At 40.6% G+C, this 72,089-nt stretch overlaps 1 long non-coding RNA gene across 2 annotated transcripts; it reads right to left on the bottom strand.

Annotated features, from left to right (window-relative positions):
• Positions 1-20,750: 20,750 nt before the first annotated feature.
• On the bottom strand, positions 20,751-48,905 carry LOC136287605 (uncharacterized). 2 transcript variants are annotated; one of them, XR_010720198.1, is made up of 3 exons: positions 48,677-48,905; positions 37,198-37,269; positions 20,751-24,192 (listed from the first exon to the last, which is right to left on the bottom strand). It is a non-coding gene; the product is annotated as an uncharacterized lncRNA (long non-coding RNA). The 2 variants fall into 2 exon arrangements; XR_010720199.1 differs by lacking the exon at positions 48,677-48,905 and adding an exon at positions 43,649-43,731.
• Between the last annotated feature and the right edge of the window lie 23,184 nt (positions 48,906-72,089).

The raw sequence follows: 72,089 nt of genomic DNA, 5'->3' as shown, positions 1-72,089 counted from the left end.
AACAATGATAGTTTTCAAATCTCAAAAGAAAGGAAAAGGAGAATGAAGGCAGCACAAGTTTCCTCTAAGCACTGTCAGCACTGTCAGCATGAAGACTTCTATTATGACTGAAGTTTAATATTCAGAATATTGCCAGGAGTCTGCAAGAGAACACTTCCTAAAGTGGAGGAAGATAAAACCAAACACTGCTTTGAGTTTGGTTAGTACAGAAAGGTCTGAGCATTAGCCAGAATCCAGAATCTGAAAACATCCAAGTAGTCATGCTTGGATCCAATATTAGTTTTGGAGTTAGAAGCAATTATTTTGATATCTTAAAACAACCCTTAAAGAAGGAGTATTTTCATAAGTTACTTTTTCTGACTCTTTTCAACAAGGTGAATAGAAATTGGCTTCTTTCTTTCTTCTCCTCTTGTTAACAATGGCAAGCTGAGTTACCCTGTAAAGTGTCTGTGGGAAGCAGTGCTTTCAGAATAAAGCATGAAACATCCTGAGCCTTGTCAACAAGGTTCTCTGTGTCTTCAGCAACAACAAATCAGTGGTAGAGGAGGGAATAAAACCCAGAAGCCCTGACTCCCACTACCCTTAACATCAGACAAACTGATTCTCAAACATTAAAGCTGCTTGTGTCTGGATGTCATTGCCAAAACTCTTCGGTATGACAAGATCCCAACAATTCACAAACCTCAGACACTAAGTGGTCTCACAGAAGAACATAAAGCTGGAGTCACACTGTCAGGTGATCCAAGGTTTAGCACCAAAAAAAAGGTTTGTGTCATTAAAATGTTAAAATTTTTCAGTGGACGCAATACCACTGGAGTTGGAGGGTTTACAGAAGTGACCAGCTGTGAAATAGTCAAGGACTCGGGCTGATATATCTTTGACTGCCAACCTGACTGAAAGGACCAGCTGATCACTCCCCTCCTTCCTGACAACTCAGGAATACTATACAGCCTTGGATCATGAGTTTTTAAAAACTCTTTTTTTAACTCTGAACATCAAGCAGATGAAAAAAATATTTAAGAAAACATTTTCCTGGCAACTACTAAAGTGTGAGTGAATAAGTGGTTCTGGGTGATCATTGGTAGTAGTTACCAACCTTTTCAGACATTTTTAAGACTGAAGAGATTAGTGTGCTTTCAGCTATATTGTATTCCAGAAAGAATTTCAAAAATTAGCAAGAGTCTTCTTTGTTAGGAGATCTTAAAATATCTAAACACAAAAATTTCTGATTCCTAATATGTAAAGTGGTTAGTTTACTGCAAGTTACATCATTCAAAATGCTGTTTTCAAGATAAGAGCTTCTGGCCTAGGGAGTTATATGACGAAAATGTGTTTTTTATAGTTTTAATGTGCCTTAACTGTGTAATTGATGAAATGATTCATTCTCAATATTTAATGCTTCTGCACCTGGAAGACCATACATAATCAGAACATGAGCAAAGTATGTACCAAGAAAAGACAGGAGTAAAAAATATGTTTGCTAAAAAAGGAAAGGAAAAGGACAAAAGTTAGCAGCTCCCCACCTTGAATTGAAAGCACAGGCACAAATGTTTAGACAGTCATTAATGCCAAAACTTGGTTTCCCAGGGTGAAATTCTGCCATGGCTATCCCCGGTCAGCCACCCCTCTCCCCTGACTGCAGTAGGGCCAGCATTTCATTTCCCAGGGCTTTCAGTGAGGACAGGATCAGAGCACAGCAAAAGTTGGCAGATTGTTAAAATCTGTTAGCTGTTTCTGGAGTCCATCCTCTCATGATCTCCACAAAAATTCCTAATCAATTGCATTGCATTAATTGCAGAAATATCCCACAAAATACAGATAAATCTTTCCAGATGTACCTACTGAAGAGGAAAATTTTGTAGCTGGTCTAAATCCACCTTTCTCGACATGTCTTTTGTTTTTTGATTTATTTTTAATCTTGCACTTCTCCATTTTCCAACAGCTTTCATCCCTTGTTCCATACTCCTCCCTCTCAGGGAAAATGCAGGGTGACAGCATAGCCTGCACGGCAGCAGGAGAAATGAAAGGTTTATTTCAAAGTTACTCTGTTCTTTTTTTTTCTGTGTGTGGCTTTGTTAAGTACATACCCTATTTCTGAAATCCAGCTAGGAAAAACTAGAAAAATCTTCCAATTATAATCCTTGATATTTCCCCTGAAGCTAAACCAAAGCCCCTTTGAACTAGAAAAGTGTCTTTCAAAAATGAGAAGGGCAAGACCTGAACTTTTCTACCTGTAGTCTTCTAGTCCAAGATTAGAGTTGTGGGTTGATTTTTTTCCCCTCTTCTCCTCAAGGAAGAAAATACACTGAGTTTTAATACAACTATTTTTAGTTAATCCAGCTTTCTTTTTTATCCTCTGTAGCCAATGCCTGCACCAGTCATTTGAGCATTATTTAAGTTTTATGTCTACATCAAAAGTAAGTTTCCCTGGTGTGTATTTGCTGGCTGTGCAGAGAAGGTAAATAAGATTTTGCAGTGCTTCTTGTCAAAAATCCCATTGTCACAAGTGTGTTTATTGATCGATTTTCCCAAATATGTAAGTTATGGATTAGCCTTTGCTCACGTTAGAAAACAGTTTCCATCAGGAAGTCAATGCCTCGTCAGGTGCAGAAGGATTTAGCCTGTATGTATTCATCTGGTCTCCCAAACGGCTCTGAGATGGGGCTGTGGGTGATTTCAGCAGGGAGGGAATTCATCATGCCTGCTTAGGGGCTGGCTAATGGGCTTCTCCCTGCCACCCTGGGTGCTGCTCATGAGAACACAAAAATTGAGACCCTGCATGTGTTGGTTAGAATAACTGCTCTAATGCAGGTGGTTTAGAAAACTTATGGGTCACATAAACATAGGTCTTCTAGCATGAAGTGTCATAGCAAGGTGCAGTAAGGGTTTAATGTGCAGAAAGTGAATCATTCCAATTTTTCTGCTGGGTTTTCATAGCCATATGAAGAAAAACAACTCTGTTTCCTACATCTTTTAAAAGCAGCGTGCTTTACATAAAAACTATTGGCTTTCTGCTTGATCTATGTTTTTAAACATAATATTATGCCCACAATCTGAACTAAAAAAGTAATAAAGATATTGTCTTCTGGGACCAGGACAGCAATGAAACTTCCATTCTCATAACTCACCAACCCTGAGTACAGCTTATCAAATTTATTTGCCTGTAGGATTTTACAAGTAAACAAAGGGAAACACGTTCCAGTGAAATAATGTTCAGCATTTTAATCTGAGGTGTGCATAAGGACAATTAATCATGCATCTTCCCTAATTACTTACACTTATTCCTTGTTTTTTAATATGTCTCCAGCAAATTAGACAAGAATCTTCAATGTCTTATTGGAGTTGTGTCAGTTACCCGCTTTGTTTGCTCCAGCAAAAGTCCAAAAGCTACACAGGAAACAAACTAGTCTAGAGTGAGGGGAAAATATCATGAAAGGAAGTCTCCTGGTACATTAGCAAAGTCAAGATCAGATATTCCTACTACAGAATCTCTCAAAGGCCTTAACCAGAGTAAATTCCTTTATATATATTCATATCCAGCTATATCGAGGAGAGGCTGGATGGTTGCTTGGTTAAAGTACAAATATGAAGCGTTACACATTTCAGGGTCTCGGGACTCTCAGAGTTAAAAGGCAACCAGAAAAGTCTTCATTTGCTAAGGTGTTTTGGTATTCCTAATCAGCCTATAATTCTAGCATAAGGACTTCTCACTGATGGAATGCCAGTACGCAAGGAATACTGCTGTGTGGAAGATTGTGGACATCAATTATTTAGACATTGAAGCCCTGAGTGTCACAAAGTTTAGACTCTTGTGGTGAAGCCAACATTTCTTCCCCTCCCAGACACATTGCAAAGATACCTACACCCAACCCTGAGGGCAAATCAGGGCTGTGGTTTTCAAGGGCCACTTGTTGGGAAAGCAAGAAGCTGAAATGTGAAAATTCAAGAGAAGAATGAGATTACTTATTGGCTGACAGGACACTACCCTACTCGAAGAATCCCTATATTTGGCCCTTTAAGTCCTGAAAGACAGGACTGAGAAGTGGTAGAAGATTTTTAATGAGTTCTCACAGAAGCACAAAAATATTGGTGGGTACTCGACTCTCTCCTTTGCTCTTGTTGAAAGGAGAGAGCCTTTGGACCACAGCCTAGAACTGCCTTTGCAATAGTTACCCCAGAAGATCTGAGAATGATTCTTTTTGGCCTAATCAGCATGGAAAAAGCCATCCTTATATTCTTTTTCGGATAAAGGATAAAATAGTTACACTGCAGCAGTGAAAGTCTTCTTTCTAGACATGAATAGGAGGTGGAACAGATCAAACATTTTAAGGTTACTACCCAAGGGAGACAAAAGTCACACTCTGGACTTTACCTACATTGTTTTATTACCTTGGCATTGACAAGCTGGACAATTTTCTCTGCTTAGCAGACAGTGTCTCAGAGAGAGGCAAGCCTGGTGACAGCTTTCAAGCTGCCTATTGTGAGGCACGCACTTCAAAAGAAGATGTATTGTAGCAAGAACAAATTAAAACACAGACAAAAGTTTCATACTGAAAACACCTCACTGTGAAGCAAAAAAACCCCTAATGGTTGGCATTCAGAAGCACAGCTCTTTAAGCTGGTATTGATTGATTGATTCATTAGATGTGTAGAGGTGCTGTTAAGAGGGTGAGGGCTCCTATCCACAAGGATTGGCACACTCAGCACAGCTTCAGAGCACATCTTGAAAGCAACCACCCAAATTAAAGACATCTCATCACAAGTAAATCCAATCACATAAGCTCTATACCCTTTCAGTTGTCACTTCCTTACTGTCCCACTAATTTGAGGGGCTCTTTTGAGGGAAAAGACTGAATTGCATTGTGTGCCTTGACTTCACAACGTGCCCTGGCTCAGACTCTGTTTTACTCAGATGCAGAAGAGAGGAGGCACTTTCGGATCAGGTGTTAAGAGCTTTTGAATTACAGCAGTGCCTGGCCCATTTTTCCTCACTCATTTTAATCAAGGAGGTTCAAATTCAGATAACCCCTGCTGATCACAGCTCAGACTAACATTGTAAGAAAATCAGGAGAATGCTAGAACTGTGATGTAAATAGGTATGCTACTCATACGTGCTAATGTATGCACATCTCCTGAAACAGCCTGAAATTGCTTTTCATGATTTTTTTTTGCCAGGCCAGGCAGAGCTTCCATTGAATGTTACCAGGAACATTATTTGACTTGAAAGAGCAAGCGTGAATTTTGTGCATCTGCCCAGCGATGTGAAATCAATTCCGATAATGCCACTGAATGTAACTTATCTGAAAATTACTTTCTTGGGCTGTAGTTTTCCCTGTGAAACCCTGCAATGGTTGAACTGATAATGTTGGATCTGAAGTCTCATGACTATTATGCAGTATTACTCTCCAGCTGGGAGACTTGGCAAGGCAACACATTGACATCTTCATGAACTTAGCACTTCACATCAAGGAGAGGATGTGAGCCTGTCAACTTGACACTCATAGTGCAATCTCTTTCAAATTGGCCCTTAGAAATCTTTACAATGTGACTGGAAGCTCTTCACAGTCATATAAATAGGATACATTAGACTCAGCCGCCACAAAAAAAAAAGTCAAAGGGTACTAGTCACATCATTTCCCTCAAATTAATATTGTCACATTTACTTATCTGTACTTAGAAGATGTTGGCACAATGTCTCTTCCATCTGTTTTGGTGCATGTGTACGCCATTAGGAGGAGTCTTTCATTTTATCTTTACTGAAGCTGTCCTTCAATTAACACAGAATTTCTTTCTAGCTTGCCAGATATTTTTAAAGTTACAAATATATGTCACACTAATATCTAATCCTTAAGAAATGCCTTCACCTCATTAAATTAAATGGAGAACCATCTTAGGTTCATTACAATGGCAGGATTAAGGGAAATGATCAGAGGTATTTAAAAAGTATTTGACAGGGTTTTAAAGATGAACAGAAATTCTGAGCACTTCCTTCTACTTACCTAGACTGCATGACTATGAAAGCAATTAAAAAAAAGATTTAAGATAAACCAACAACAAGTATTTGACACTTAAGAGCCCACTTACAGTCTCACAGTCCTTTATATTGATCTGGTATACTTTACCTATTAATAAACTATAGTTTAGCTTAGGGCGAAAAAAGGAAATTTTATGTCGCTCTCATGATCCATATTGCAGAAAATCTCAGAGAAAATATGAAAGTCTAGGCATCAAGAGGATGTGCCCTACAAGTAAAAACTATCTGCCAGATATTCCCTGCACCATCATCTTCTGTTGATGCCAGGGAGATCTTAATTCCAGTACTTCACATTGCAAAAGTATTGCACAAGGAAATAAATGCCTTTTGCTATTTTAGCTCTGTTCAGATCCTCTACGATTTTACACTTTCATACCCATACTAGCAACGTGAGTCAAACTTCTGTTTGCATAACAGGTATTTTTCCTTCCATGTGAGATGAGTGCACAACAGCATATGGACTAACTGCAATTACAAAACTGCACAAGGGCCACTTCTGTGCACAATGCAGCAGCAAAAACCCACAGGATCAAAAATGGAGTGTAATCTTCATGCAAAATACAAACTTTGACAGCATGCCTGGCCACCTGAGACAGATCCCAAGGGTCTCAGGTGTAAAACAGAAATTTGACATCAAGCACCCAGCCATCCTTTCATTTAATTACTTCCTCTCATTTTTCATTAGCTCTGCGCTAGCTGAGTTGCATAAGCAATTCTACAGTGCAAGAAGGATCTGTAGCCATGGAAATATTTCTTCTCTGAAAGCATACTTGCTCACTTTGTGAAAAATGTACAATCCTCCCTGGCAAAGCATTGAGGATATTGGATGTTTGAAGTAAGCAGATTGAGCCCTGGGTATAGCTTTCACATTGCAGCTCACAGTGTGGGACAAAGAAAATCCCCCAAAAAACCCAAACCAAAACCAAACCCAACCCAACCCAAAAAACCCCAACCAAACAAAACTCTTTGGTCCTGGTGGAGTCCTGGTACAGCTCCTATCTGAAGGCAGCCTTGCCTGATAGGTTCTCCTGGAGCAAAGGGGGTGCATTTTGCTTCTTTCTCTGTGCTTGGCAAGGATTGGAAGCCAAGTCTCCATCACTGCTTTTCTGCCTCTTCCCTCTCGGAGGAGCTGACACCCGGAGGCAGATGAAGAGGAATCCCTCACTTCACTCATCCAAAATGCAAGGAGTAGCGCCTGCAGAATACATGGAAATGGCACCTGCTGTCTTCCTGTGAGGAATAACCTGGTCCAAGGTGTGTGCCATTTAGTTCTGTGAATGTAAGTACAAACTATGAACTACTAGAGTTTTAGATAGGAATTAATTTTTTCCTCCATTTTGCTAATGGAATAAAAAGCCAGTAAAGCTAATCCTTATTGCTAGTAAAGCTAATCCTTATTTCAATTATTTTCAAGAGGCAGCAAAATACACACTACATTTGATAATCTTATTGTTTGTGTTGGTAGATTGGCAGAAGATCCCACAACATGACTTAAACGGAAATAAAGATGCAAGATCCCACAAGACCTAGCTCTGTTCTTGAAATTAGAGGGTATATGCCTCTCCATTAGTAGCCTGGGGAAAAAAAAAAAAAAAAAAGCCACAGTAATACTTCATCAGAATTCAGCCAAAACAGATTCATGCGTCCTACAGATGATTTTTTTTTTCTCCTTTCTTACACAAATCACATTCAACTGCATTTAGCTGCTGATATAGGGAATGGGACATTTCCTGCATGGAAGCAATGACTCTACATATCCCAGTCTCTCACACAGACACCCATAAATATTTCTGTTTTGTTTTCATCACTTCAGGTCTCACACAAAGTCAGAAATGAATTTATAGAATGAGGCATCTGTAACTTGTCAAAGTTTACTTTTATATGGCAGGCACCACAGACAAAATTAATTCCTGGCTATCACAACTGGATTACAGTAAAGTGCCATGTTAGGCTGAGCTCAGCTAAATTCAAAAGTCCATTGAAAAGATACAGTATTTCACATTCAAGAGCAATTGCTAAATTCTGGCCTTTTTGCAAAATCCAAGGAAGGGACAATTTCTTATTTAAGGAATCACTGCAGTAGATCAGGAGTTAAACTGCCATCCTGGCTATTAATTACCCTCCAGGATGACCAGCAGGGAAAACTGTCTGTATCAAACCATCTACAGCATACATGTCAGTAAGAGAAGGGATGAATAGCTTCCTGCTTAATACTTCTGCTCAAATACCAATTTGAGAATAGAAGTGAAGACCTACAGTATTAACAACCAATGTCCAGAAGTCAACGGCCATCAACAGCCACCCCTAAACTCAGAGGAGCTATTTTGAACCTGTAGAGTGCACTCTCAATCTCTGCACTTGTACATATTTTCTTTTTCCCCACCTTGGAAGTCACTGTGGGAAAGGGATACTGCACACCCAGGTCTTGCCCCTGGAGGGAGCCAAGCCGTGTCCGTGGTGGATTCACACAATGTAGGGATCAAGGAACATAGTCTGACTTCCACCAGGTCTGTGGCTTCCCCTGGATCAGAGTCCTGGAGAACACATCCTAAACTTAGTGCTTTCATTTAGGCTAGAGTGGGAGGAGAAAAGTCTGCATCCACCTGATTGCTGAGATAGCATCATTTGAATTTAGCAGCTCAGAATGACAAGCACACTATGGCTTCATCTGCACAGGTAAGTGAATCTGGAACTACACCCAGGTTCATCACAAATCCTGGGCACTTGAGGTTCAGCCCAGAAATAACCTGTGGTTTTGGAAAGAGGCCTCAGGCTAGGGCTAGGCAAGGGCTAATCCTTCCTTCTGACAGACAGGGACCAACCAGGAACAAGGAGCAGAAGAGACAGGACACGGACTGAGATGTGGGCAACATATTCTTGGGAACCATTTTAACTTCTTATTTCCTATGGAACCCAGCAAGTTCTCAGGTCTTCTGAGCAGGTGGCTGCTGGTGAGCTGTGATTTCCTCTGCTAGGTAAAAATTATTCAAGTAAACACAACTACACAGTCAAAAAGGGTTTAATACAGGTAAGATCACATTAAACTTATTACAAATATGTTACTTTTTAAATCTTTCTGAAAAAGCATTCAAGAGGCAACATGCTCTTCCTTTCAGCATAAATTTCTCCCACTATCCCTCAAGCCTTTGCCCTGCTGATGGGGATGCTATCACATGGTGCAACAGAGCTCCTCATTTCCCATACCTATAACTCCTGAGAGGTTGCAGTTCTTCCTGCAAACTGGCAGTAAATTTTAAACAGGACTTGCTAAATGCTCAGCTGTAACAACAAATACTTTTTGCACCATGCAGAGAACATGAAAGTAGCAAGGGCTGCTAGGCATTCCAGCACAACACTGAATGGGTTGCTCTGCATTCTGTAACCTGGCAAGCATGCAGCAGATGCTCCCTTTGGGTACAGCAAAACCTCTTAGTAATCTCTATCTTTTTAACTACTGAGTTGGCAATTTATTGGCTTCTGAGCTGGCAATTGACTGAAAAAAAATCTCACAGGAGCAACAGTGTAAAAGGGAAAAGTGGTGCAAGACAGAGCTGAATTTGATGCCATGGGTGGTACTTTTTTAAACCACCCCTGTCTCTGCAAAACACTTATCCTTGAGTGTACAAAGTTTTCAGCAGCCTTTTTTTTCCTGTATTCTTTATTCTGCTGCATAATATCAAAGTATCTGAATCTTGTGATAAGCACTACACACTTAGTACTAATCACAGTGGATTTTATTCCCTTGTTCCTTCTTGAATTTCTCTTAATTTCTCTACTTGTTTCTGATTGGATCAACTGTAAGTGTTATACTGATTTTAAAATTTTTCTATCTGCAATTTATCAGCAGTATCTTTTCTATTTGTTACTGCCTTTGACTGAAGGAACAGTCTGAATGAATCAGAATTAGGTCTACTCACAGCTGAGCTGTGGAAACCTGCTGAGCCATTATAGCTAGAGCCCTGGATCCTAGAAACTGTCATAAATAAAAGCCATTATGACTAGTACCTCATGCCATTTCTGGCTGTGAACATACGGCAGCATATTCTGTATGGCCAGGAAAACAATAACAACTTTATGGACCTATCTGAATGTTAAAACAAGGAGCTTTTCTCTGATGTTAGGCAAAAACATCAGAGCTCCTAGTAGTTGAACAGTATGATTTCTAAATTCTGCTTCAAACATTCAGTGCATCTCCTTCCTCTTGCGTGTGAACTGAGAAGCCAGACCCAGTGTGGAGGAGAATTTCTTTTCTATGAGAAAGGCAGGTGACAAGGTGAGTGCAGCTCTTGCATGTCTCTACAGGGCTGAGTGAAGTGCAGGAATCTTTGTTCCCTCTCTAAGGCAAGTTTATCTCAGGAAAAAGTCATCAAACCATGTGCAAAGTAAGTGATGCAAATAAAATAAGATATATCTGGGCATCTTTGGAGATGGGAGCAAGCAGGAAGGAACAAAAAGAGAGAGGGAGCAGGGGGATAGAGAGAATGGGAATCTCCACGATGAAGCTTTGAGCACAGGAGTGAGATGGACATCTGCCTGAAGCCTTCTGCTGTCCTAGGTAATATGGTTTCATAAACTATTAATTAAAACTCATCAATTCCTATCCTAAAAACAAGTTGCAAGAGTCATGCCATCTGTGCTACGGGAAAACTCCTAAATGTTCTGCCTGTTTTTACATGTGAAAGTGCTGTTGTGTCAACACTGTCATTTCTGCTCAAAGATCTCTTTTCCTCTCCTCCTCCTTCCTATAATGTCCCCTCCTCTGGTAAATCTGTAGATATCAGTCATGTCCTCTCTCAACCTTGGTTTTATTCACCTGAAGAAACCACAGTTTTGATTTCCTTTCATAAGATCGCCTGCTAAGACCATTGTGCCCATCTTACTCATTCTATCTTAAATTAATTTCTGTGAGATTATACAAAAAAATGCACACATTATTTCAGATACAGGCTGGAGCCTTGTACACAGCATGGAAGTCACTACACTAAAGGAAGAATTTAATAACTTATGACCCCAATGAGTTTTTCATAACTATGTCTGCAGCTGACTAAAACACATGACCTGCCTCCCTCTTGGCTTCCAGCTCAAGCACCAGTTAATGCCTGAAATTCTTGTTCATGGTCCCAAAGTGCATATCTTTGCATTTTGTACTATAATGTTCCATCACATTTAAATGGTTCCTGATCTCAAGGTCATCTAATTATTTCTATATAATATGGTAATTCACATTTTTATTGTTAATATGTCCCACATCTGCACCACCAGAAAAAAAAATTGTTAATTCTCTCCTACTTTTTGGTACTGAGGTCGTTGATGAAAATATTAAATCGTTATTTTGATTATTTATTTTTTCTTGAATTATGATGCCATAATCTGATAATTATACTTTACTAGACACTTTCTAAGAATTCCCTTTTCAGAATAGCCTCTTTCCAGCTTCTTCTGGACCATCTTTCACCATCACTTCATAATTTTCATTAGTTCATCCTAATTTAATTAAGTTATTGTAAGTTTAACTAATATTTTCCCATCTGGCGCAACAGTAGACATTTTGCAGAAGCCTGGGATACTGCTTACACGTGAACTTTTTTTTTTTTTTCCCTCTCTCCCTCAGCTATTCCATGTACTGCAAATGGTAGGGAGTGAGCCCAGACTGAGTAGCCTGCAATCCTACAGATGTGTTGGAGTTACACCACCAGGAGGATGCAGCAGTTCAGGGCAGGAGGCTGAGAAGACCAAAGCATCATTGGTCTCCAGGCAACCAGAGGTTCAGGGCATCCATCAAATTTGAAACTCAGCCTTCTCAGCATCATGAGATTGAGAGGGAAATCTTGCCCTATTCCCTTCTCCCTGACGGGATGACAACAGACATCACAACAAGAAGATGCCTTTGAACATTTCTTCCCTAAAATCAATTTTTCCAGAAAGGAAAAGAGATTAAAGAGTTCAGCAGAAACAGGATTTCTCCCCACACATACACCAATATGTGTTTTTAAGCATCTTTTTTATTGTGCCCAGTAGCAATTCCAGAAACGTTGCTCTCGAAAATTATTGGTTCAGAACCAATGCTGAAAGAAAGCTCCCAAGTGCTACATTTCTGTCAACTCCTCCAATGCTTGCTGCTTTCTTGCAGCCTCCTAAGAAGTCCAGACTCCGATAGGAGCTATTCAAGATGATAAAGTCACGTTAAAGCCCTTTGCAGCAAGTTTTTTTTTTTTTTTAAATGTCAGAGCTAATATTTGCTCTTTGTGCTGTTTTCCTCTGGTATTACACAAATCCTGTGAGATTTTCCCATTTGACCTGATAACCACATACCTTACCCTTGGCAATAAAAGACATATCCATGCATGAGTCAGAAACAAAACTGTTGCATTTCTTGGCCTTTCTGTAAATGGTAGAATTCACACTCGTTTAGTCTTTTATCAGAATCTGCATTTGGAGAGCAATGTGGATGTGAAAGGGAAAAGAATTGGGTTTGGCACTGCAAGTGTGTCAGAAAAAACCCTTGTTGTATGCTGCTCATCCAGTGAACTACAGAGTTTGTGAGTGCTGAGTTTCATTTGCCAAAACATGTAAGATTTATAGATTCTTGTTTTATGCTCCTATCATATTCCCACCCAGGACTCAGGCTTACTTATTTTCTTTACTGTAGCTAATGTTCTCTTATGTCAGAGCATGACATGAAAAACCTTTAAAAAGATGGCATAAAAAGAGAGGTTACTATTTTGGTTCAAGGTAGACTATCAGGGTTTTTAGAGTCATTTCCAGAGGAGACTTTGGAGTCTGGTGCCAATCTCACGTTACCTGCACCACTGGGGACATGACTGACACTTGGAAAATATTCCCATATTCCCCTTTTACCCTTCCTGTCAGGGATGACTCAAAATAATACAAAGTACTTGAACACATCCAGCCATATTTGTTATGCCTCCAGCAAAATTTGATCCAAATTGTGATAATAGGATGGATTTTTAATTGCCATGGGGTCAGGGAGTCTGGAAAGTTTCTGTAGCCCATTCTTCCTCTTTTTTTTTTGTGGATAATGCACTGGCTAGCATAATATAGACTCTAATACAAGAAGTAAAAGAGAAAGCTGAAATGGTCAACTTAATCTCAACATCAGTGCCTTTTTCATTTCATTCTTTATTAAAAAGGTCAGCTGTAATTAAGGTGCTTACTTATTTAAACACCTACAGATAAGGATGAATGATCTCTCAGAGCAGTGCCATGAACACTTAGATAAAGATAAGCTAGATGTTTTCCAAGTGGCTGGGTCTGATTAAATTTCTCATAAAATACTTTTGTAGGACTGCCTAAAGTAGTCTCAGATTTCCTAGTGGTTATCTTTGAGATCTTCTGAAAAATAAGTGGAGACCCAAAAGATTGCAGAGGGATAAAAAATAATGCTCCTTTACCATAATGTAGAAAAAGGAATATTATAGACAACACAATTTCAGCTCTGGGAGGAATAGTGAAAAAAACCCCACAAAAACCAGTTGGAGAATGTGTAGGCAATTAAAAGAAAAATAAGGAAGACTAGAAACAGCCAAAAAGTAGTCACTAGGAAAAAATGCTGTAAGACCAATTTAGTTGCTTTCCTCGGCAGGGTAAACAGCTTGTATTTAGGGAGGTTTTGAAATAAATACCAGATATCTTTACTTGGGTAAGGTTTCTGACCTTATCACCTATAACAACCTCATAAGAAACCTAAGAAACAAAGTGTAAAAGAAACTAGGGAACAGAATCCAAAGTGTCCTGAAAAACATCTGGAGGTTGTACACTGCCAAAGTACAATCCCATAGAATGCTTCTCTATGGAGAGATGCACTCTCTCCATGATTTGTTCCTGACACAGATGATAAAATATATGGATTTAGGATGTGTGCTAAACTGACAGGTCTGCAAACGTATTAGATAAGAGAAAAATGTAAAATTTTACATTAGTAAAACCATTACATAAGGTAATCTTTCCCTTCCCCTTGGGGCTTGCAAGGACTGTGTGAGAACAGTGCACTCAGTTTTGGCCAGCGTGCTGCTAGGCAGGTATGGAACACCTGGGGAGAAGTAGAGGAGTGACAAAAAGACACCAGTTTTCTGCAAAAATTTAGGCTAGTTTGATTTAGGGAAAATGCTAAGAGGCAGCATGTAACAGTGTTCGTCTATGCAAAGAACATTGTAAAAAGCTCTTAGCCGTGACAAAGGAAGACAGTAAAAAGCTAATGAAGTTCAACTACAGCAAGTGTAGATATTAGGAAAAGCTTTCAGCAGTAAAGATACTTAATTATCTATGGAATTTTTAGAAATTCCATCTCAGACAAACTTCAACAGATTCAGATAAGTTGTCCATTTAAAACCAATTTACCCATAGAATATAAAAAACACTTTTCCTCTCTTACACTTTCTTGCTCCAGACTCCTTCCCTCAGAGTCCATCAGGTGCCCCATGTGTGCATCTTTTCTCCCCTGATGGAAGTTCTGCCACACTTCCATGGCTCCTTCCTCCATCAATTCACACCAGCATCCTTTCCTTTACCCATCTATTGTAACCCCTTCAGCAGATTTTAAGTGCACTACAGTTTTTCGCCTGCTACATTAACCCCCTTGCTTCAGCAGGCTTTTTTATACCTGTTCTTTCACCAGCATACAAGCTGTATGTGCTTGACAAGGGATGAACTAGTCCCTGGGACATGTTTGACCAACTAGGACATGCCAAGCAACACTTGGTACCTCTAAATAGTCAGCAGTCCACCAAAACTCCCTCCCAGGCTGGGTTTAACACCTACTCTGAGCCACAGGGGTGGCTGTGATTGGGTTTGGCTGGTAAGGACATATTGAATTCCTGCCTTCCACTCAGTTTAGTTTGGAAAAGGATTTAAAGATCATCAAGTCCAGCTGCAAACATTGATACGTCCCCCTCTAAACCACGTCCCTCAGTGCCACAGCTACACAGAGATGTAGTCCTCTCATGCAGATGAAACTCAGTTCCAGTAGCACTGCACATCCTTTACTGTGATTGCAAGTGGAAGAGGTGATGGTGAGGCAGCAGACAAATGAGTTAGAGTTGGATCCCAGAGAGGTTCCTTGATTAAGTAATGGAAAATCATGCTTTGAAAAGCAAACTCCATTGCTACCCATAGAAGGGGAAGGAAAGCTCTTAACCCCACAGTGCTGGCTGAAGCTGTTGTGGATCTGCCTGATACACACAGCTCTCCAGTGAGCAAAAAGTCAGACCTACTCACGATACTCAAATGCAAGCTATCACATCCTCATTGCTGCAAAGGAACAGGACAGACCCCATGCTCTTTGTTTGCCAAGCAGATTTACCCAGCCAATGCACTGAAAGCTTTATGTCCAGATTTTACTACAGCTAAAACACTATTAGGTGAATGTGGGCTTCGGTATTGGATTTCAGGACCAACACTTCCATACAGAGTTTTCATTCATTGATTTCGGATACCTGCACTGAGATTGCCAGGCCTGAATATTACAAGCACTGAATTTAAGTAATTACCTGTTATTTTCAATAAAATCTATCCCAAACATGCCTGAAGCTTCAGTGCCAAGCTGAATACTTCTAATTAATGCAAAGTATTTTAAACATATGTGCTTTCCCAGCAGTACTACCTCACTTCCAATACATGCCTCCAATTGTTCTAAGTCTTACATATACAAGGCATATGCTGAAAAATCCTGTGAGTATTTCACTAAAGCTGCACATTTTAATTAAATAAAATGTGATTGGCAGTCAGTTTTATTTGTTTTTTTAAAGGGACAAATAAGACTTATTTCACCCTCAAAATTTCAGGCACAGGTCTTGAACTTAGCATCTATTTTAGAAGTTTGTACTTTTTGCCTATGGCATACTTCATTTTGACACGTCCATCATTTTTCAAATGGATGTGTGCTACTATCCAAAATCCATTACTTGTGCTATGAATTGAATAATGCTCTATTATTTACTTCTGGCATAGTATAATCAGACACATGCATCTCTGTTGGCTTTGTTACTGGCTTTCACTTTCCAATGAAGGAGCCTGAATACATTAACTTAACATTTTAATGAATTGGTAGCAGTAATGGGTGCTTAGAGTATAGATTGCTTTTGTAAAGCGCTACTGTATTGAGAAGTGCCTTGAAGTGTTGTCCAACGTTTACCAAGCAGTTAAGAAAGCATGATTTATTTTGGACTAGTTTTATTAGGCAGTTATTGATAGCTATATAATGAATGATCTCTATGCAAGGAAAAGTATTCGATTGCTTCTTTCAAACCATTCTTGACATGTTGCGCAGCCAAAATAAACAACCTCCTTTCAGAGACTGCTTAAATCACAGAAGAATTCTCTACCCGCACTCAATGAAGGTTTTTTCTTCCCCTCTTAAAGGCAATTATTATTCAAGCATATTAAAAAATACTGGGTATTTTTCACTCAAATGTCCACGACTCAAAATTTTTCTGCACATGTTTTGAAGGGGGTAACATATATTGTCTTTATTCTTTTCATGTGAGTGTAGCACACTGTAGCAAGATAAAACCCACACAAACACATTCTCTTCACACAGAGAATGCAGTGGTTCAAGCTGCAATGAATCTGCATTTTTGTTTCTAGCAGTGGTCATTCTCCATGCCATGCATCCACACTGTTCAAAGCTTTAGTAAAACCATGTCTGAGACTGAATTTTAATTAAAAGCTAGCTAGAAAGCATTTTTAATCGCAAAAAATGCACAAAAAGAAAAAGGAAAAATAATCCTATGGTATCTGACTACCTGCTCTCCCCCCAATAGCTGCTGTCACCAACTAGAAAATTATTAATCATAGATTTATTCAAATTCATATTTTGAACAACATCTAAGCATGTTTGTGAAATGCATCACCAAGAAGCCATCTGTGCATTTTCAATGATACCATTTATATTTCATAAAACCAAGCAGCTGTTTTGCTGTGATTTTTCTGAGCCTTTAAAATTGGCTTTCAAGGCCCCAAAGCTGCTGAGGTTATAGAAAATAAACCACAAAGCATCTATTTCTAAGTGTGCCTGGAAGGATGATGATGAGAAAAACTTACAGGGTGCAGAGAGAAATTCTTGGTGCTTTACAATTTCGATTAGAATGAAAAGTACTTGTCAGGATTATTTTGACCTTCCAGCCTAATTGCCAAAATTCTCTTCTTTCATTAGACAGGGTTTGAGACTAAAGGTGAGAATGCAACCTGAACTCCTGATAAGGAAAACAATCAGACAATATGTTAAAAGTAATTATTGTGTCTAATTCCATCAGAGTGAAAAGCTTAAGTTAATACTGAGCCTTTATAATATGGGTAAATAATTGGAAGGAGGAGCATTTTAGTAATGCATTTCTAAGCACAGAGGAGTTACATTTACTGGAGAGCAGCTAATATTTATGTTGGAGGCAGAAAGTGAGTGAGTCACTGTTCTTTATCTGAGAATTTGTTCACTGCTTCTGCCTGAACCAAAATAGTCGTGTTGATTGAAAAGGTAACACTTACCTCAGTACAGGCAAGTATAACACACACTAAATTAAAGACTATATTAAGTGATTAACTACTTTTAACCTAAATATGATACATTCCCTTTTGTTATAGAAAAGAAAGTATCCAATGTCTTTGTTGTTGCTTCACAGGACACCATAGGGATGCAGCTTTTTAGAGATTAGATATGGGTAGGAAGATTAGGAGGAATAAAGAGGAATTGTATCTTCTGGTAAAATCACAAAATCACAGAATAACTCCAGTTGGAGGAAGCTGGAACATCTTTAGCCTAAACTCTTGCTCAAAGCAGGGTCAACACTGAATTCCGAACAGGTTGCCCAGGGCTTTGACCAGGCAGAGCTTGAAAGCCTTCAAGGATGGAATCACTGTGACCTCTCTATGCAGCCTCTTGCAGAGTTTGTTCACATTTACAGGGCAAATGGTCTTGCCCTAATTATATTGGCTATCTCCCCTAAACTTTCTCCTGTTTTCTGATGCCTCACAGTCCCCAGTTTGGGTGCAGTACTCTAGATGGGGTCTAAAGAGTGGCACTTCCAACCACTTTCTCCATCAAATGGACAAAAATATCTTCTGGCAACTACTTCTACAGCAAAAGTTCCATTGACTTGAATAAGTGAAAATTTCACTCTGGCTTTTTCTAATTTTGGGCCTAATTCCAGCTGGATTAGACTGTTCCAGGTGTAAGTAGAGGTCATGCCATTCCCAAAAAAAGGCTGAGGCAGAGCCAGCATTGCTGAAAATAGGCAAGCAAGTTGGAGCTCCCCAGGGCATGGCTCAGGGAACTTTGCCACCAGTTCCTGCACTCTCACTTCAGTCACAATTTGGCAAGGTGTATGACTAACCCTGAAGTGAGCTGGAATTTTTTAGAAGTACTTTGTCATTTCCTTAGCCTCATAACAATGCCTAGAATGAGAGCAATACCCAGGGGCTGTACAATAACACTTAAACAATCAGGTTTATTATCTTCTTGTCTTAATTAAATGTTGCTATTTTTTTCCCAGAGGAAGAAAGTTTTGTACATTAAACAATTTAGATTGAAGTAAATGGGCCTCTAAAAGATATATCGTATACTCTGACTCGATTTACTCTCTGCAGAAGATTCCTGTTCACGACTATTAATGTGACTTAGCCCAATCAGATACATTTCATTTGTGTCCTACTTCAAATCTTTAGTTTCTCCCATATGTCAAAAATGTTGAGGCTGCTGAATTATAAAGCCTTGTTGCTATGGCAATTAGTTCCATTACCTAGGTGACAGTGCTGGCATAATGTCACCACTAAAACGATATAAATCCTGGAATATTTTTAGTGTCTGTTGCAGATGAACCACAGTAAAACCATCACTTATCAATGAGCCAAAATACCCACAGGTGATGGAAAGGAAGGTGAAGATTGACCACTGTTTGTGCTACCTGGAGAAGGGCAGTTAGGCAGCAGATTGGACAAGTGGACCTCCTACACACAGCAACACTACAAGAGAATGACAAGGAATAACAAAGAAAACCCCATGGAGAATAATAATTAAAAAAAATAAGAAAAAGAGAAAAAAACTTCCTTGTTTGGGCAGCTGCTGAATGAACTATGCTTCTCTACTCCCACCATTTTGCCCTCTCCGAATTCTCTGGGGTAATATGAAGGCATGTGCTGTAGCTGCATGAATTTGCATATTTTAAGCCTTTGTATTATTTATTATACAATATTTAGTCACACTTTGAAACCTCATTCAGGGTTAAAGTCTGAATGTATCAGGAATTGTACAAATAAAAGCAGTGCTCGACAGCCTCTGCCCTCCCAGAGCTGACAGTCTTGCGGAAGAGTTCAGGTGATAGTGAGGCAAAAAGCAGCTACTGCCATTTTTCCCGGTTATCTACAATTTATGAAAGCTTTAATCTTCTAGTCTCTAGTCTCACCAACTCATACAGCCCACAGTACAAGTGAAGCCCACAGGTAGCAAATTTGGCAGTGATTAAAAGGACAATGATGGTAGCATCTGTTATGTTTTGGGGTTTTTTTCCTCCCTCAGCTTTGCCTCAGGTTTCTCGGGCATGCTGAAATGTGCAGGTATTGGCTGCACAGTCAGCATCCAATTGCACCTGCTTAGACCAGGGAATCTGCATAAAACATGACAGGATTTTTCTCCTACTTCTTTCTCAGATTAAAAGTCCATTTTTTTGAAACCTGACAGGAAATCAGTAGTTAGGGGAACACCCATAGCCACATTAAAAGAGATGAAGGATTTCATCAATCTTTAAGCATTCAAACAAAACAATAAAAATGTTGTTTTCACTATCACATACACAAGCTTCTTCTTCCCCCTGCCAGGACAGTGTGTAAGCAACTAAATACACCTAAGCAAAGAATATGCATTGAATAACAACAAGAAGAATTCTCTTTGCTTTTGCTGATGAAGAGCTGCTTCAAAAATGAATAAATTTTTAGTTTATTTATTATTTAGAATTATGAGGCTGTGCTTAGAGCAAGCAGTCCGTGATCCATAAATCACTGGCACATCATTAATTATCAACACTCACTGCTTGCTGACTTGGTTAGTCATATAAATCACACGGCAGCCTGAGCAGGCAAATGATAGTTGCTAAACATTACATTTGTTCCTTTTGTGCCACTTTCCCCATTTGTTCCTCCTCTGGACTCTGTCAGAAACATCACATTCCACTGGCACATCAGTAGCCTCTCTTTGTTTATCTTTTCTCTCCAAGTATTCATTGGTACAAATCACATTTGCAGCAAACTTCTGAACTTGCCTAATTCAAGATGTAGCTAGCTCATGGTCTCCATGCTCTCTACTTGAGCAGCTGCCATGGAGAAGCTGAAAAAATCCGTAGCAATAATCCCATTGTGGAAGGGAAAAAAAAAGGAAAGAGCTTCTCTGATGAAGATGCAGACTGACTTCACAGCTGTAGGGCCTGTACTGCCTCTACCCCAAACTATCAACAAACCACCAGAGGAGTCCTACATGTGGGCACAATTCTGACATGGTCAAAGGTCACATCAGTAATTTCTCTCTCACAGGGATTAATATTTGATATTGGTCCTCTGCTGGAAGATTCAAGTAAATTAACACTGATAATGTGCCCTTTACTTGCTCTGTGCACTTCATTAGGGCTGGAGAAGAGCACTGTTTACTACAGAAGCCACAGCAAATATCTCTTTTACAAACCTGCCATGCATTATTTCTTGCATTTGATCCCACAGTGACAACTCTGCTCTCTGAACATTCATTTGCCTTGTATCTTTTTTTTCCCCTGACAATGAACACAGATGACAGGATCAGAAACCCACACGGCTGTGGATCCAGGCCTGCAGTTTTGCAGCACAGTTTGGGAGGTCACACACAAGGCCAACCCCTCTGCATATGTTGGGAGCTTACAGAGTTTTGACTTTCTATGAACTACTGAGGAATAAAACAGGGATTGTCATTTGCAGCTGAGAAAGGGGGAATATTAAAGTTCATTTATGAACAGTCATGATACTCAGCTGGAGCCTAGCAAACATAGAAAAAGTTTGCTTCATGTACCTGCTCAGTTGACAATTTTCTTACAGACACCCTCCAAACGCCCTACTGCATTTTGTGCACATTACTCTTTACATTACAGGAAGTGACAGAGTTCTTATCTTTGTGACCCAAGATGTGTTCACCATATCTTTTGATTCGTTCTGTGTAAAATCCCTGTTTTGGACTCAATGACAGCCTTCCCAGATTGCATACTGGCAGACAGAGCCAAATGCCCAGGCTGGAGTTTTATACAGTACACAGAGAAGGACTTTGGCTTCCTTATCAATATCTTTCTTCTGTTCCAAGGATGCATCTTTGGCCTGGGAGCTTTATTATGACACTCAGTTCCAAGAGGGCAACCCTGAGACAAATATTGAATAATTGTATATATGGCAAATAAAATGAATATCTCAGCAGGTGGTAACTGAAAAAAAACCCCAAGCCTCTTGCACTTCACAGGAAAGCATGCAGAAACATCCAGTAGAAACTTCTCAGCCAAGAGTAAGGGATGAGGTGCTTCCAAGACACCCCAGATGACAGCTTTTGTCCCAATTCCAGTGCTTGGAGAGAGCTGAGCAGCCTTCTCTGCCAGCATCTCCAGTTAAACAAGTGCACGTGTGCTTTGTGAGTCAGAAGCTTTCAGAAGAAAATGCTCAGACTACACCTAAGGATCATTTAACAAATGAATAACACTCAGCTACCTAAGGTGGAACCCACAGGAGCATGTTATGTTATACAGCAGTTTACTTTATGAGCTGAAAATTACTACTGATAATACTGTCTAGCTCCTGTCATGAGAAAGACATTGAAATTGCTGACCTTCCACAGAAGATAATCTCAATTCATTCAAAACAGTAACATGCCATAAGAAACAGCATGCACCAGCGGTGTCTGTGTTACAGAAATAAGTAAAACCAGTTCTGTGCACTGTAATTTATACATAATAGCCATAATACATCATCTACATAAAAATTCAGCCTGAATGTACGAAAACAGGAGTGAAGATGTTGCCCTGTAGTGGGGTAAAGACAAATCTCAATACAAAGCTTTAAAAACACTATTCATTTGCTTTCAGCAATGTTAAGATAAGGCAATCTTTTTAGCTTGTCTTTAGAGACAATGGTAATTTGAGCTCAGCAGTTATTGTTTTAGCACAGGTACCAGCTATCAGAAGCTATGGGCTATAACATTATAGACTTGCTTTATTTATTTTAAACTTGTATTAATGTTGGAGAGAGATCCTGGGAGATATATTGGTATAAATTTCTTATGAGCTCTTCCTGATGTTCAAAGATGCCCAATTAACTAATTCCTGCTTCCTTTAACGAGAGTCTTGAAAATGGGGATAGTGCAAACACAATGTCAACTAGTATCGATGGAGAGAAAATGTGAAATGACTGCAATACCAACAGAAACATCTTTAAATCCCCACTTCATGTTACCCTCGATAACCACTATCACTGTCAGCTGTGCCAGTGTTCAAAGGTCTTCAGAGAACTGCAGCTTGGGCTGTTCAGGATATACACACACAAACCAATTACTCTAAAAACACATTCCTGCCAATTGCACTTACATTTTCAGCTATTGCATTTCTTACTTAGTTGAGGAAAAGGATTTTTCTTCAGTTAGTAGTCCTACAGGTCAGTTTATGACAAGCAGCTAGAAACACACAGATGTCCTGTTTAGGGTACAAACTAAATATCACAAAAATTCTATTTTCAATTAGAGAGTTAGGATTAAATATTTCTGTTGATAATTACCCAATTCACAGTAAGTGGTCAGCTCTGCAGTGACCATATTTTTGGTCTGTGCAAGTTGCTTTCCTAAGGACTGAGCTCCACTGTCAGTGTTGAGAGGCGTTTCTGACATCCAGGGTTTAACTTAGAGTTGCTCGCTCCAGAGGGGATCCAGAGGCCCTCTTTCTTGGAGACTTTTTGGGGTTTTGTTTACAAAAATAGATTACTTCAGCAGGGCAGAAAAAACCCAGAATGGGATATAACAAGAAAAATCCTCTTTTCCCCTCTCCTCCCTATGCTGCTGTCCAGCAATGTGCTTGTAGAAGGACTACTTGTAAAGAGAAGGGCTTGTCTGCTTGTTTAAGGAAAAAATAACAGCCATCTCTCCCCTCCCTCTGTTTCTTCCTCTCTTTTTTTTTTATTTATAACCCTCCTGCATGGTGCAAATTGTTGTATATTTGCTCGTGCTTCCCTACTGCCCCATTGTTGCACCAATAATAAAGGGGTGAAAAAAAGAGACTGTTTCTTCTATTCTAGACCTAATCTTCCACGAATCTCAGCTCTTTCTTCTACAAAGATCTGCCTTGGTTTCCAAGCACTTTACTCAATACTATCTGTACATATCCAAGGACAAAATTTTTTTTTACTCAAAAGTGACCTTATATAGCTCTCAAGTTGCTATACTCAAGAGTGACTTTGGCAACACAGGAGATTAGTTTTCTTGCTGAGGAATAGCCTATTGTGACAGTCATATTATTCCTGTCTTTTTATAAAGTAGAAAAGCAAGAGGCAATGTATAGATTAAAAACTACGTGTAAAGACAATGAAATGTTCAATGTATTAATAGGTATCTCTAGAAGAGAGATCTGCTGTGCAGTACTCACAGGAGTTCTCACTGATCCTCTCACCTATGCCTCCTACAAGGATCTTTAATAATCTAAGATGCAACCTCAGCAACAGTTGATTTTTTAAAAATTATTTCTGACAACAATCTGCCTCACTCACACCAACATTTATTCACAGAACAAGCAGCCTAATTGACTTGAAGCACAGGCACAAACTTTTGTTTGGGGCACACTGAATTTTCATGAAACTCTATCCAAGAACACGAGGGCTGGCAGAAAGACAACAGGAACTCAAGGCCATGCTTGCTTTGGAGATGTTCTTCAAGTTCTGGATATAGCTCTGGGCTTTCTGCATGTGCACAACTCATGCATTGAAATAATTGACTTTCTTCTGGGAAAAAGGCAACCATTCTCTGGTGTTACAAAATAAAAAGGGGAGGCCTGACCAATATTTGGGTTTGCTCTTAAAAGAGGAGTAACACTTTGGTTTAGCTCGCCAGTGTCCAGAAAGGCAGTTCTGCTGAGCAGCTGGAGGATCCCATCTCACGAAAAGCTTAAAATCTGTGGAAGGAAACAGACCAGGGAGAAGATAGTGAGGACTGGAATACAAACACCATGAAGGAAAACGAAACAAAAAAAATGTAATCTGAAAAGACAACTCTATTATTTTAATGTCACATTCACCCTCACTTTGAGGAGTGGAAAATTAGTTGCCAGAGCTTGTGAATGTGCATCAGTAAAGTCAGAATACTGGTGGCACTCCAAATCCAAACACTTTAGCTCCCTTTTTGTTACTCAGTGCAAATATTTTCAGCGGACATTTTTGAACACGCATTTTTCTCTCTTCTGCCAGTCTGGGATACGTAAAGTATAAAAGAAGAAATTAAAAACAACAAGGTGTGATTGAGAAGCTCTGGGTAGGTTTTGCTGGAATAACTGAGCCTTGCTCATCAACTGATACTCAAACATCTGAGCATTTGGCGGCTTATCAATACATTAAAAATACCTTGACAGCAGTTCTTTTGTTACACTATGGATCCATAACATTTCTTCCTTCTCCAGAAATAACCTGCTTAAATTGTCTGACTGATCTTTAAGCACTTACAAAGAAAAAAGGTCCACTAATGCAATTTCACTGTCATTGTTTTCAGAGTAATTGAACTGTAAACCCTGCATGTGAAGCAACTGATGTGTGAACACCTCATCTGGAAACCTGTTTTTAAGGAAAATATTTCAGGAGGTAAATTTCGTTTAAATGCATATAATTAAACATGAAAGGGCAACTTATTTCATGGAGAATATGAGATGCCTGATACAATACTGGCACATGGTAAACTCAATTTCTTTTCTGTATTGGGTCTTCACAGATGTAAAAACTTATACAGAGATGTTGACAATATTGTATATACTTCATGCAAAAATTGAAATTCTTCTTAAATTATACTGTGAATTACTCAGCTCAATCTGCAATAGATTAAAAAAAAGAAAACCAAGCCCTGCATACCAAGGTTTTTTGCATAATTGTGAAGTCCACAAGAATTACTGTTACATTTATATAACTTGGATCCACTGTGATTTTTAAATGTAATTGAAATCATTCCTTTTTTACTTGCAACATCAATCCTTTGCTGTTCTGCAGAAGAAGTTACGAATTATCAAAATTTTCTGGAATCCACTCACTACACATTTTCAGCAACATAAAGTGGTTTTCCTTGTCATTTACTTTTATTTCAGTTAGTCTATAAAATTCAATATGCTTGATATTAAAGAGGAAGATGGATAAAACAGTTGATTCACTGCATTTGCCACTGGCATAGTGGAAATTACAGAAAAAAACTTTACATCAACATTCTTTGATGTATTAGTTGATCATCAGTATTCAATTATTTAAAAGAGGATTTGTGAATTGTAAGCTAGTAGTAGTGACAAAGATGAAAAAATAGAAAAAAAAAAAGGCTTGAGAGAGCATCCAATTAAAATAGAAGAAGAAAATATAGCCTAAGCTAATAGCTGGAAAAAAATCCTGCATACAGACCCTCTAGATTAGTCAGTGACACAACTTTCTTTAGATCATTTGGTTATCTAAATAATTGACAGCACTCAGTCTTGAGTAAATATTCTACATTTTACAAATACATCCAATAAGAAAGTAAACATCCTGAGAAAGGGATCATTCAGGACATTGTCAATATTAACAGAGACAGCACTGGCCTGGTCATCAGCCACAAAGTCTTTACCAGTCAGTGTGAAGTCAGAGAGATTTGTCTTGTTCCACCCAAACCATGTCTGCAGTGATGTACTGATAGCCTTCAGCTGCACCTTATCTCAGACACACTGTGCTCTCCAAAGCACTTAATTTCCCTAAGCTGGCCAAAAACCACACAAGGAACACAAAAAAACCATTCTGGAAGGCCCCTGCTTCCCAGGCCGATTCAATTTATCTCCTTTACCAGATTTTCTTCTTCCCAAATCCCTGCTCCCCCCTGCCAAACGCTGGTGAATTTCCTACAAACTCTCTACCTTTAATAAATTAAGACAGTTGTCATGGGATATATTATCATCACTGTTCACAGAAAGGAGAGGATTGTAGAAACTCTAGGAAGGATATGCAAACTAATTACACATTTAGAAAAGGGGGATGCATTAGGAAAAGACTATGAGAATACTACTCAGGGGACTTCCTTCACTGGATGTTGGTTCATTTAGTATTTAGCAGCTCTGTGAAAGTGTCCAATTTCCCTGGAACATTCCTGTGACTGTCCAAATTCTATAATACCAGGAGGAGGAAGAGTGCTAGAAACATAATTTCTATTGAAAAAATGCAGAAATGTTTAAAATAGGGCCATAATCCTTTTTTTTCTCTCACATTTTTCTTTAGCATAAATGCTAGCTAAAGCAGAATAATAAAATAATGAAAAGAAGAAAACAATGAAGAATAGTTATCTTCTTTGGGGTTTTAAGAGCTGTACTTAGAGGGGAAAAGAGGAGGTTCTGACATGCTTTTTAGGGGGTGGGATGGTCTTAGTGTTATTTACTGTGTTAGTTTTAGACATCCAAAGAAACTGTAGAAGTGATGAGTAAAAAAACCCAAAACAACAAAAAACAACGAGTCAGAATTATCAAATGATGTAGCAAATTGTAATTTAAGACAGGCCATAATATGTTCAAATCATGGGTAAAAATTTGGAATGATCAGAAATTCATCAGTCTTCTATCAGAATTCAATATCCCCCCTCCCCCACTAGTCTAGCCGCAGGCTGTCCAGCAGGACTTGTGACACAATTTTCATTAAATAATTGTTCTTTCTCCCAGACATGCTGTTCCTCAATTTTTGCTTTGCTATGTGAAACAGGGAAAGCATTTTTACTCTCCTGTAAAGGTTCTCCATTCCCACAAGCCCTTCTTGTCTTTTCCATCATGAATGCATTTTTAACGAACACTCCTAACTAGCTTCACATGATACTCCAGATACTGCAGGTTGGAAAAGCTTCTCCTGACACATCTTTGTCACATTTGTCATTTTTGCACTCACTCAGTGTTATTAGTGCATGACAATCCTGTGGCCACCCAAAGGACTCACAACTGATTCACCTGAGCTGCATTCCGAGCACCACAGACACACATTTGACTTGATCACTCAACTAACTGCAGAGCAGGCGGCTCCTACTCTCATGCAGCAAGGTATCACTGTCTGATGGCTGACAGCAGAACAATCCACAGCACAAGCGGCTTCCAAGTGAAATTACTAATTAGTGCAGATGTTGTGAAGGTAAGAAACCATCAGAATTTGGCAGGAATAACTTTGTCGTTAAGTTATTCAATCTCTGAGTGACAAAATGATTTGTAGATGACTGTGCTGTGTTCTCTGCCTTTCCATCTCACACTCCAACACTATGAACAGGAGTATAATTTGGGATATTTTCTCTCTCAACTGTGTTTCTTTCTGGTCGCCTGTCATCTTCTATCAAGGATGGGAGTAAGAGGTTTGGATGTCACCTCTGTTCAAACATTGTGAAATGCAGCAGAAATGAGCTGTTAATGGCAGAGACAGAGCACAGAGAAAGGAAACGTGAAAATACAGCTCAGCTGGAAGTCTGGAGACAAGTCATCAAGAGTGGAGTAGAAGCTAATCCTAACCTCATGCTCTTAATAAAGCCTGGTGACATGGCATAAAGCATTTTCAAGACCTAATCTTTCAGTTTGGCTTGGTTGGGGGTGAAAGTCAATATGTGAGTAGACTGTCACTGTGGCAAAGGCAGAGACTGTAGAGAAGACAACAGAGCAACCAGAGATCAGTCACAAAACTTTCTTAATGAGAACCTACCCTGAACTGGGTGAAAATATTTCAGGAAAATGTGGAGGCAAGCTCAGTAAAGTGTTCTCCAAATGGTGTCTTCTCATGCCTGGAATTCAAGGATCTCCCATGCACACAGACACAAGCCACTGCTCTGGCTTCAAAATGAGCTGCAAATATCTCTAAGACAGCCACCACCCCTTTTGATGTGAACATCATGTTTGTCATTAAACTCTGTTGCCAAAACTTCTGGGCTGACAGATGACCACAGCTAGGCTGGCACTGTGCACACACTGACACGAGACAGAGCATCTCATGTGCAGGGAAGGAAATGTTGCAGTCCTGAGCAATGAGTTATTCAGGACAATGACGAGCCAAAGGACAGAGCTATGAACGACTTGTACCACAACTGAAAGGGGCAAATAAAGTGTTGGTGATACCAGTATTCCAAAAGTACTACTTAAAAAACCCACAGTTTTTCCCTAGTGTGAAATTAAAGAGACACACCAGACAATATTCTGTTCATACAATTATGCAATATGCATAGTGAGGGATGTTTACATCCACTGCATGTCTCATAGGGCCAGTTTCCACCAACACACTTGCACAACTTCACTGTTGTCACACTCTTGTTAAACCCAAATGGACATTTCTGCTCTCTTGGTGGCTGTGATTAATTAGTCGGCTTTGAAAAGCAAGCTGCTCTGTGCCAGAAAACTCTGAAGCTGTGTGTTAAACATACAGGGATACAGCTAGGCCTCCAGTCTTCAGGTAGATCAGGACTTTACAAAGGCTCTGACAGCTATGTTGCCATACCCGTGTGACAATGTTAGTCCATGTGCCAGCTCAGACTCGCCTGTTGCTGTTGCCACTACACAACCACTGCTTCCTTCTCTAAAAGGATAGCGCTTCCACCAGTATACTATGGCTCATCCAACTACACAGATTCTGGAAATAAACATAGGCATCAAAATCAGCAGCCTGATTTTTAGATGTGTTAAAAATGTATGGCTCTAAGAGTTACTATACAGAAAAGGCAGTGTTCTTTCTTGGCAGCTAGCACCTAAGTATCTAAATATGGATATTTTTTGATTAATTACCTATCAAAACCCCATGGATTTGCAATATTATTCATCCAGCTACATTGTAACAGATCTCTTTCCTATCTTTTACATGCAGATCTAGGTTCAGGTGCATATGTTGATCTCAAAAGAGCCATTTCTGTAACAGATGATTCATTTTCTGCATATGATAAGGTACAATAAAAGCAGAGCAGTCACCAATAAACCACACCCCCTTCCTAATTTGCCTTGTGTAATTGCTACATTTAAGAGCTTTGCACGTGAAAAGCTACTGGTAACTTTTTTCCACCCAGGTGCAGCCTCTGTTCCTCTGCAGGTGCATGTAAAGATTAGCAAAACATTGCTTGTGTTAGGTTTGCTTGGATTCAAATGCCACAGAGGAACCCATCTTCCTGTTCTAATTGATGGTGTGAGACTTGAGACAGAGGAAGAACAAAACCCTCTGTGGTCTGTGTATAGCAGGCACCAAAAAACAAAAAACAAAAAACAAAAAACAAAAAAAAAAAAAAAAAAAATTGGCAACAAGCTTAACTGGAAGCTAAAGGTAAAACTACAAATGAGTGGAAAATCCAGTGTTGCCCATAATAGTTATTTTTGCCACTATTGGGATTTTTTGCCATGACCGCAATCTCTTACAAATAAAGTCATTTACCAGCAACACATCAAAAAGGCATTATCAGAAAAATCAGCCAGATAGACTTCTCCAGCTAGAGCAGTGCATGCAATGCTGTCCCTCTTAAAGGCTCAGATTTATGAGGCAGAAACATTGCTCCAGGCAGTTTGCAAGAATAGGTACAGGAGGCGGAGATTCCAGAGAGGAGGGTGTTGTGCTGTGGTTAAAGGTTATAAAGCTGCGTTTACACCGTGCTCCTCAATAGCTATAAAATTAACTTAGATATTTCAAGAAAGGACAAGCACAAAACCGTAAGCACTGCAGAAACAAGGGGGAAACCCCCTCCCCTCTTTTCTTTCCCTGCCAGTAAAATTCCTGTCAAAATGGAATACGGGATTTATGCAGAGGTATCAGAAACAAAGTTAAAGTCTCATCTGCAGAGAGTTCAATTTAGAAGCAGACTGAAAAAGAGGGGGGTGACGACAAGGTGTAGGGAATTTAACATGCTCCCCAGGCACACGTTGTGACAGTACGATTCTCTCCTAAAGCCTATGAATAAAAGGTATTAGAGATTCAAGCATTTTTCTCCTGGCAGTGGGTATCCTCATCCCAAAATCCAGCTCCCTTTCTGTATGAGACAGCTAAAAACATCTTCACATAGATGCTAGATTTATGTTATTATGCAGATCACATCAAACATATATATGCTTTGTTGAGTTTTCTCACAGTATAATTGTCTTCTTCTCCAAGCTAAGCACATGACCCATCACAAAAGATCCAAATAGGTCTTTAGGCATACCCCTCAAAACCTTACCAAGTTATTAGGTGATGATAAATAGCCATTTTCTCTTTCTTGTCCTCACTGACTTTCATCTACTTCAGATTTTTTCAGTGCTGACCTGGAGCCCAGCTGTTTTCAGAAGCAGAAGTGGAGGGCTAAGCTGAAGAGATCTCACACCAAGTACTTACTTGATTATTTGACAGTCAGGGCCACAGAGTGACCACACAAGCTGCCAACGTGGCTGGGAGCAGCAGTTCATGAGCAGTCCTCAACACTGTCCAAAACAGGCCCCTTCAGGCAAACAATCCTCACAGGCAGTTACCCAAGAGCATGGAGTCTCATGAAAACCTCTCCATTTGAGCCAAGGGGTCCCATGATAAAAGATTTCCATTCTTGTGCTGGATGCTTACAGAATCACAGAACTGCTGTGTACGATCCTAACATCTCCTCATTTTCTACTCATCTTCTTCAGTGAAGGGTCCCAATTATGCATACAAGAGGTTTTCCACAACACTAAATATTCTACTTTTTTTTTTTCCTTAAAAGACTCTCAATTTCTGCTGCATCCCTTCATCACTGGCCCTTTTTTCCCCAGCCCAGATGTGAGCACCAGCTGTGCCTTTACCGCTCAAGGTCTTGTCATTTCCATCAAAGGGAGAGTTTTTACACCAAAAACCTGGTGCACCAGGATTGTGTTTTTCAAGTAAATTTTTTAACATTCAATTAATAGCACAAAAAAAATCAGTGCACTGTCTCCCAGTGCTCATATCCACCTCTCAATGCAGCAGTTCTGCAGCAATTTAGTGGAAATAACTTATTACTTAGTGATAGCTGGTATTAACCATGCTGGCTTTTATGCCATGTTAATCTGAAGTGGGTATGTCTGCGTATGGTATCTCCGTCTGCATCCATATGCATGTGATTTAAAGCAGGGTATCCAAATAAGAATTTAGGGGGCTAATTGTAGATACTCACTTTCTAAAATGGCAGCATTAAAAAGCTGCCACTCCATTTTGTTGTTCGCACTAGGCTTTTCAGCAACTCTCCAAGTGCAGCTTAACACTATTTCGAAGATCTTCATCTTTGAATGAGCCCAGCACCTAAATATCATGATTTAGACACCAAGGTTTGTGTGTGTAGTATACTCATGTGGGCATCTAGTCCTTGGAAAGAGCAGCTGGAAGCCATGAGAGTTTCATGTAAATGCTGAAGTAGGATCTGAGCTCATCTGAAAATTAGATATTTAGGGGTAAAATCTATAAGCATTCAGGTCAGTAAGAATTATCATCTCTGTTGGATAGGATACATTTGTTTTAATAGATAAAGCAGCAATCATTTAGCTGTTTTTCTTACAGCAAGAAATCCCATGTTTCATGAATTTATGAGAGGGTGCCCAGATCCTGTTATCTTCCCCCTGTATTTGCTACATGAATGAAACAGGTAAGGTTTGCAATAGGACAGAGAACTAGCTGAAAAGCTGCTGTCAAGATTGCAGATTTGAAATACAACAGATATTTTCAAAGGCTCTGCTAATTCAGCAAGAATAACTGAAGTCTGAAGACTAAAAACATCAGCCTAAGTAAGGTCCTATATAAAGTCTGTGCTACTCTGTTAAACAATTTCTACTCCACTGATGCTATTAGGGTGGTACTTTAAGCGTTGCTACGAAGATCTGAAGTGTGTTGAGCAGTTTCCTTAGTTAGGGAAACTTATTTGACATCTGTGAATGTGCCATTTATATATTGCATATGTAGTAAGAAAATATTGATTTATTGGTGTAGCTGGTTCCTGAGCAGAATAGATTTATATATTCAACTCCAATTTATCTATTACCTTTTGGGAAGGGTAAGAGGGCAGAGTTTGTGGAATTGAAGAAAATTATTATTTGCTCCTTACTGCTTTTGGAAAAAAAGCTTCCATCTTTTTATAAACTCTGCAAATAACAAGAAAATGCCCAGCTGAAAATGTCTTATCACACAATTTCTAGGAAAAAAGCTTTAATCATACCAAGCATGAAGCTGACCACGCTCTGTCCATGTGTAGTACCTGCCAGTATCATCTTTGTCAAGATTCTCTCTATCCTATTAGGTAACAGTTTTACTTCTCTAGGCTGGTGCATAATCCTCGAGGAACAAAGCTGCCAATGCTTACCATTTTATGGAGTTTCGTATGCTATTTACTGTTTCCTCTCAAGGCCACAAGCCTGAGAATATTACACGCCCACCCACACATACAAACACATCTTTCCTTTTAATTGCATTCCCAGTCCTGGAGATTATGGATCATCCTGGAACTGCAAACTGTGTTCCTCCCAAAATACTGAAACCAATCCAAGATGCTTGCAATCCTTGGATCTTTTCTGCCTGGGATTTTTGGGGTGGAGGGAGGACTTTTGATTTGGGAGTGTTCCTGGTAGGCCAAGTTTACCCCCTTGCAGCTTATGTAACAGCTCTGACTCACTTCTACAACCCATCTGCCAGGATGCATCCTGCTCCTGGCACAGCAGCGGCTCTGGTGAGGCACATGGAGAGGCTGCAGGGGGCATCCAGGCTTTTGTCACCTGAGGATTGTGTGGCCAGGAAAGAAAAACACATCACAGAGGCTGCAAAATTAACCTGGAAGTGGTGTGCACACACCAAGGGTGAGGAGGATCCAGAAGCTGCCTGGGAAGGACCAAGCCCTGGCAAAGATGGATGATGGGAAGGCTTTTCAGGAGGGTGAACACTGAAACAGCAACACTGTTTCCTTAACACATTCACAGGCAGCATCACCTCAGGTGAGTTGAGAGCTCCAAAGCTGGAAATACAGCCCACTAAACCTTTTGTGATGATGGGCCAGCTGCAGTGGAGATGTCATTATAGCCAATGTCTTGGCTTCCTTCAACTGTCATTCATGTCCTAGCACAGCAAAATTGGCCTTTATTTTGCATTTATTGAAAAGTGATTTAAAAGACTTACTTTCACACCATTTTTTTTTCTGTCAGCAGAACATACTTTGGAGCCTTGGTTAGTTTTGTTTTTTTGTAATTTTTTTTTAAAGCCAGAGCCTTAAAAAAGTCAGCATTTTCCATGAGAAGATGAATGTTAACTACTTCAATAAATACAAACCACGAAAGAAGTGAAATTATTAAACTTTCTCCCCTCTTGGAAGCTAGGCATAATTTCGTATCTGTGGGAGGTGCTGACTGCCCAACTGTTTGCTTAAATATGTTATTTGAAGTATTCTTAAAAATACCGTTCTCTCATAATGTTGAGCATACCCATTACCCTTACCGTCAAATTGATTTTCAAATTGAATGCAGGGCATTCTCACTTGATTCGTGACAATAAGAAAAATGGAAAGCAGACAGAAAATCATGAATGATTGTGCACTGTTTCTGTGATGCTGAGTATGAATGTCCAGAAAGGCCAAGCTAATAATTTCCATTCTTCCTCCATTGTAGACCATCCTACTGAGTTACTGTGACAATCAAAGGTTCTTCATTTCTTGACCACCCTTGAAAAATTAAGAAGTATCAGTGGCCTCTCTGTACAATTATCAGCCCTCAAGTTCTAAGCTGGGGGTGGGGGGGAAGCTCAAAATATAATAAAGAAGGCAGGAATACATCTGCCTTTGTAAACAAAATCACACTGATGAATATATGGCATCCATGCTAATACTGCCAGAGGAAAAACTGTGACCTGAGAAAAAACATCAATCTCTTTGTGTTGCTCTAGCCTCATTGGGATTGCTATATTTATTAATATCCAGATTTTCCCCATACATCAGTTGCTACTGCTACTTCACATTTTTTCCCCTGCAAGGTCAAAATGTAGCTCATGAAGTCTCACTATTAAAAATAAGAAAAAAAAAATAAGAGAAAGATTTGTTTCCAGTCAGCTCAAAGTCACCATGAAAGACAGACTGATCTGCACACAGAGCAGCCTAGAAAAGAACTTCAAACTGTAGGAGCAGGGATGCTAATAGAACCACACTGAAAGGCCAACACAGGTCTCAAATTAAGTTAAAAAAAGAAAATTCTTTATGCTTTCTTAGCTGTTCGTGTTCATGTGAGAAGTGCAACTACAACTCAGCAGTGACACACACAAACCTCAGCAGGCTACTGTCCCACCTGGCACATCCCAGCCTGGGGTGCTGCTTCTAGAGGGGTGCAGGGTACCTCAGGGATGCATGGTCTCAGGACCCTGTCTATCCCCTCACCACCCCAGTAATTCAGCCTCCCCCATGTTTATCTGGCAAGAAATTCAGCATTGTCACCCATGAAAAGCTGGAGATGACTGGTCCAGTACGGACCACACCACAGGAGTGCTCCCAGAGCCATCCACTCCCACGGGATGGTCTGGAGCAAAGCCTGGGGTTACCATAGCTTATTCTCTGCCCAAAACCAGGCAGGACAGTTCCAACCCTCCTCTGTGCATGGGAAACAGGGATCCCTCCAACTCCTCAAAAAGGTGGATCTTGTTATTACTGAAGTCATGCAAGTAACACCAATCTGGCTCACAGGTGATAAGCAAGGTTTTATCTCTCATATTCCCAAAACTAGTTTCTTTTGAGTTTAAATTTGCCCGAGATGCAAAGTGGACTCAAAAAATCTGTCAGGTCTAACAATTTCAGTCAAAGTCATCAACTAAGATTTCCTTGAAACCTTATAGGAAATAACTAAATTTGGGATTTTAACAAGGTCCAGGCAGGATGAGTTTTGGTTGCTTTCAGATGTGACAGCAAAATTTGAGTACTCATAGCTGTTTGTAACTTTAGGCAAGAGCTATAAATCTTTCTCTCATTTGTCAGTTCAGTTATGTTCCAGTTCTGTTGCTCTACTCAAATGCTTGGCAGGATTATGTTTCTGTGTTTTACTTCCTAATCTGACCATTATGGTAACTAATTTATTTCTATGTAATTTAATTATCTTTAGCTGTTCTGCATCCTTGGTGCTCTCTGACTACTCCATCTCCAGCTATTTAATTTTCATTCCTCTCCTGCATTTGAATGATTGCTCTTCACATAGATTGCTGGCATGGAAATGTTGTTTAACTTGTAGCATCTGCCTGCAGAGCCATTGTTTTATTTCAGTACATCATCTGGGATGGACCACAGAACTTTGATCTTTGGTCCTGAGGGTTTGCATTCAGAAGCCAATATTTTCTTACTGATGTTAACAAAGTTGTTCTGCTCTTTCTCTCTCTTGGTTCCTGCTCCTGTTCCACCAGCAGGTACTATTTGCTGAGCAGACAGTTTCCTTGATCCTTGCAATTCTGCCTTTAATTCCTTTATTTCTATTTTAAAATCCTGCCAGCCCACTGTTAGCAGATTCAAGTTGAGGAAGTACCTACTTCCTCCCCTTTTTGGTGCCACTGATCTTAGCACGAGTTTCACAGCTGAACTCTGTGGAATGCAGATTTCACCTCTACCTACAGTATAAATTTATTCCACCTTCAAAGTCCTCACAGAGGCTCAGCAGTAGCTGCAGATTCTCTCAGGGTAGCCTTTCCCCTGTCTTCAGCTCCTGGGTGCTTCCCTGCCACATACATCCCTCTTCCCAATGCATAGCAATGGCCGGGTAGAGGCATCATTTCTCTTATTTAGCCTTCTTCCTGTATCACCCTTCTTACAGCTGTTCTGCCACAGCAATATTTGTAAAAGTATAACAACCTAAAATGTGACATTTTGATAACAGAGGCATTTCACATGAATTTGCCTTCAGATTAGCCACATGTATTTGTGTCTCAGAGGAACGCAGCATTCCTCACACCTTGCTTTTCAACATTTTTCTAAATTAGTAAGTTTCAAAGTAGAATAGCAGCAGATAAATTTACTTATTAGACAACAGCTGCCAAAATTTGTCATTAACAAGTGTATGCAGAACACATTTCTTCACAATAGTAAGAAATTCAATCTCCAAATGATTTCATTTGGCACTAAGACAGAAGTTCTTTATTCTAGACATATGTCAATAAGGTATCCACTCAAGTTTTACCTTTATGGTACATTAAAAAAAATAAATTGTTGTTTAATGTTCTAAGAGCAGACAACAATTGCCAGATGATATCTTAAATAATACAAAACATAGTCCAATTATCTACAGATCTTTCTGAAAGCCTACATACCTCTTCCCACTTTTTTTTTTTTTTTTTTTTTTTTTTTTTTTTTTTTTTTTTTTTTTTTTTACCCACTTTTCCTTCTTGGCTTGTTTCATCCTAACAGACCATGCAGCACCTCTCACTTGTTTTTCTTGAAAACTAGTCACTGCCCACTCTCTGAAGTGGGAACTCAGGTGCCACTCCCCAGTTTGAAGATATTTCAAGGGTGGGAGAAAGCTGAGTATGCGGTGAGATGACAGGATACCGAATTCAAGTTGGGTCTGGCCAGACCATCTAGCAGCATGAAAGAATATTGCCAGCTGTTCTGCCTTGCTCTGAATTTTTTTTTTTTTAAGATATTAGCAGAAATCACACAATGATTCCTCAGTGTGAGATAACAGAGAGAACATGATGCCCACACTAAGAAAACCAAAGCAAATTTAAGTCATCCACTGAGAAATTGGTAGACTTTGAGAGAAAGATGAAAGCCTGGTGAAGTTTGGCAGTGGCAGGGATCTGCCAAGCTGTGCTAACCCTGCTCCCCTTGCACATCACTCCTCTGTGCCAACATCACTCCCTGCTGCTCACAAACAGCCTTCCCCAAGACAAGATTCCAGGGCTGAGCACGATTTACCCTGCAAATGCTGCTCCTGCCTGCTGGAGGTGGACTTGATCTGGACCAGGGACAATATTCTGCGCATTTTCCTCAGCCTTACCTATGCAGACGTGGGGATGTTAGAAACAGGAGCCAAGCGTCTGTGGGAATATCAGCTGGTACCAGGAACTGACTGCAGACAGAAAAAGCAAGAATAAGCAGGAAGGTCAGAGCATAAAAGTCTAAAACTGCAGTGCAACAGGAGCCTGAGGTCACAGCAGGGACTATTATTTTCTGGCAGGAGAGAAATAGTAAGTCGATGCTTCATTCTGATGTGGTGGCTGGCTGACATCTATGGCACCCTGCCACAGGTGGCTCACACAGCAGCCTCCTGCAGTATATCCTCCATACTTAGGATCATCACAAGAAGCAGAGCAGTTTCCACAAGATGTATTGTGTCTGTGTTTCCAGAAACCTCTAGAACCTCACAGTAAAACAAAACAAAAACAAACCCAAACCAACACCCCAGCATACAGGTACTGATGTCTCAGAAGCAAGTAAATTCCAGAACTGGCTTCAACAGGGCAACCTTATTTTTGTTTCTTTTTAACTTTTTATATATACATTGTATTAAAGGCAGGAGAAAACATAAGACACTTTATAACAAAATACCTAGAATTATGACATACATCTGGAATCTGTGTGGATGGATTTGGGTGTTTGGTTTTATTTTTCAAGCACAATGTCATGCAGCCCTTCTACAATGTCTACATACTTCAAACTGCACTCATTTGTCCCAGATGATGCTTACTTGGGAACCTTGAATTTCAGCTATGTTAACAAACCCATTAGTTTATAGGCTAAAAATACACCCCAGAAAGCACACTCTGATTTCCTTAGCACTGCCCCTCAATCCAGCTCTATAAAATGGATCTCCAGCCAACTATCTCACTCTAATGTCAACCAAGGAGTAATTCTGCTGCACTCCAAGTACTTGTTCGGCTTTCTTTGCCAACATCACCAGCAGCAGTGACAGAAACTGCCCTAAAAACAGGCAGTAGTCCCTGGATCCTTTAGTCTGACCCTCAGGCAGGAGAGCAGGGATGCGTCAGCAGACCTGTGCTTCTGACAAGGTAAATCATGAACAAGCTCATGTGAAATTGCCACGTACGAGTCACCTGCTGGTTATGACAAATTTTGTTTGCTCCGTTATTGCAGGCAATATAAAACCAGGGCATTGCACAGCTTCTGCATTTACATCCAGTGCAGAGAGGGATTTCTTACAGGGACATGTGCCTCCAGTATCACTCCTTCTGGATTTATCCCTGGCTCCATTCACTTTCCTGCTTGTAGCTCACACCCAGCAATGAAACACTGGCTTTTTTATAATTAAAAAGTGGATTTTTTTTCAACTCAGTTATTGATAAAGCTTTGTGCATGTTCACAATGGAAACTTTTAAAATAAAAAGTACCACAAATTTTTGCCTCAAAGACATCCTTCTAAGTACAGATGTGGATGTTACAACCCTGGCTTTTGTCAGAAGTTTTCAATCCCACAGTAAAACCATTTTTGTTTTAATATACCAAAGGGTCATACCTATATATTGGATTTTGTTGTGGACAGATCATCCTAGAGAAGCAAGGTGGCACCAATTTTTTTGCCAGAAGTCAGTGGCTGTAAGACATTCCAAGTTTACTACTTAAACGTACAAAATGAAATTGGCACTAATCTGTACTTAGGAGTCCATTTAAACAGGTAATGCTTGCAAGTGCTAATGTTGCATAAACTCTGCTAATGTTTATTAAGGAAAGAGACAATATAGTATCAATTGGGAAATGTTCAGCAGGTAGTTAATAATAGACAAAATAATCCCCTTTAGCTCCTCAGCTGTCTTTGCAAATGTTTAACAATGAAGATATCCAAGCTCAAGCAGCCTAATTAAAGAGGCTTTTTCTCCTTACATACCTTTCTATCCTTGAATATTTAGCTCATATAGAAGTAGAATTGAGACTTAAAAAGTCAAAGCCTAACTACGTATTTCCTTTCACTTCTGCACAATCATAGTATGTTGTCAGGGACTACAAAATGACAAAAGCACTTCCAGCTCAGGGGGAGATCAGGACATGCAGCCATTGCTGTGCTGGAGATGACATTCCTTCTTGATCAGCATCTATACCTTGACCTGTGCCTTCTGTACACAGGAATGTCACTCATTCTGATGGCACCTCTCTGTTTCCTCATTTTCTCTTTTCCAGATCTACCCCTGCACAGCCCAGGCTGGGTTACCACTCTTTTCTTACACAAAGTAGGAGGAATTGCAGCTCAAGAGGATGCAGGAACCTGGATGACACATGCCAAGGTCAGCCTGGTACACGGTCAGGATTAGCAGTTTGGGCAGGCAGTGTTTTCCCTCGCTTCCTAGCAGCTCTGCACTAACACAGCCTCTAGATCAGTTCTCAAGTACTGGGAAATGCTGAAGTCACTGCTGGGGGCTGCAAGAGACTCAACAGCATTTCTTCAGTTGCCTGCTTTTGCTCAGCAAGGAGCTGCCCAGAAAGAGGCTTCAGATCTTTAAGCAGAGTCCTCTCTCCAGGAGATACAGCCTCTCTGTCCTTGCTGCCTCTCACTCACATTTCAGTTCATTATTCAGGTCTTCCACAGCAAGACTTTGGAGAATCATCCCTCCTTTAAGGCATGTTTAGTTGAAATTTGCTGTCATTTATTCACACCCTAGGAGGAACATTATTTCACTACAGCTGTTTACAAAAATTAAGTGAATTACAAGAAATCTTAATGAATTAATATAATAATACATTATATTGTACATATAATGTACATATATCATATTATAGTATAATATGAAAAATGAATACCCTTCTCTCTGGTGATCAGTGAGAGGACCTGAGGGAATGGCATGAGGTGCGCCAGGGGAGGCTTAGGCTGGATAATAGGAAAAGGTTTTTCACCCAGAGGGTGGTTGGGCACTGGAAGAGGGTCCCAAGGGCAGTGGTCACAGCACCAAGATTGACAGCGTTCAAGAAAATTTTGGACTCTTGGGCACATGGTGTGACTCTTGGGACTGTCATGTAAAAGGCCAGGACTTGAACTTTGATGATCCTTGTGGGTTGCTTTCAACTCAGGATATTCTATGATTCTATGAACTACTGAGATCTGTTCTTCTCCCTTCCCTCAAATCCATAGCACTGAGGTCTGCTTTTCTTTAGGGCCCTTCCCACAGACTCACATATCATGGAGATTAGCAAACAATGCAGAACTGTCTGAGAACATTTCAGCAGGAAACAGTGTCAAATTAGCCAAGTTAACATGATAGATTGTGATAAATTGAGTGCCTGGGGTGCTATGTGCTTGAACTATGTGGTGCTGTGTATCACAGCAAATGTATTTCCTAAAAACCCCTAACTGGGCAATTTTAACCATGTAAAAATGCTACTAAATATGCTTTTGCTTGTTGTCAGACACTTTCTTCTCCTTCTCAGCAGCTATAAAACATATGGTTTACACTGCAAAGAGTCTCAGTAAATCATGCTATAATACCTGTGGGTATTTTATATATATATATATATATATAGCATTATACTTAGCCATAGACTTGTCTGATGTCAATTGTTGTAACAGTCCTGACGTCAGAGCTGAGATTATTTACAGCAGCTGAGCATCTGTGCTCAGCACCTACCAAGGCAGGCAAATGAGAAGGGATTTGGCTTTAGGGTCAGGGGAACTTTAAAGTAGAACTTGGTCTGGAGAAGTTAAATCTAAGTAATGACTCAAATCTGGTCTTTGCTTGAGAGCGGATTTACAGATATGAACCTGTTAATCTTGACTCTCCTGCTTGTTGTCCCTGCTGCTCTCTACCTTATACAGCATAAACCTAAAGAAACATAACTGAAAAACACGAATACATACAAAAATAAAATTTTAGAGGAGTTAACATTTCTCTCACCCTCTAAAAAGAGAAGGTGACAAATACCTTTCATAGGAGCAGCAAGGACAATGCTGAATCTTATAAGCTTCTCTATACAGGCAGGAGAGGGGATGCTTGAAGAGGCACCTCCACACTATAATTCACCCACCAGAGAAGAGAAACTTCATCCAGCTACTTCCCAAAGATGGACAGATAAGTTTCCTGGACTGCAACCACAGCAGGACTCCAGGCCTCCTCTAAGGGTAGCTTTAGTAGGAGCCTCCCTTTAGTAAGAGTGCCACAGCAGTTAAGTTAGAGTGCTACAGCCTAGGGGTAAACCTCCTTCACAGCTGGGAGAGTTTCCCAAGCCACTTCTTACGCAAAGTTCCGGGCAGCCCTCACAATATTCTAAATTATGCATGGCTGCACTGCATATAAACCTCACAACCAAGGTTTTTGCAACTTCTACACTGCAGTTTTATAATAGCACAACAAAATAAAGAGTCAGGAAAAAAAATCAAGTAAAACACACCATAACCATCTGATAGGAAAATAACCTCAACCTTCTCTACCTGCAGGAAGCTGTAGAACTCACAGGGTTAAAAATTATTTTTCAGTCAATCTCATTATGCATCCCACACACTAGGACTTATCTGACATGAAAGGGAATAGATGGATATAAATATAGTACATGAAGTGCAGCATTAACTTTAGTACAGACAAATTACGTTAAAGACTCTCAACATTTAGTCTGGCACAACTGCTATACTGCTACAACATTTGGGGGAAGAAAAGAGGGACTCAGGATGGTCTCATTTGCCTCCTTCCAATGGGTCATTCAAAACTGAATCCTGTGTTAACCCATCTCAGGATTTGGGGAGCCTCAGTGCAAAGATGTTATTTCTGAAGGCACTTGTGAGAGCAGCTTCGTGGGCTCTGCATGGGAAAGAGGCAGCATTTTGTGGAGCTCCTTGTGGGAGTCTAATGGCTCATCTGGGACATGCCTGTACTGCAGCACCCACCAGGGATGGCAGCTCATCCTTGTGTAGCCCTGATTTCCGAAGGTGTTCGCATTGCAGGGGCTTCTTCATTTTGTTTCTGGTTTAACAATCCTGAGAGCTTAACAATCTCTTTCATTTAAAGGAGGGAAATCAAAAAGAGAGCCAGAAAACCCAATTTCCTATTTATTTTTAGTGCCACTTAATGTGCATCCTGCTAAGCCAACAATCATCCCAGCGTGAGCTGACTAGAAGCAGCAGCAGGTAGCTTCCTGGCTAGCTGGCAGGGATCAGAGTGGATAAGAGAGAAATAAGACTAGATTTTCCATGCAGAGTAAACCCAAGCAGGGGATTTTACTTGTGTCCTCCACCCAAATTACAAAAAGTTTCTTTGTTTTTATGGCAGGGCCCCTTAGCTCAAGATATAAAACCCAAATTGCCCCCTGAAAGATTTGACAAGACCAAATAACTGCTATGAAACCACCTCTGGTGCCAGGGCCTGTCTTCTCTTCCTCATCTCTGCTTGTTGCAGACCCTTTTCAGTATCACCTGGGGGAAGCAGCAGGAGCTGCTTCGCCCAGATAGAAACAGAAGTGGAATTTTGCAGTGAAGGCCCTGTACCCCACAAAGATACTTCCAGGTTTGACTCACATCTGCTGGCTGGCCTAGCAGCAGCTGCTCACTACCATGCAGGGCAAAGGGTTTAGTGCCGAACCCTCAAACACTGCCATAAAAGTGGTCTTTTACAGACACCTGCCCAGTGGAAGAAAAGCCTGCTCTATTAGCTGCACAGAGATGCATCAGCTTTGAAACTCCAAAGTCAGATCCATATTTGAAGATAGGCATATACATTTCTGGAAAAGCAACACGGGAAAAATTACTCAAAGGGAACATTTACTTCAACAGCAGCATTTTCAAAATTTTTCAACAAAACAAATATTATATTATTATGAGCTTTGTCCATTGGGGGAGGGCCTGCTAGGAAAAGGAGGCAGGCAGGACTCCCACCTCCTGACAGGAAAAGCCATCTCACAACACTGTTCCTTTTCCATATCTAGCTCGCCATATTCTCTGCCATACTTTCATCACAGATTGCTAACAAGCTGGTATTTAAACATCGTCCAATAGTCCATTCACAAATAAAATGCATATTTATCTTAATTTTTATCATTAGGGGAGATAATCTGGGGCTTTGGGGCAAAAAACCAAGGGTCTCTACAGAGAGTCTTTAAAGGGACCACATTCCCTCCAGAGTTTATGGTTTCTACTATGCAGTCACTCATCATAGACACAAAACAGGTGTAATAGGGAAGGTAAAGCATGAAAAAATGCTGGGACAAGGGCAGCAATATCTCACAAATCTGAGCTCCTTGATGTTGAACCAGCAGAAAGTTACAATTGTATTTTTATAGAGCAAGAGGACAGTCTCCAGAAACACAATTAAGTCTTTTCACTGACAACTTGCACCCAGGGACCAAACACAGCAAAAGAAATCCCACTGAGGAAGTGAAATTACAAGTCACAGCAATTCCTACAGAAACACATAGCAGGCTTGAGGTCTGCCAAGCAACCTGCCAGAGAGCAGGTGCCAGGACACCAAAACGTACTCTGCATTTTAGTTATAGGACAGTACTCAAAACTTTGCACCTACCTCAGAGGAGACAAGCAGTAGAAAGGCCCCTACCCTTCCCCAAGGAATTTAAAGAGTGTCTCCTGGGAAGGCCATCAGGCAGGTGCTAGCAATCAACAGCAACTCCAGTTCCACAACACTTTGCTTAATGAGATTAGGTTCATTACAACCACTTCACTCTGACAGGTTTGCTATCCCTCCCCCTGTGCAAAAACAACTTCCAGTTCTGCCAAGAACTAAGCATGGGACTGCAGTTATCCAGGCAAGATTTTCAGCCCTTGGTGATGAAGCAATCACTTCTCAGTGCTCCTGAAGAAGACAGTGAAAGGCAAATGCAAGAAGTCATTTCAAAATTTTTTTTTTTTTTTTAATCTTGTCAACAGAATAACACCCCAAACTTATACTGAAAGCAAAATACAGGAGAGGGATAATCTGCCAAGCCCTTTTACCTCTATATATCAACTTAGTGGTAAGATTAGGTGACACAGAGATAAACCCCCTCTCTCTCTTCCTCAACTTATGAGGAAGAGTCTGCCCTCAGAAAACTCAGATTAACCCCCTAGTTCACCAGGGAGCTGAATAATAGCACCAATGGCCTCTACCCATGCATTCTGCAAATTGGTGACAGGAGTACCAAGAGCAGGGGGACGATTCTCAGCGCCAATGTCCACGCTAGGACACAGCTCACAACCCAGCAAGCTGACAGTAGCACTCATGGTGGCTGCCAGACAACCTGTTTTGCACAACTCCACTCACAGCTTGACATCTAATGTCGAAAAACATCTGACACTCTTTGTCAATCACCAGAGCCAGCCTGACTTTGAGGCATGTGCTGAGCTATAGGCAAGAAAAAGAATGGATGGAACACTGAGCCTGCTGGGATACTCAAGAGCATGAGATGAAGTAGTCAAAGTGCATCCCAGGACACCAGCTTCAGCACTGGCATGGTGGAAGCTGTAAATACTTTATGTTTTAATTGGCTTGCTCGTGAAGTGGAGTAAATATCTCATCACAATGGGCATGTTGTTGGTCTAAATCCAGTCATGTATCGTGTACCTCTCTGAGAAGATGAGAGTGAGCACATTCAGTTCAAAGTCTGTGCAGCAGCCCTGGATGAAAAGCATCTGGGCACACTGCTTATAAAACAGTCCATCCATGGTGGCAAGTCCTGGCTGCCAACAGGAAACACCCAGAGCTCTCTCATTTGCAGAGCGAAGTGCTCAGGGGTGTGAACATCACAGAACCAGCACTACACAGGGCACTTGTTAGCAAAGGAAATAGCCCATTTCCCCTGAAGACCAAAGCAGTTCCTTCCTGGAGATCACAGTGATGGACAAGGGAAGTGTGGGGCCCTTCACTGGCCTGGGCAAGCTGGGGAGGTCTGATAGCACCTGTAAATTCCTGCTGAACCCATGCAGAGACATATCATGCTGCTCCTAGAAGATGGGTTACCCCTTACAGGGGCAACAACAGGAGGCAATAGCTGTTCTCTGGGTTACAGCAGTGTGCCAAACACCCATTTGATAGACATGTACCACTGCCTGCAGACCAGCTCAAACTGGGCTCCAAAATGCACCACATGGTTTTGTTTGAGGCAAGTAGCAAGGGTAACACATTAGAGAAAAAGGCTACAACACAACTTAATATTGTTAGTTTTAATTAAGCTATCACATTGGAAAACTTGTTGATTCCAGGGAAACATTTGTCATTGGGATTCCTGCCTCTTTTTCTTTGCTTTTAAGCTTAAAAACACCCAAATAGAAAACCAGCAAGTGGCTAAGTGATCCTAGTGAGCTCCCCCTCAAGTTCCCACAGTTCACAGTAAGCTCAACAAGAGCCCATCTCAGCACTGAATACTGGATATGGTTTCCAGTTGCTGGTGCAGGGTATCAAGACAACAAATGACCAGGACAGAAGACCTTTCAGTGTAGGATCATCCATGGGTGGCAGGGAGAAAGAATTCTGCTGACCTGAGATATTCTAGAATAAGTGGTTTTATTGCATGGGTCGTGGGTAAAAAGGGCCTTGCCTTCAGCCACCAGCCTCGGCTGAAGGGAAGTCCTAGAGAGAGCGAGAGGAAGAGCAAGAGGATACGAGTTAAGAGAGGAGGAAGCGAGGGAGCCAGGTGGCAGGGGTCAGAGAGCAGGGGGAAGAGGTAAGAGCAGAGCGAAGAGCAAGGAATTGAGAGAAAGAAGTAAGAGTGGAAGAAGTAAGAGCCAAGAGAGGTAGAAGTAAGAGAGCGAGGTCCTTGTTACAATGCATTATATCTCTTTTTGTGATGAATATTCTAATCTACAGTGACCAACCAATACAAGACACAAAATCCTATAGAATCTACATATAGCCTATAAGAACTACTACGTTACCATACTATGTTATATTTTAAACTAAAAACTACTCTTTAGACTTTCCTGTTTTGCTACATTGACCTTTGGATCCCTTAGCCAGCAGAAAGGTATTGTTCAGTCAAAAGGGATTCTCCTTCAACTGGCTAGGCTATTGTTTTCAGGTTATATAGTAACTAAGACTCAGTATCCTACAACTCAAATTAAGCTTCCATTTCTATTTCGATTATAGGTTTCATATTTTCAGAATCTTTTGCTAAACAATCATATTTATAAGGTCTCCCTGATTCATCTTCCCCAACATTTCAGAGCCATCCTCTGTTGCAGTCCTTCTCTTCACAGAAATGATGTGTGAATTGCAAATGGGTCAAAAAGGCTGTGAGACAGCAACTCAGGACAGGATTTGTTTCTCACTGACTAATTGCGAGTTCAGCTTTTTTAAAGCCAGTTTCTGCCCCTTTACATATCATGCTGCTAGGAATGTCATGCAATATCTAGGAATTGTAAAAATAAGGAACATTTTCCCAGGCACACATTCATAACACAAAGCAAAGAGGAAGCACTAGGTATGAAAATGTAGGTCATGTTCAAAAATATTATCAGGAGTATGCAGAGTATGTCATACCTCTACAATGAGCTTTGCTTTCATGAAAATTAATTAGGCACAGATTTCCACTATTGCTTTTCATTTCTGTTGCCTCAGCTCTTTGGTGTCTCATCTCAGACAGCTTGGCTCTGCTATTCATAAGCACTGATCACCTCCAGCATGGTCACAGACACAGGGAGCTGCTCACTGAAACAAAGCTTTTGATGTCTCAAAGTCCTCATTCTGCCTCTTGTCTTGGATGAGAAAACAGGTGAATATTGCAGGTATGCCTATAATCTCCAATGAAAGGGCCAGCAGAGACACAACAATGATTCTCTGCTGGTAGTAACAATGAAGGGCAATCACAGGAAGAGTCTAGAAAAACCACTGCAAACAGATCTATTTTTTTCAGATTTACATACTAAGTGGGATTTGACATAAGGAAACAATTTCACACATTAATTTCAGAGCAAAAGTTTCATTGTATCCCCTGAAGTAGAATACTGATTGCTCAAACCACGTATTTTCCAATGCATGGCCCAGCTACAGACCAGCTAAATGTTCATAGCCATCACTCCAACATTTCTTAATTTCCTTTTTCACTTCTCTCCCTGTCTGCTATTTCTGCCTTCAGCAATCTCAATAACTCTAGAATTGCTTCTAGTTTTTATCATCTATATTTGAAGAAGTATTTATACAATGAAGGCGCGTGTTTAGAACAAGGGATTCTCTGAAGTTTACAACGGTAGACAAGATCAGAGCGGATATGAGAGTCAATTCACAATATATTTTATATCCATCTTAATTCTGTGGATGAAAAGTTGTAAAGGGAACATGAGCCTCTTTTGCTTCCACCTTTTATATATTCTTTAGTCCAAGAGCTAGGGAAGAATTCAGTGTCTGGACATTTGAGTACCACTGGAAAAGTAGTTTTCGAGACCAGAATGGAAGTAGAACATTTTGGTTTAAGACGTGAGGGGTCAGGCATTTGTCCCAGATAAACACTAGGGGATGGGGACACAAAGTTCCTACAGTCCTGCATTTGTACCTCTCAAAGTCTCCTGTGCTGGACCTATCCAGCTACCCAGCCACTACAGCTAAGTGGAGTCTCATCCAAATCCTACTGTCTTCTGTTTAATGAATATGGAAAATTTGACACCACCCATATCTATGTTTATGCCATGCAAGCTCATGACTACACAGGTAAGTAATTCATGGCCCTGAGGAGGTCAAATCACAAATTTTCTAACCATCAGTTTTTGCATCTCCCATAGAATAAGCAGGGTTTGAGCAGAGCCTCTGAGCTTGGTGTTCAGGGAACCTCAGTTTATGTGCTGCGCATGCAGAAAGGGAGGCCATTATAAAATAGTTTTTTTTTATTTCTGCCATATTTTTTCTTAAAACATAGGGTATAGAATCATAAATGAAATCTTGCTATACCTTACTGTACCAAGTGAGACAAAAGCCCCAAAGCTCTCATAAAAATTAAACCAAGACAAACTGTGCTCCAAATCCCCAGAAAACAAGAAAAAACATTGGAAGAGAGAAACATAATACACTTGGCTCCTTTGTTGCTGCAGTACCAGGTATTTATGTTCTGATGGAAAATTGTGGTTCATAGTGTCATAGATAAGAAGTCAGCAGCATGAATGGTACCAAGGGCAACTACACCATTGTGTGTTACTGCATGATATTCCCTGAATTTCTGAGTGTTGATGCTCCTGAAAGTTTAACTGTAATGATTTAAGTGTAGGATATATTAAATTAATATATCCATTCAAAACTCAAAACTATACCTTTCACTTGCCTTTACTTCACAAGAACTTAAAAACAGAAATGTGGTCTTAAGGAACTACCTTCTAAATATCATGTTTTCTGAACAGAGACAGAGCTTTTTGGTGGGACTGTACTCAGATGTAAACGCAGCCTTGTACCATGCAGATATCATTTCAAAGCACTCTCCACATACACCTTGCATCAGGTTGTTCTATGCTGTAAGAAGAAACACTCCCTGTTATTTCTTCCCGCTTTTCCTACAAAGGGATATTCTAGGGTTTGGACACAGATACAGTTGTTGTTTCTGGAACAGAGCATGAAAAAGTGCAGCACATAACTTACCTCCAGAAATTGAGGCCATTGTTCATCCTGCCCCACCACGGATAAATGGAAGCACACGTTCTGTAAGCTTGTGGATATTTTATGTCTGCTGACTCCTTTGCCCTTTCAGAGCTATTTCAGCTAACTAAAACTAAAGACATTTCCCACTAAAAAGATTACACAGGCAAAGACACAGATAATACAGCTGCTGAGCTGTTAGTGCTGCAGCAGTAGTCATTGCTCAGCTTTAGTCGTCATATTAAAATAATTGACTGCTAATTACTTGGGCATTAAGATCAGTTTATCAACTCTACATTATCTAGCATGAAACCCACTGGCAGCTGGGCACTTGCTGTTTTGCAGTTGTGGTATGTCATTTATTAAGGAACTTTGTCTTAGTGTTAGTTGAAATTTTTGCTACTTCCTTGAATTTTTTTCCCTTTTAGCCAACTAATGGTTGATTTTATCTTAATTGTATTTTTCATACAGAGGGACCTCCCTAGACCTTGTTTCATTCCCTCCTACAGCACACCTGATGAAAGATTGGAAGCAGAAAGTTTCCAAGGATGGTACGTTCTCTTGGTGTGAACAAAGCCAGAGGAGATGCTTGTGGGATAACATTCCTGACTGTTAACAAATCTTGGCACTTGACACAGAATCAGACTGGAAAGACCTGGAGACAGTGGTGTTCTTTGGAGAGGTTCCTTGCTCTGAGTGTAGCAGTGAAGAAACCCAGTTAGGTACTGACCACAGGTGAGCAAGGTGAGTGTCCAGAGAACTTTAACATCATAGATGGTAACACAGCTGGAGGTGGGCAGTCATAAGTATTCACTAATTACTATGTCCCTGCTGGACAAGAAATGTATGAAATGGAAACTGCACAGCCATTGGTTTAGTATCACAAATAGTTGTTTATTTGGGGTTTTGTTGGTGAAATTCCCCATGGCAATTCATGAAAAAAAGTGTCTGGCAATTGTAAGAAGTTATGTAAATAAACTCGTAAATAAAGACAAAATAATTTAAAAGTCCATGTCTTCCCGCTGCTTAAAGAAATGCAGCTCTCACAATCCTTACCCAGCAGATTACAGTAGACATCCTTTCCTGGCAGGCAGTATTATTTAACACAGCTGCCATCAAAAGTCTTGGTGGGGGGTTAACGTTCCCTACATATTTCAGTTCTAATTCACCTGAAAAAAAAATATAGATGCAATCCTTTGCAGAGTGCAGAGAAAAGCCAACACTAATGCTGTGAAATCAAATAACCTGAATAAGGGCTGAAAGCTCAGCCCTAGTCCTCCACACTCTCCCTTCCCTCTTGTCAAGGGGGCCTTGGGCAAGCTGCAATTGCTCTCTGTAAAGCAGGAGTAATTCTGTTTACTTACTTTGCATGAGGAAGTGGATAAAACTCAAGATGCATCATCTTAGGCAAGAAGAAATGTTTGAGGAAGCCAGCCAGGGTGGGAGGTGGGAGCAGGCCTCTGTTCTGGGACCATGGTCACTTTTTCTTCCCTTCAACCATGAGCTGGTGAGCAAAAAGCACAACTTGACTGGTGCCTTCCAAGCTTGTGGTAGGATTTGTTGAATGGGAGACCATAATCCAGCATTATGAATAACAAAAAGTTGCAGGAGTTCCACTCTTTTACCAGCTGGAAAAGACTGAACAAGCTGCAGCTTCATTAAAAACCCCTTCCCTCAAGGCTTTAACACCTAGCATCCTGAATGGCAAGTGCCAGACAGGCCTGCTGTGAAAGAAGAGATCCCACAACAGGGAACCCAACAGCATGGATCCTTGTTTTCTTTGGGAAAGAGTCTCCTAAGGAGCTGTATGGCTGCTAGTGAGGTAACACCAATAATTTTTGCAATTTCAAATAAATTAATAGGACATCACATCACTAAAGCTCAGCTGTTTTAAGTGGTTAAATGACTCTCACTCTCCTGTGTATGTGTGAGGGAAAAATCTGGGATTAGATGTGTTGTTTTAGCATGGCATGCAGTTTCTTTCAAAATTGCACCACTTTTAGTTCCATTTGTAAATCTTTATAGGATTTATTAAACAAGACAGTTTAAGTGACTCAGCTCTCCCATTCTTATGTTACTTGAAGAATAAACAACAACATGCTGTGTTTTGGGTGGATATCCGTCATTGAAGCACATACAATTCAAAGATCATTTTACTTCCAGCTTCCAAAGATCTGCCTGTGGACTGAGTCCAAGCATGCAAAATTTCATCCTGCAAGTATTTGCCAAAATTGTAATCACCTTATTAATAAAGGTTTTGTTGTGGTAATGATGCGACCTACACCTATCTGTGCTATAAACAGCAAGAAAACTGAGTGTGGACTATTCACAAATTCTTTTGTAAATATATGTACACTGACAAAATAAAGACAATTAAAACCTCAGGCTGAAAATAGAAGGTGGAATTTGAACACTTCGATTTAATGGACCTGGATGATGAGAGCTGGCCACGTGTGACTCAAACCTAGACAAGCTGTAAGCCTTGTCTTAACTTTTGTTTTGCTGTTGAATGCTTTCGTGTTGGTCCTCATGCAATGAATCAATCAGTATGTCCTAGTCCTTTTCCAAAAGCACAGTGATGCCCAACACAGAGGTAGCTGTGCCAGCACCAAGGGCTCCATTTGAAAGCCTGCAGAGTTCCTCTGAAACAGCCTCCATGGTGCTGTTGTGCAATCCCAGCGCTTTGGCCTCTGATTCCCTCCAAACACGTTATCCTGCACCGGGCTCTGCTCGGGGATGCACAGCAGGTCCCTGGCGAGACAGAGCTGCGTGCAGCGAGAGCACAGTGCGAGGTACGGGCAGCACAGACTGCCCTTCCTTTCCTCCCTGCCTTTCAGACTTGCAGCACCTGACCTTGCATGCCGCCCTCCCCCCTTGCCCTCTGGCAACACAGAGTCACACAGCCACTGGACTGTGAAATAGCTCCTTTTTCGTTTTTTGCCTCCTTGATGAGCTGTGGTACAGGTGAAGAGAAGGAGGCAAGAGGCTGTGAGAGCTGTCCATTCTGATGGAAATGTTTCCCAGCAGCAATGCAGAGGAGTAGAAGGAGCAGGCCATGTCCAGTCCCACTCTACCTCAGAGTAACTGCAAGGACACATGAAAGAAGGAGAAAGAAAACCAGGAGCTGCTGCACACTGGATTTGTTCTGAATGCTGCTATCTGGAGTCAGGAGTCTCAAGGCTCTGGTGAGGATAGTGCTCCACATGTGGAGTCACCTCTCCTGCTCTGTCTCATCCCATTTCCTTTGCCCACCCAGGCAGATGAGGGAAAGGGAGCAGTATCTCCCACCTCTAGTCACCTTGTATTCTGTCCTTCCTTTGGCAGTGGAAATGTGCTGGCCACATGCCCCAACATGCTGGCCACAACTATCTCAGGGCAGTGCCTTACCCATCAGCTACCTTCAGAGCTGGAGGGTGGAAGAAGAATGCTGTCCTTGACTGCCCTCCGTTTCCCTCCCAAGGAGTTTCCTTCGCCCTAGCTCCCAGTCTGGATTACATGGCCCAGGGGAGTGCAGGCAGTGCTGGCTTCTTACAAATGACTATTCCCAGGAAGAAGATGCCGGCATTTTGGATGGGAGAGCTCAACCTCCTGTAGTCAGCAGGAGACAGAAGTAATGACCTTTTTTACCTCATTAGTTGAACAGTTAGGCATCTGGTTTTGACAGAAGAGAAAAAACTCGAAGCTGCTGTTTAGTATCTGGTGCTGAACAGAGGCCTGATGTCTACAGGGATTTTAGCCCAGCAATTTTGATGAGTCCCACATTCACCCACAGTAAATATGTATCTGTCCTCCTGAAGAAGCCATTCTAAAAGGAACTTTGAGTAAACCTTTGATAACTCTTCCCTTACTTAAAAACATCCCCTTTGGTTGACAGGGTGATATCAAGACTTCAAATTGGAGCTGGTGAAATGCTCAGATCAAAAAGGATGAATTTATCTTCCCAGTAATCTATAGCTGCTATGTCAGACACCGTGCTGCAGTGTGTCCTGCTGTGTGCCGTATGCCACTTATAAAGCAACAATAAACCTTCCCAGATAGTGCCTCACACAGGGTGTTTACCAGAATATAGATTGCTCTGAGATACAGTTAAAAGTTACTCAGAAATAAGGATCAGGTAGGGTGACCATTTGTGAGGAGGGCAGCGATGGTTTTTTAGTTGTGACTTGGTTTTGCCTTTTTGCCTTTTTGCCTTTTTGCTTTTTGCTTTTTTTCCCCCCAGCAGCATCTAAGTGCAATAAAATATCTGTGAGAAGAATTGCTATAGCAACAAAGTATGTTCTCCTAATGGAGGCTGTGTGTAATAGCTGACTTCCACTAGAACTTTAAGGAGAAGAAATAAACTCCATCACTAAAGCAGGAAAAGGAAAAACATTAATAATTAAGATTTTTTTTGTTCCATGATTTATGTTTACTTCCTTCACATCTCCAGATGATCTGGAGAACTTTCAGTAGTTCCCATCTCCTACTGCTTCATACCAAAATTTTCAAAAACTCAGAAAAACAATGTTGTGGATGATCTATTAGTAGTAATATAATGATACAGTTTTGCATTCAACAGTAGCAGGATTGCTATGAATATGAGGAATTAGGAGACTATAGCTGCACTGGAAGACCACAGGTTAGACAGCAGTTAAGACTGACACAAAGCCAATACAGAGCAAGAGGTCATTCTTCCCGTCAAGATTCACAGAGTGAGGCAAAACGACCCCAGAGAAATAAAGCAACAAGTTCAGGATCACTAAGCAAGCCAGTGGCAATGTCAGGACCATGTCCTCTCACTGTCCATCCTCTAATAATGCCGTTTATGAAGTTAATTTTACTGTTCTTGTGCAGTGTGATTGCCATAAACCTTAAGGTGGATTATGTTTGCAGAGAGGCTGGTTTGTGACAGAGTTCACTGTGTCAGCTAAACTGTCCCAGGTAACAATGGTACCCATGCTCCATTCACCCTTAATCAGGCACTTAGACCATCTTTCCCTCCCCTCCTTTCTTCTCTGTGGCTCAGACTGTGGTACCAGTCACAGCAGAGAAAAGGAGAATTATAAAATGGACAAGTTTTAACCTCCAAAATTATTACACAGGATATTCTGAGAAAGAGAAGATTGGTCAAAGAATTTAATTTCAAGTCACAATAAGTTTTCTCCTCTGCTTCTGGAAGGATGAAGCTTCAAAACCCTTCAAAGATGTTTTATGCTGATGGAGGTAGCCCTTGTCTTGCATGGTAATGCTGTCTCATGCTGGCTCTGGACAGATCCTCATATTATAATCTAGGTTGAGACAATTTTCTTCTGCAGGTGAACAAACTGAAATGCTGCATTAAGTCAGTGGCAAAGCAGGGCAAAGAAGCAGCAAGTCCAGAAAAGTTCATTCCTATTGCCCTGTTAAAGTCCTTGCATACTCAGGTCTGGAAACTGCAGAAGGAATGTAGAAGAATCAAAAGGCTCTTTTAAAAGATTCTCTCCCCACAGCAAAAATATTTTCTGGCAAGTCTTTGCAACGAACCTTGTTATATGTTGTCCTATTTATAACTCACGTCTCCCTAACAAGCAAGTTCCTCAGAGGTAGAAAAGCGAGTGTGATTTGAATAGAGCTGTATATCACAGTTTGATATTCCCACTCTGGCTATGATTTACAACAAAAGCATAGCAGCATGGGTCAGCCAGGGAGAGACATTCTGCAGAAAAGAAAACTGAATAAGTAAAAGTTTCCTTATTTGTATTAAAGGCATTTTTTTTTAACTGAAAGAGAAGAGTGTTTTAGGCTCCCATCCTACCAGACTAAGCAGCAAGTTGTCTTCACTTTAAAATATAGTTTCTTCTCATTAGTTCCACATCTAACATTCTTAAATGAGGCATTGTACCAGATAATAGTGAGAACAAGAAAATATGAGTGACTTAACTCACAACCAAGCATACAAGTGATTTCAAAAATCATATAATGATACACTTTAGATGTTTGCCATCTGTGAAAAACAGACAAAAGCAACACTGGAGTTTCCCTCAGACAGCAGAGGTCACCTTGGGTTAAAGTCCTGCCAACAAGAATCAGTGCAGGCAGACCAGACAGCAGCTCCTTGGGTGGGAGAGGGCAGAGAGGAGGCAGATGTGCCCTCTTGCCACAACTGCTCTCCTCAACCTAAGGCACCAACCACTGCATAATTTCTTGTGATGGACTGAGAGGAAATCTGCAACCTTCTAATCTGGCAATCTCTGACAACTGAAACTCAGTAGGTAAAGCTGTCCTCGTGTACACTGTAGTCAGTTTCACAGGCTACAGCAAAATAGTGGAACATCCAAGTGATAATGGAGCCTAATTGCTCTACCAACACAAATGCACAAACAGGGGAGAGATCAAGGTTCAGAAAAACAAGGGCTGCCATCTCCTATTTGCAATTGTGAATAGGAGTACCCAGGGATTAGAGTCATGCTCTGTTTTCAGCTTTCTCTGGTCCCATGAAATTTTTATTGCTTTTTTATCTGTTGCCCAGATATTACCACCTCCTTTTCCTCTGAGTAATCATCTTAAAATGAGAGTTGTGCTGCTGGGTTGTTCCAAAGAGTTTTTGCACATGCTGATTCTCTGGGAGGGTATTCAAGGGCCTGACTGAACACAGGGCTTTTCCAGAGCCCTGCTGCAGCCCTATTTGTGATACTCTCCTAGTTTCCTGCTGGTTCCCAGCATTCTCAATGTTTTGGGCATCACGATGAAACCCCTATTCTTCCTCAAGGTAGAAGATCAAATGCGGATAGTGAGCTCCAGTGTGGGGGCAAGATAAACCATAGGCAGTCCAGCAACAACATCTTGGGTTCAAGCTACCACACAACAAAAATATTTTGAAAGAGTCTCCTGCTTGTGTCCATTTACCCTAAAATTATGAAACTGGCTTTGCTTAAAAACTGAGCAGAAGTTGCCTTTCCTCCTGAAGCCTTAGCAAGTTTATACCCAGCTGGGAACTGTAATTCCAATCCCAGAAGACTGAGCTTGCATAAATGTTTACAGATTAAGTTACTCACATTCTGAGTAGGGGAAAAGGAGAAAGAATAAGGGGCTTGGTGAAGTGAGGAAGTGACTCTACATGCCTCCCACCAGCCTTTTCCAGTTGTCTTTGCCTACCAAGCTGCTGTCTAGCTGTCACCAGAACCTGGGGAAGACAGCAAGGGCTCTAAAAGTTCAATGGCGCTTGTTACAGATTCCTCATCCCCAGAGGAAGCTAACTGATCCTTGTCTCATCTTTCAGTGGAATATAGCTTATTTACATCACATTTTAGCACAGTCCTTTCCCTGGTATGCATGGTTTTGACAGGTTGGTTATCCATCCACCAGTCAGTACACAGCAGGCTAAGCATGGGTTTGTACATCAGCTCTCTCCCGTTTAAGAGCTTCCCTCACTGGGGAGAAGACTGTTGGAAAAGTCCAGCTCTTTAAAAGGGATGTTATTCAAGTGGTGTAAAGGTGTTTGTGCTTCCTGAGAAGTACTTTGTTGTACTACCACAACAAAAGAATTAAACTACAGGGACTTCTCATTGTATCAATGACAGAATGCTGTCACAGACATTAGCTGGAATTACACCATCCTTCAATGTTTTTCCTACCTGTTCCACAAATCAGTTACCATGACAAGTGGTCAGTCAAGTTTTTCCATAGTGTTTTCCTACTGAAAAAAACCCCAAAGCCCTGTTTAATTGAAGAGTTATACTATACTGTGTTTGATTTAATGTGAAGGTATAAGAGAAAAAATGAAACTAAAGACAAACTCTTCAAGCAGAACAGTTATAAAACAAACCCATAACAAGTGCCTCTTTAATTTACTTTGTTTGAAGATGATCTCATTTGTATTGTGGGCACAGATTTACCCTGTTCAAATCAAAGTTCTATGAATAGAAGAAAACTGTAAGTGCGATAAACACCCACAATTATAGCACTTGATTTTTCTCTTCCATAATTTAGCACAGCTTTCGCTGGTAAACTCTCTCTTCTCAGGAGAGGAAACTGTAAATACTGAATTTTTGCTCAGTAGTTTACAGGGTGTATGGTGTGTTCCTCTGAGTCAGGTACATTGTCCAATGGTGACTAAAGCAGACAGTACCAATCACAGAATCATAGAATAGTTTGGGTTGGAAAGAATACTTGACAGCCATCAAGTGCACTCAAATCCACTACATCATTGATAAAGACACTAAAGAGTCCTGGTCCCATTGAGGACCCTACCTTTCACTGATCATCAACTGGACATTGAGCTATTGACCACTATCTTCTGGATGGAACTATCTAACCAATTCTTCATCCCTGCATCAAATCCACTTCTCTCCAGTTTAGTGAAAAGGATGTTGTAGGGGAATGTGTCAAGGCCTTACAGGAGTACACATAAATGACATCCATAGCCTTTCCTTTCTCCACTAATGCAGTCACTCCATCACAGGTCACTGAGCTGGTTAGGCAGGACTTGTCCTTGGTGAAGCTGTGCTGGCTGTCCCCAGTCACCTCCCTGTCCTCTATGATCCTTAGCACAGCTTCCAGGAGGAGCTGTTCCATGACCTTCCCAGGTAAAGAGGTGAGGCTGACAGGTCGATACCTGCCAGGGTCCTCCTTTCTGCCCTTTAATAAAAATTGGCACAATGTTTCTCTATTCCCAGTCACCTGACTGCCATGACTTTTCAAATGTCATGGAAAGTGGCTTGGACCTTACATCAGCCAATTCCCTCAGGTCTTGTCAGGCTCTATAGACTTAGGCATGCTGTTTCTTCAGGTGGCATAGTCCATCTTGAGTGCTGGAATTCATGTGTTAGGAGTTATGAATATAAATCATTCCTGTCCCTTCCTCCACCCCCTTCCTTAATTAAACAAATTGAAGAAAGAAAAGTTTAACAATAAAAAATTGTTGTACATCTGTTTCCCTGTGTTACGTGAAGTTTTCCTCCCTCTCAAACACTCACTGGTGCTTCTTCCCCAGGAAAGATCTTTCCTAGGAGAAACCATCCTTTTCTAGGAGAAGGATTTTCAGGAGAAATGGATGTGCATGGCACAGTCTATTCAAGGACGGTCACAGCTGCTAAAAGCTTTCCACATCCTGGATCAGTCATTCCATCTCTCCTGCCCAGGCCTCTACTCTCTGTTTCTGGTACCCCAAGCCCCAGGCTGGGACATCTCTCTCCCTCCCCCTGCTCTGCCCCTGCCCTCTACCCCAGGAAGAGACGTGGCTTGAGCAAAATATATTTGAGTACCTCAGTCTTCTCATATCTTGCTAACTGTGTTGCTCATTTTGGGGGAGGTGGGAAGTTGCTCCTTTTGACACTCTCTTTTTCTGAAAGACAAGCCTGTAGAAGCCTTCCCTGTCACTCCTTGTATGCCTTGCCAAGTTCAGCTCCATTCACGCCCTGGCCTTCCTGACCCCATCCCTACACAACTGGACAGTTCCTCTGGACTCTTCCCAGGTCACCTGTCACTGCTTCCACTGCCTGTGCATTTCCTTCTTGCCCTTCAGTCTCAACCCAGCAGGTCTCTTGCCTTCCTTTCCTGATTTCTTACACCTGGGGATCAAGAGCATTTTCACCCTATGGAAAACATCCCTAAAAAAATCTTGTCACTAAGGGCACTTTCCCAGGTAGTTCTATACCATAAGTGAGCCAAATACACAAAACAGTTATTCTTTGCCTCTTTGCTATTCCGTGTAGCTTAATGTTTCCAGGTGGGAGATAATGACAGAAGACAAAACCTGCAGATACCTCTCTGAAAGTTTTCTCCTCCTCAGAGCACCTCAGCCACCTGCTTGTTTGGGGACATGAGTGCACACTGTATCAGCCCTGTTTTGGTGTGCTCAGCACAGGCTCAGCTCCAGGTGGTGTCTGAGGTGTGTTATGGGTACACAGGGAGCCGTTCTGCTTTCCTGGCAGAAGAAAGAGAAAACACAGGAACAAAATGAAGTGAAACAAGCGGGAAGATCCAGATCAGTAGAGTCAGAAGTGTGGGTTTGGAGGGTAGAAAGGCCAGGATGGTGACAGCAAAAAGTCCTCAAAAGGCAAAGAAAAAAGAATAATCTTAGGGGCTGAAAAATGGGTTGGGTAGAAGAGAGCTGGAAAGCCTGAAAACCGAAAATGAGTTAGCAGTGGACACAGCAGCAGAAAGCAAAAGTCATTTGCGGGGAGCAAGCTCTGTGAATATCAGCAGTCCAAAAAGAGTTTTAACAGTCCCACCAGCCCTATTTATGAACATCATTTTCTAGCCTTTCTCTAAATGCAGTGAGAAGTAGGGAATGAAATCTAGGATCATCCATATGATACAGTCCATAAAACTTCATAAAGATGAGATGTAGATCTGTGAGGGTTGCAATATAATGGAATAAATGCACATGCTGTAAAATGTGGAACACCATCACAATAATTCTCATTTTGAGGATAAGCCATACATGAGGATTCTGGCCCTTGCCATTTTGTTGTGTAGGAAAGTCTGCCCATTTTAAGTAGAGTACTGAAGCCAAATTTAGAATCCTGGCAGGGGCTACACTCCCAGGAAAATTGTCTGTGGTCACTCAGTACACAGTAGGATTCAATATTTTTTCCTGTGTAATTTGAGTAAGAGAACTGAAATAATTTACATTTTTCGTAATGATCAGGGAGTTGAAATAATGCAAGGTGATCATGAATATTTTAATTGAAGAATAAAATGATATTAAAATAATCTTCTGATTTCTCTTATGCTTTGTCAAAAGACACCAATACTATAATGGTATTGTAATTTTTGGAAATGCATTATAGATTCAGACATTTACTATTCATTAAGTTCATTGATGCCTTTTTTCAAAGGTGCTTTAGAGAAGATTTAGAAATCTCTTTAATCTTTGAAAACATTGTAGTTTTTGATTAAATATATCCACAACATAGCTATAAAGATATGCATCTTTATCATAAAATCAAAATCAGAATATAGGACAAGATCATTGCAATTGACCATTTCTATTGTTGCCAATGTTTTATGCAGTATCCTTCAGATGACCACATCACCTAAGAAGTTTCTTACAGAATCACACTAATGGTCCTTAAGAGAGGCACAATTCACAGCAGACAGAGATGATGCTGGAGTCTACCTTGCACCAAAATTTTGTATTTTAAGGATATCTGTTTTCTTTTCAGGAAAAACCTTCCAAGTCTACAAAAAGACCATACAACTCAAAGTCAAATGCATTTGCCTTAGTGGGAGATCTGAATATCAGCTCAAAATTGGTTGGTTTTGTTTCTGTTACACTATTCAAGGAATTAAGGTATTACAACAAAACATGACTGGTGGCTGTGCAAAGTCTAAAATAATGATTTAAAACTTCATATATTTATAAATATATACCTCTTTAGAGGATTGCCATTATGCTTCTACAGCCTAATATCTCAAATGACGACAGGAAGCTCCAAGACTTCCTGCATTGTGTTCAAGCTGCTTGTATTTAGCATTGCTTAACACTATATAACCAGTTGTAATACTTCAAAAACAAAATTAATACTCAAAACATGGAATTACAGAAGGCTTGGATTCTTGAAATGTGTATTATTTTCCAGTGCTATGCCACTAAAAAAATCCTCTATTTTTGATCATTAATTATTGTAGGTTAATGAGATCCTTATATTTCTCTTCCCTAACATTTTGAGAACATCCAAAGACACACTCCCTTTTTTCCATGAGATGCAGAGAGCAGAGCAGGAAGTCTTGTCAGCAGAGCAGTTTCTACAACACACTGATGAAAAACATAAATCATTTAGAAGCCATGTGCATGAATATATATTCTGTACGTATTTCTCTTATTCCAGAAGGTACAGGTTTCATGACTGCAGATCCCTTCAAATCCTCACTAATTGTATTTTCAGAGAACTGGGTGACTAATATAACTTTTAAGAATTCAGCAGGATATCCACAAATAATGTTTCTTTGAAATCTTATTACTGAGGAAGAAATACTGATCTCAGTAGGAGTTATGTCCACCATAACTGGGGAGGTAAATCTCACTGCTCCTTGTGCCTGGCCCTGTTCACCCCTGGCACCTGATGCAGGATGCTGGTGAACAACTGCAAGAGAGCAGCCAGTACTGCCCTCCTTGAAGGCAAAAGGCAGAGCAGAATAAGTGCAAGAAGGACACTGAGGCATCAGCACTGCTTCATCTCAAAAATTACCTAAATGCCTGATGCTAAGTGGCCAGGAATTAATTTAATCTTTGGGTTGCTCACACAGAGCTGATCAAAGGGTTTGTCCTTAAAAACAAGCTTCTTGCAAGCAATCAGTATAATTGTATGCCAAGGGGGCACAGGGGCTTTCCTTGGAAACAAAGAAGAGCCTTTTATCTGAAAGGATAAACAGGCAACAGAGAAGGGATTTTTGAGAACAGGATTTCACCTCCCCACAATTACCAGAAAAGCTTCTCCCAGAAGAATAATCATATCTAAACTCCTGGCATTCGAAAAAGGTACTGCTCTTTATCATCTTCAGTGGAGCCCCAGTCTGCCCTGCTCCTCACCTCAATAAAGAAGACAGCTCAGCTTTTAATCAGCTTGCAAACATGAGGATTCATTTAAGAAGCAAGTGCTTGTGCTCACTTCACTGTATTTGTACCTGCTGCCCCACTGCCTTGCCTCGATTTCCCTGCCCTGCTCAGCATCTTCCACAATGCAACCTTATCTTTCCAAACCAGACAAAAATCTCCCTTCCAGATGCCAGGCCAGTGCCACTGCTGCAGCAATAAACTGGTGGGAGGGGTAGGATTAGAGGTACACTTATTGAAGGAAGAAGTAAATGTCTCTTCCAGGGGCTGAACACATCACCACCACCTCCCTAAGGTCAGCGAATAGCAAGTTGTTTCTGAACTTCCCTTCATCTGAAAGTACAATTATGCTAGTTAATCTTAAAATGCCTTTGGAAGCTGTCATCTGGGTTTTTTTATATTATCCTTAAAACTTTTCTAATGGTAAGTACACATGCAGTGAGAAATAATAGCCCTTTATGTAACAAGCAATACACACACTTTGTCCAATCATTTTTACAGTGTTTTTCTCCATTTCAGAAGTTATTATTGCAGGACAGGTTGAAAACTGAGCCATCATACCACGGCTTAAGTATAGCAATGAAATGTTCCCTCTTTTTCTCCCTTCCCCCTCCAGCTTTTTTATTTTTCAAACCAAAGGTGTACAGGGTGCTAATTGTTATCAAAATATTATTATTTCTCAAGAAACTCATCCTAATTCCAGCACAGCATTTGATGCTCTGCTATCAGATCACAGCCTGTGTGGCCCTTTCGGGTTTCTGCCAGCCTCCAAAACAGCCGTCATCCCCTGCCACAGACTTCTGCTGATGACACATGTTAAACAGCATGAACAAAAAATAAGATAGTGTCTGCCACTCAGTTTTGATGCCAGGTAAGTGCTGTGGATCTAAGAAGTGAGAAGCCTGCAGACTGAGACAGCTGGAGGCACTGGTAAGAGAAGCTCACTTTGAGACAACGCAGTTGACGTCCTGAGTGTTGGTCCTCAACAATTTCTTCTTGTTTTAATTTGGAGCAGGCAGGGACAGACTATTGCAGGAGAGAGGGATCCTTGAAATCTTTGTCCTGGCACTGATCTCTGACTTGCTAGGAGGTCCCACCTGACCCCAGGGCTCTTACTGTGCTGCATTTTTCTTCCCAACCTGGAGAGCTACTGTAAAAGCACCAAAATATAAAACAAGAAAAGTAAAAGAAATCCAGTGAGGAGCCACTTTTAGTGCCAACATTCTCAGTGTGAACCCCAGTGTTTAGAATGGGAAACGCTTGGGGCTAACTCTGAACACAGGTTCAAACTCCCATGCAAAGATTGTGAAGGACAACACTGAATCCAAAATCTGCCAAAGACAGCAACTCTACATTCAGAACCTCATATATGCATTATGCTGGTCTTAGTAATTAATTTTTTTTCTTTTTTTTCTTTTTTCCCCTCTTATACTTCTTTTAGAATGCCTGATTGATGAAAAACCCTCTCAAAATTATGAGCCAACAACTACCCCAGATATGATCCTGGATTAACTCTCAGGATCTCTTGCGTTTTCTACAACCAGCCCTGGTAGCAAAGGTTGGCCCCTATCTTCTTGTGCCTGAGTGTCCTTCCTCCCTGGGAAAAAAGCAATCCATTTCCCATTAGAAATGTTATTTCAAATTCAGCAAGTAGTGTTTAAAGCAAAGGTCACCATTAGCTCTGGATGTGCTAATGCACTGTGCTTATAATGGTTCTGTATCGACTCTATATTTCAGAACATGAGGCTATAATACTTATTCCACCTAGGATTCTTAGTAGGCACTTCAAGCATGTTTTCATTAGCCTGTAGTAGCCTCTATATATTTTAACAAAACACTCAGAGGATTTCATCTTGAAGTTTTCAAAATAGTTTAATGATTTTACCTCTAGCCTCTACATATAATTTGAAATTTAAAAATTTGTGTCCCTTTGGTATATTTGTTTCAGTGCCTGGAATAAATTAAAAATCCAAGTCCCAGCCTAAGTTGTTGGAAGAAAAATTGAAAGTCAGATAATGTTAGGCAGCCAGAGCTACCAAATGATTAAAGAGTAGTAGGTAACTTAGCTCCAGTCTGTGGCAGTCGTATTCTGCAGCTTGAACAACAGAAATCTCTCTGCCATGCACAAAGGAAAGCAGTTACATATCATATATTAAGGTTAGGCCCATTTAGGATATGTACATACAGGCTTTTGAAGTTGACTGGCAGTCACAGTACACTATTTATCAGCTGGGAATTTTTGTAGTAATCTTAAAATTGTGAAGCAATTTATAAGGTCTTCCTTTCACTCAACATGTTCTCGTCAGAGAAGCAGATAACAGAATAACTTGAGACTGAAATCTAGTCTAATATTTCAGAGCCCTTGAGACCCTGATCAGACCATTTCTCTGTCTGCAGATAATCTCCTACTAAACTAAATGGATGGTGTTTTGTTTTGTCCATATAAAAATAGCACTAAGACTTTGTATCTGAAAAAAGCAAGAGTCTGAGCTCCCTGATGTTCATTCAAGAAAAAAAAAATCTTATTTAACTAACAAAAGAATGAGCTAGGAATGAAAAATGCAGATGTTAAAGCAGACTAAAAATTGATTGGCACAAATTTTTTCATCAAGTTGCAGATATTCTGGGTAAACTGCACTCACTGGGCAGATAACTAATGACATGCTTCTCACTCTGGAGTCTTTAGACCAAATGCAGCTCTCAGTTACCCAGCTCTAAATCTCAAGTAAATCTACTGATGTTACTGTAGAGTTATGTCAGCTTCACTGAGAGCATAGTATGATGCCTTGTTTACAAAAATAAACTCTGAAAGGTACATCTGTGTGTGCATTTTGATTTGCCAGTAAATGGTTTTATGGAGGAAAATTTATGCAAATACTTAGAATATAAATCCAAAGGAGACCTTTAGTCTTGTATTCATTAAAGATTGTGTACCATTTTACAAGAAGGTACTCAAAAATACAATATTGAATACAATTAAAAGGAATAAATTCAGAGAGGTTTCATATTTTACCAAGTCTTTGCTCCCTAAATGTGAGAAAGTGACCGCCCCCCTAGGGGAATAGAACACACATGCCCCAGTCCTTGTATTTGCCTACCTAAAGATATCAATACATTTCTCCTCACAACAGCTGAGGGAAGAACACAGACAGATATTACCACTCTTTCTTTAATCAAGCGCAGAATCAGGAGAAATCATTAGACTTCCCAAAGGCCAGACTGGGAATGCAACATGTAAATAAGGAGAAAAAAAAAGAAGTTTTCCTGCACCAGCCCTCTAGTTGTACATGATCCCTTCATAGGGGATGGAACACAGTGCAAGGATGGGGGATTGGGAGCAATATCTGCGTTAACTCCCACACCAACATATACAAAAATGAAGTCAGAGGAACTGTTATCTTAAGCATGCAGGCATTTATTTACATTTTTAGGTACATCATACCTGAGTGTATGCAGCATATAGTTTGTTCACTGGAGGCAGAACCATTTATAAAGGACCGCTGCTTCTTTTCCCTTGCATGGAAAAATTCAACACTGCAGGTGAGGTGTTAAGGGAGTGCATTCCAGAATATAAAAATCACATCAGTCTTTCAATATGAGGATCACCTGCAGGCTTTCACACAATTTTTTATGCTTACAACAACTCTGTTTAAAAGAGAACTTAAGGGATGACTGGTGATGAGGAAATTCGTTTTTAAAGCAGATATTTGGAAAAAGCAGTGAAGGAAGGAACACCATTCATTTTTCTCAAAGTAAGACATCAATTCCACAATGAATACAAGTATAAATTATCATTTATTAACTTTAAAAAGTAAGTTTTTCTAGCCTGCTTTGGCAACCCTGTAGTAATTCTCCTGTAGGTTGCAGAATCATGTTTTTGATTGTAGGAGCTAGCCAGTTTCCAAGAAACCTTTTTGCTGACATGTTTTTGGGATAAGTAAGGTAACACAAGCTCCATGTATTTGCTGGGGTTGCCAACACTCATACCACTTAGCTCTGAAGAATCTCTGCTTTGCTTAAATTAAAGAGTCTGCTGGAGTTTAGCACAGTGGATGAGCCTACTGACTCACACCCAGCTCTTACAGCTTCAATGACACTGGCCAGAGCAAGGAGACAATTGCCAAAAACACTTCAAACCAGCTGGCAGACAGCCACTACTACATGACTGAGCAACCCTCAAATGAAGCACTGCTCAACAAATTGATTTTGATAGGCCAGAGAATATAAGAACAGTTTAGGCTGACTGCAGGCACTGGGCAAGCCATAAATTCACCAGCAGCACCATGCAGAGATCAGGAACTGGAGCAGCTGCACCCAGAGCAGGGCTTGTCAGGACAGACAGCCTTCCACTGCACCATCAAAGGCACAAAGATGGTCCCCTATCGGGTAGAAGATGGTCCCATCATTCAAAAACCTATCAATTTTTCTGAGACATTTTATCAATCTTTCTTCAAAAACATTGAGGCAGCCCAAAAACACCCCATAGATTTGAATGTCACTGCCAGTGGTTTAGTCTGTCACTATCTCCTCACTCTCAGCTTCCAACCAGCTTTAGAGATTGACATTTGTGCACCTGAGGATGTGTGAGCTGACACTGTGGACTTTTTCAGGTTGGTTCCATCTCCTCCTGGGTTTAATAACAAAAACATTTTCAAGCTGCACTGTCTGCAGAGCCCATCAATGTAGAACACATAAGTGATTCTTTAATTATATGTACCAAATGTCCACATGACTGTCTGCTACACTGCCCAATATTTTTTTGTTCATTTAAAATGTGAATTTTCATAGGGAAATGCATAATGTGATCAGAATTTTTCTAACATATAAATGAACAGCAGTCAGACTGGAAGCTGCTCTCCATATACTGAATAACAAATGCAATCCTTTCACACCTCCTTGCAGCATTCCCCAAATTCCCACTCAGCCTCTTTCCTCTCAACACCATTCTGCACTGAATACTGTCAAGTGGAGCACATGCAAGGAAACCCAGGAATTTTTTCTTTGCCTGAAAGAAGATGAACCCATGGGCTATGGATAAAAAGAAAGGAATGAGCAGATACTGAAAGACACAGGGAAAACACAATTTGATAATTCACAGTCATACTCAGTGCAGTTGATCCCTGATCTCCTCATTTCCACAATGTAAATCATCCCTCCTAGTAGATGTGCAAAGATACAACAGGCAGTGTCTCAATAATGGCAGGCTGTCATCATTCCAGGGAAATTGCTGTCATCATTCCAGGGAAATTCTTCAGCAAGACTTTTTCATCAGGTTTGGAAAGGTAAAATCCGTAACAACAACACAAAACCCCAGCCACAAACCAAGCCCTTCCACAAAAGACCCCATGACCCAGAGAACTGTTTTCCTTCAAAAGGGAGTAAAAGCCCATTCTGAACATGACAGAATTTCTCATTTCCAAATGACTATGCAAGAAGTAATTAAGTCATCTTTACAGTCTGCTTTTGAAGAAAAACTATATAAATAGTTTCTCAGTGCTGTTTCTCAGTGAAGAATCACACAGCATATTCAGGCAAAGGAAGATTTTCGGGCTTCAGTGCAGTGCTTCTCCTTCAGCACAGTGCTGTCTTTACAGAGAATTGATCACAATTCTGAAAACAAGTGCAATGCAATGTTCTTGATATTTATGGAGTACAAAAGGTGAGAACCTGTGATTCTCAGACCTGTGCAACCTTCTTTGTGCCAACAACCCAGAGAAGAAGATACTTTTGCCACGTCACTGCACCGCGAAAGAACCAGACGTGCTTGTGGCAAGCAGTTTATACGGATATCAGGCTCCCAGGTGCTTCCCAGTATTTTTATAGCTTACTTCACCGAGCTGTAGCATGGCAAACTTGCGTCAGTGGGTTTCAGTGGCTGCCCCTGCTCATCCTGCTGTGCTGTTGTGTTAGAAGTCAGCTAGATGGTGCTCATGGGGTGGCAGCCGATGTACAAAGTTAGCAAAGTTAGCTCTGGGATTTCGCTCCGGGCCTCTTCCCCCGCCTCTGGCGTCCCACACAATCTAAGTACGCTGTCACAAATGAAAAAGCAGAACCCGGAGGAACGGGATGAAGGAGGGAGGTGAGAGTAAACTGCATCTCGGATGCTGTATGAGCACAGATCCTTACTCAACCGCGCTGGCTTTCGAGGGCTGGGTTGCAAGGAAGAAACAGGCTGGGTTTGTGTGTATGAGCCAGCTCTTTTACTCCTACCTGGCAGCTTGAAAAGAGCACAGCACTGACAATTTGGGAAGGAACCACAGTGTTTGAAAGACGTGACAATTTGGAAGTTGTTTTCCCTCCGATAAATAGCAATGCTAGCTGTAAGATTCATTGTGGTCAGAAGGAGAGTGTCTTTATGGGTGTTTGAAGTTAGAATTAATTAGTAGCTTTTAGCAGTCTGTGAAGTTGCCTAGTTTTGCTGGATTAATTGCATATTGCAGAAAGTGATGTAAAGACATGCTATGCTAACTCCCAATAAATATGAAAAGTTTACGGGAATGGTTTGGTGTAGACATTTGTTCAGATCCACTGAGTGGCAGAATAACTTATAAATTGTTAAATCTGATGATTCCACTTGGTCCCTTGGGCTGAAAGTTGTATGAGAATTTCATTTCAAAATGACATGCCTATATATGCACAGGAATGGTTTTCTAAAGAAAACACTAGATCATTTTTTATTCATCTTATGTCTAAAATGCCCAGAGGCATAGCTCCATAAAAATTTTAAACTTTAAACAAAAGCTTCTTTTGAGCTGCAGGAAAACAAAATATTCTGAAAGCAACAGTTTATATTATTTATTGTGATGTTTATTTAGCAAGAGAAGCTGATGAGTTAATTCTCAGTGGAAGTGCTGAATTACTTTAGGAGCAGAAGCCCAATTAATTAGGAATTATTTTCTATTGATTTCACTGTACTACAGTCCAAACTCAGAGTACCTGCCATAGTCCTATACAAGATAAACATAATAAATAGGAATATACTTACACCAGTTACTACTGTCCTGAGGACTTGAAATTTTCAGAGAGGAAACACTTCTAAGACTTTTATGTGAACATAATAAAAGCCAAAATGTCTCCTGAAGACAGAGGACAGGAAAACACAGCAGAAGCACTGTGTACACTGCAGATAAAAGACAATAGTCAAATGGAGAGACAGCTTTAAAAAACAGACAAAAGTGGAAATATATACATTTGCATTAGAACTACCAATAGGAAAATGACAAATTTAATGCCTAAAGCTGGAAATCTTTTTGAGTGTAAAACCTGAATGCATTTGGGACACACTCTGTGGCTAGACTTTAAGCCGAGATTCACCTCACAACTTCATTATGAGCAGAAATCAAGCCCTGGAAATGTCATTCTTTAACCACTAGGATCACCCTGCTGCATGGCCACGAAGAGCCAGGGCACAGGTTTTCTCTCTAGGTGTGTGTCCTGGTTCCAGGCAAGACTGAGTTGACTTTTGCAGCAGCCAGGAGGGGCATGGCCAGGACCCTGGAGTTATTCCATTGCACCTCAGCTGTGGCAGAGGAAGGGTAGTGTCGTTTCCCAGTTTCCTGTGTGTGCAGTGGTGTAGAGCCAGATTCCATGTGGTGAGTAATCACCTGCAAATGGTTTGCCTGTCTGGTACACTTGGTTATTTGTATTGTTGTTACTGCTTGCTTTCTTATCTCATTGCTGTTTCCAGTGAATTGTTTTTGTCTCAACACGTGATCTTTACCTTTCTATAGCCCCAATTCTCCTCTCCATCCTGTCTCAAGGAAAGGCAGGGTGAAAGTGAGTTGCCTGCACATGGTCTGGGGAATTTCAGTGGGAACACTAAATTGGGAAATACCATTCTTAAACCATGAAAGTGAACTTGTCCATCCTGGAGACAGGCTGGAGCCCCATGTGCCCCCACTGTCAACAGCCTTTCCACCTAAAGCAAAACAGTGAGTTCCATTATCCCAGCTCTTATAAAAATATAACAAAATTTGGGGCAAATTTTTGGCTCAATTCACAGGAAAGTTGCACTGCAAGAAGAAAGACAGATATTTTGGATTCAGTTTGGAAAACTTAGCAAACATTACACGCATTACCAGAATCCTCTGTGAAGAAATTCAGAAAGTTCAGCATTCCTTTGGTACAACCACGTGCATTTTCAAACAGTTTACATGAAGTGGTGTTCTTTGAGGGACAACTACAGAAGCAAGTTGTCTGGCTCTAATTTTCAGACCTGCTTCTGTTGAGTCCGACACTTGGAGCTGTGCTACCTCTGCTTCCTCTCAAAGTTAAATTTTGTCTCAGTCTGCTACCTCTCTCCATTCCCTGACTGCTTCCTGCCCTGAAGCCCACACAGCAGTATCAAGTGAGTCAGCTTTTGTGTTTGTACTCAATCACTAAAAAGACCACTGGGCCATAAAGATTTGATTTTTGCTAGAGGTTGTCAGGCCTACTAATTACTGTCTTGGACAGCAACCTCTATTTCAGCTCCCATTGCCTATATGGCCTCATTCTTCTTTTTTTTTTTTTTTTTTTTTTTCTTTTTTTTTTCTTTTTTTTTTTTTTTTTAATACTTAGCCTTAAGAAATCACAAGAAGCACACGCATGAAGTTCAGCCAGATTCACACCTCATGATGTCCATCAGTATTGTACAGAACAGCAACACAGGAAATAAAATACCTTTACTTAGACAGTAGGACTGAACAAGTCATTTGAGCTGAGGCCCTTAACAAGGCTGCCAATCATGAAGAATATGGAGATATCAACTTCTAAAAGATCTCAAATCATCTTTATCAGATAAAGGAGAAGGTGGAATCCTATCTTGCAGTTATGGCAAGGAGAAAAGGAAGCTGGGAGCAGTGCTGTGGCCAGCATGCACACAGAGCAGGAGGAGTGCAGGGTGCCTAAAACCAGTGCGCTGACTCACCAGGAGAGCATTCTCCAAGACCTGAGGTCAGGCTCCTCAAGGGGCAGCAGATGAATCAGCAAAGCTCCTAGATCTTCATGGCCAGGCCCCAGAACTCCCAGGCAGGGCTGCAGGGAGTGGGGCTGTCAGTAATAGCATTCTTTGAAAGCCTTTAGGAAGCTGAAAATGAAGGAGAGAAAAAGGAAGGTCTCAGAGCCTTTGACTTCTGCCCATTAAGCTCAGCCTCTTTGAGCTTAGACTCAGCAGGAGGACATGAGTTTACCACAGAAAATGGCCTTTACATTTCTTCTGCTGGTTTCATTTTGGGTCTGCTTAGAAAAAGTGTGAGTGAGGCCATTTCTTGGCCTCAGTAACAAAAGGACTCAAGGAAGTGATCAAATCCAGTTTAAAAAAGAAGAAAAAAGCATTTTAAAATTCTAACCAATTATTTAAAATTAGACATTACGTAAAAATAATTATTCCAGATTTGAGAGCATGTGTACTACATGTGAAAAGGAGATAGAAGGAGCTGGGTTTTTCAGTCTGGAGAAGTGAAGGCTGAAGGGAGGCAATTTTTGTCCTCAGCTACCTTTAGGGGTTGTAGATCAGGAAGCCAGACTTCTCTGCATCTCATTCTGAGAGAATGAGAAGTAATGACTACAATGGAGCAAGGGCAGCTATAAGTGGATGCAAAGAAAGATGTTCTTCACCATGAAACTGGTCCACCACTGAAGCAAGTGTCCTGAGAGGCTGGAGGAGCTCTGTCCTTGAAGGTTTTCAAAAAGCTCAACCTTTACTACAGTGTGCAGCTTGTAAGTCACCATGAAAACTCAAATTGAAGTTGGGAAAATTTATGGAGGAAGGCTGTAGACATGTGTCCTCTTCCTGCTGCCACTGACATATTTGTCCCCTATCCTTCCCTGGTTTTCTTTACCATACTTGAGGATGCCATGGATGCAACAGTGCAACTGCAAATGCAGACACTCCTCAATCCAGTTATCCAAATTAAATGTTTTCTATGTTTCAGCCTGTTTTGTGGGTTCAGTGTATGCTGAAAGGGTGACACGAAGCTGGGAAAAGTACATTTCTAATGCCCTGGTTAGGAGGGCACAGGATGCCTGACCTCCAGGTCATACACACAGCTCTACAAACAACTAGACTCAAGATCAAAGACTGCTGCAGTTTATTTTTTTGTTGTTGTTGTTGTTTCTTGCTGGCAGTAAATAAAAGCCCCCAAAGATATAATTTTGGATGGACACAGCAGGAGCTCACTGCATTGAAAGCAAGGCTGGAACCTTATCCACTGACACGCAATTATTGAACTCCCTTCATGGCCCCCATGCACCAGCTGCACTGCACAGAGGGAGTTCAGCATCAATATGAAAATGCTTCCTGATATGCAGGTGGCCATGCCTGGAACAAGGGACAGGATCCAGGGATAAGTGTCAGTGCAGGAGGTGAAGTGTGCACAACAAGTGCTGATTGCTTGCTGGGGTGGCCCACCTGCAAAAAAATCTGTGACTAGAGCAGCATCCTCCCTTCCATCCAGCTCATCCTGCAGTGTTTGCAAACACAAACAGCATGGGTGTAAAGCCCAGGTCAGGAAGGCAAGTAAAAGGGGGAGAAGGAAAAAAAAAGAAAAGTCAGCTTCTGCACAGTGTAAACTCATAGTGATGATTATTTTTATTACTATTAATTTGTTAACTGTGTTTATAGACAAAGTAAACAAACACAACAATCACAACAGTCTATAAATTCAATGCACAAACAGCAGTTACTCAAGGTTGCTTAATAATTCATTTTAGTCAGTTTCAGAATAACTTCTAACAGAAACAAATAACAAAAGACTGCAAAAAAATCTAAACCCCAAAACACCACTGTGTGTGCTGTGAACTCTTGTTCCTGTGGAGTCTTTAATGTTTTGGAACATGATATGCAGCAGACACAGTAATTTATAAGGTTTTCCATACTTTTGTTTTGTTTTACATACTTTTGTTTTGTTTTACATGTGC

The sequence above is a fragment of the Chamaea fasciata genome, unplaced genomic scaffold (genome assembly GCF_029207755.1).
Source record: "Chamaea fasciata isolate MVZ Bird 193981 ecotype frontalis unplaced genomic scaffold, bChaFas1.0.hap1 SCAF_3, whole genome shotgun sequence".
NCBI classification, from domain to species: Eukaryota; Metazoa; Chordata; class Aves; order Passeriformes; family Sylviidae; genus Chamaea; species Chamaea fasciata.
This window is presented reverse-complemented; position numbering and strand designations above follow the sequence as displayed.